The 72089-nt window shown below is 24.7% G+C and overlaps 1 protein-coding gene across 1 annotated transcript; it reads left to right on the top strand.

The window, feature by feature from the left end:
* The first annotated feature begins 20597 nt into the window (after nucleotides 1-20597).
* Nucleotides 20598-49766, top strand: LOC145835187 (synaptosomal-associated protein 25-like). The gene is made up of 7 exons (XM_082942750.1): nucleotides 20598-20700; nucleotides 21049-21090; nucleotides 21512-21560; nucleotides 23453-23570; nucleotides 31201-31338; nucleotides 42423-42567; nucleotides 49402-49766. Exons 1-7 carry the CDS (start codon nucleotides 20638-20640, stop codon nucleotides 49465-49467), a joined length of 621 nt encoding a protein of 206 aa, XP_082798876.1. The 5' UTR covers nucleotides 20598-20637; the 3' UTR covers nucleotides 49468-49766.
* Nucleotides 49767-72089: the final 22323 nt, after the last annotated feature.

Below are 72089 nucleotides of genomic sequence, written 5' to 3'. Positions count from 1 at the left end.
GTTTACAAAACTTATAACCCTTTTAGTTTACTATCGTTTCATATGGAACTTTTTATATTATTTAAACACAAGTAACATGAGCGACTTTTTTTAGAAATTAACAAGATATTTGTCTAACATCAAAATAAATAATAATATTTTCGTGTAAATGCATATACGAGCACACTACATAAAACAATCAAAGTAATGATAAACTAATACTTTTTGTAATGAAATGAATTTGAATATTTTCAAATATTAAAGTAAACTGAAAAAATTGTTAATTTTTAGAACTCGAAAACTACAAGTTACTTATTCATAAAATGATGTGAGCTTCTTCAAAATAATTGAATATCACAAACAATTAATTATTAGATTTAAGTTGCTGGATACAAAAAGTAAGTCAAATCTATTAAACGATAACTCCAACAGTGGAGAACTTTTCATTTAATAAATTTTAAATAAAATTATACTTCTTTTACAACTAATTATTCATTTTTAATTATAAACAGATATTTTAAAATTCATCGCTACTTTAGTGAAACTAATAAGTTTCATGTATAAAACTTAACTTAATTTAGTGTAGTTTAGGTCAGCAACTGCTATAAATGCATTTATGCAAGCATTATTTCTAAGAAACAATAATATTTTATGTGTTTGTTTTTTAGAAGTAAATGTTATAATAGAAAGCATACTAAATAGTATATTTTTATTTTATTATACTACATTATCACCTGTACAAGACATAAAAGTTATCCTTAGTGTGCAACTCAATAGCTGAAAGGATTTTCGTGCACCAGGTCCTAGGACCAAATTTTTCGAGCGTCCTTTTTTTGTCAAAAACTATAACATTAAAGTTAAATCAAATTTAATTAGCTGGAGTACTTAATAAACATATAATTTTAAAATCAGGTAAACTCAAAAAAGTGTGAATAGTCAAAATTCTTTTAAATTCTTAATCATTTTAATTAAACTTCTTAAAACACTACAAATGTAACACTTAAACAACTTACGATAGCTTTTTTTATCCAATTTAATTCAAATGCTTCGCTCGCAAATAAACAATAATAATTTTAGATAATAAACACAATTAAGCGATGAATTCAGACGTACAACATCTCACTACGCCAGGGGTCGGCAAACTCTGTCCCGCGGGCCATGTGCGCCTGATGATTAGTTAAAAAGGCCTGCGAGCATGTTTTTAGTTTTTTAGTTTCAAATGAATGCAGCCCGTAAAAAGTACTGACTGCGGCCCGCGAGCATGTAAATGTGGCTTGCGAATGAAAAAATGGTGAAACTTAAATCAAATATTCTGAATAATAATTACATTAATTTTTTAAAGATAGTTAATACTATTTTTACAAATATATTCAGATTCATATATATATATATATTAATTTATATAGATAATGATATTTATTTAATACTATTTTTTAACTTACGATGAAGTCAGATACACAATATTTCTCCACACCGGGAGTCGGCAAACTGCGACCCGCGGGCCATATTTGACCGATGAAGAGGAAAAGTGGCTCGCGAGAATGTTTTTAATTTTAAAACGATGCGGCTCATAAAAGGAGCTAACTGCGACAAGCGAGCATGTAATCGTGGACCACGAACATAATACTCTGAAACTTGAAATAAATATTCTGAAGTTCGAAGTGAAAATTAAAATTTTTATTTTAAGTTTTAGGTTAAAAAATAAGTAAAGTTGCCTCTATAAATACAAAAAAATAAGCAGAAGTAAAACAGAAAATACCATATATCTGAGCGTTTTAAAGACACTTAATTAATAGATTTGAATACATTTTCTCCATACAGGCTGGCTATAAGTTTTTTCTATAAATTTGTTTGTTTAATAACAAAATCGTTTTGAGTTCATAGACAAATAACAGGAGTTGAACTTAGCATTATTTAATTTTGTAAGTCTATATACGAAACCTATCTGTTTCATTCAAATAGAAGTAATAGTTTTACTAACCGCAAGTAATAATGCTATTAACACAGAACTACTTCTAAATGAGGAGCTTCGAATTTATTAAAATTTAAAATATACCGCTATGAGAGTTTTTTGATTTTTATATTTTGCTTATACTTCATACTCTATTATGGCAGTAACTAAAATGAAAAATTATTTTAACTATTATTTGAAGTCTAAATTTATCAAATTTTAGCTTTTTTTATTGAGAAAAAGGATTTCTTGCTTTTATATAGTTTTAAAACCAATTTCATCATTCTTTTTTTATTGGTTTTTAAAGTTATAGAATTTTAGAATGAAAATGATTTTATTTAGTATGTCAACAATTAGTTTGGTTAAATAAGACCCAAATTTCAGCATTACAAACTGTTGTAAAATTTTCAAAGAACTATATTGCAAATCATCATTTTAATTTTTTTCAATGTACCAAAAGGTCTTATTAATAAAGATCATAAGAAAATATATGTGGTTAATACTAGAAATATGATAGTAAGTTAATAAAAGTAAGTTAAATAACTTATTCAAGTATTTTTAACATTGTTTAATTTAGTTTTAGTCGTTAATGTTTTATATAAATTTATAAAAGTCGAGATTCTTAATTTTAATACGTTGACAATTTAAGCAGCTCTATTTATCTTAATTTTTTATTGTAAATTAGCACCTTAACTTAATTATAAAAAAAAAAATTAAATTCAATTTATATTTAAGTTTTACAAACAAAAATATACTATCATTAAACCTTTTTTGCCATGTTATAAGTTCACGTGACTTTTAAATTAACTATAACAAGCGTTAAATAAAGCATTGTAGTCATTTTTAAGTTCTTAGAAACCGGAAGTGTTGTGACTATGCACTGCTTAATTTGAATTGTTAATTTTTATTTATTGTTTTCAAAGGTTTAAGCGTATTTAGATATTTAAACTATAACTATTTTTTGTATTTAGTTTTTTAGGGTTACTGATGAACTTTAACTAATAGGTTTCCAAAAATTTATAAATATTTCATAAAATTTTCGGTTAAAACATTAAGAAATAAAAGTTTTTAAAACTTCTGTTGAGAATGAGTATTATAAATTTAAACAAAAATTTTATAACATTACTGAATAACAATATTTTGATAAAAGCTTATAAGTATAAAAAATAAACACAGTTTCATTTTCAGTTTATACTAGCAAAACTGATTATCCTTTGTTCAAATAATACTAGCAGACCACATAAAACAAACTAAATAATGATAAACTAATACTTTTTAATAAAATCAATACCTAACTTTTAAGATTAAAGTAAACATAAAAAAAAAAACGATTTAAATAATACAAATTTCTTATTCATAAAAAGATGTGGGCTTTTTCAAAACAGTTGAATATTACAAACAATTAATTTATAAGTTGAAGTTGTTAAATATAAAAAGTAAGTCAATTATGTTAAACGAAACCGCCAACAGTGGCGAATTTAACTTTTTATAAACTTTAAATAAAGTCATTTTTATTTTCAAACTAAATAGTTAATAATTTTTAATTATAAACGCACTTGTAAACGCCAATTTTTTGCATGAAACAAGTTAGTTTCATTTATTTTTTGTTAATTTTACAATAGCTTAAGTGTAATTAGGCTAAGCAAGTGGTATAAATAATAATACGATTGCTAAGAGACAATGTGTTTCTACGTTTTGTTTTATAGAATTAAATGTTACTATATAAAGAATACCTAGTATAATATTTTTATTTTATTTTACTACATTGTTTCCTGCACAAGACGTTAAAAGGTATCCGTGGTGTGTGACTCAATAACCGAAAGGCTTATTCGTGCATCAGGTCCTAGGACAAAACACTTTGAGCGTCTTTTTTATGTAGTTGAATAATTATAACATTAAAGTTTAAATCTAATTTGGTAAACATCAGTAACTACATAAATATTTTTTTTAATCAGGTTAAATCAAAAAAAAATAGTAAAAATAATTAAAAAATATTGTTTTAATTAAACTACTTAAAACACCACAAACAAAACACTTAAACAGTTTACGTATTTTTTTTTCATTTATTTAGTATAAATACTTTGCATTAAATAAACAACAATAACTATTTTTTCACTTACGATGAAGTCAACAACATTTTTTCAAGCTAGGGTTCGGAAAATGCGACTTGCGGTTCATGTGCGGCCGATGAAGAGTAAAAGTGGCCCGCGAGCATGTTTCTAACTTTAAAAAGGATGCGGCCCATAAAAAGTGCTACCTGCGGCCCGCGAACACGTAAATGTGGCCTGCCAATAAAACACTCTAATACCTAGGCTAAATATTCTAATGTTCGAAGTAAAGAGTAAAAAAACGTTCTTAAGTAAAATTTACCAGGATCTTAAACTTATACTACATATTCAAATGTTTAAATGTGAAACAAAGTATCAAACTACAACTACGGCTAAAAAATGTTATTATTTCTGAAATTTGACACCCACCAAATGCTTGCTAATCCCTGCTCTTCGCATAACAGATCTTTATTCTTACAATAAAATAAATGAACTTTTGTAATGAAATACCAGTTTTATTCCTGTTCCAACAGTTTAATATCAAATAACCCCTGCTCTACGCATATATAATTTATATATAAGAAAGCAAGTTGATCTGATGCAAGTTTACATTTTAAGATACAGCTATATAAATCGGGAACGGGTCCAAATTGCATGAAGGGACTTAATTGCATGAGTGCACGAAATTGTACGGAGTCAAGTTTGCACCAAGCCAAATTTACACGAATTACATTTTTGCACGGGAGTAAAATAATACAAAAAAATAAAACAGAAAAAAAAATTGAACGGTAGATTACTAACTGAGGGTAAGGGTTAGAGGTAACGGTGATAGTAAAAAAAATAATAATAATAGATATTAAAAAAAATTATAATTGAAAAAAAACAAATATACATAACTTACCAACCGAGGGTAAGGGTTATGATGCGTAATAGTAAAAAAAATAAATAGAAAAAAATTAACTCATGCAAAAATGTCTCCGTGCAATTTTATTTTGTGCACTTTTATCCCCTTGTGCAAAAGTGTCTTCGTGCAAAAGTATATTCGTGCAATTTTGTGCACTCGTGCAATTTTTTCCCCTCGTGCAATTTTGTACGCTCGTGCAAATTTGACAGTTACCCATATAAACCACCCAAAAAGAGTATGTGGAAGTGATTCGATTCAAGACCTTCCAGGTGTAGCGTCAGATTATAATCGTATTTATATTGTTTATTGTAAAGTTCTTTTTGGAAAAATGTTATTTTCTTATATATGTTTTATAACTTAAAGTTCAAGTAGTTAATTCTTATGCCAGCTTTTACATTTCTTAAAATATGTTACCTTAGAATTATTTCATGTGTGAATGTTTTGGCCTCATTTCAAGCACTTTCTACAGTATGGTTCTTTATATTATTAGAGTTCGCATATGCTCTTTTATAACACAATATATACACTCATTTGTTGTGCATAGTTTTTATAAGTAGTATAAAAATGATTTTACTAACATTTAGAATAACTTAAGTCTGAGTTTAATTATGGTTATTTGTGAAGGTGTGTTATATACCATTATCCTTTAAGTAACCTTATAAGTTTATTACTTAAAAAACTACTCATTCCCTATATATTATACTGTTTTACATTAGTTTGCTTTTTTATACCGATAATAAGATACTTAATATATAAATACGTACGATTTCTTATTACTATTTATCTTAATATCTTAGAAGGCACCCTGTAAAAAACTTCTTATAAAATTTTAAAGAAGTTACTGAACTGGAGAAGATATTGGGCTTTAGCGCTAACTTAATTCATAAACTATACGAAAAAGATTTATTTAATGACTGTTTTCTGTAAAACTCATATGTTCTGTGAAAAAAATGCTGTTTTTAGATCAAATATTTATCTAATTAAATTAAAGTTTACATCGATAACGAAGGCATTTACATTTAACTTACTTTAGTAAACTAGAATTCTTAAGTAGTTTAAAAGTTTTGTGAGCACTAAAGTATATTTAAAAGTAAAGAAAATAAAAAAGTTAACTAACAAAAACCTTAATTTATTTAGTTTAAGAACAAAAGTTTGTAAAAAGATTTTTAAGATTTTAGTTTCTGTTTCACTTTAATGACCTTTTTGAATTTTAGAAAAAAACTTTTATAATTAGTTTGACGTATGACAATAATCTTTTAACTACCAATAGTATGAATGCTTAGTGAAAACATTTTAGTTAGAAAATACTAATTTCATTAAACTTTGTTTGTTTTTTCAAGATCAAAGTCCTTTTTGTCAAAATAAATTGCGTGCCATTAAACATTGAATTTACGATAAAGTGCTCAAAAATTTTATAAAGCAGAATTAAGTTAATTGCTATTTTGTTTGCATTGTTAAATAGTTAATTTATAACATGTTTACTGCTTAAACTTTTTTCAGTTTTGTTTAGAAGTATCATAAGTGAAATACAACTTAAGATTTTTGTTTTAATTTATTGATATTTTTTAGAAAATTTAAGTTTTTTTAAATTCTTGAAGTAGTTAATTGTAGGTTTTTTCTTTTATTCTATGTTGTTTTGTTTTAAAGCTATAACAATTTGTTTGTTTTACCGAATTGTTATTTACTAAGAAACTAGTTGTGAGATTAAAATTTAAACATATGCTATTTATATATAAAATGTTCTTTTAAACAAAAACTCTTCTAAAGTGCTCTTAATTCTAAAGACAGTAACAGCCACATATAAGATATATAAAACTTACCCTATCATACAGGTGTTTTGGTTTAACGGTTTTTATGTATCAAACGTTTCTTAAAATGAAACGTTCATATGCACACTTTTTAAATGTGTTGCATGATTTTTTTATTAAATGCTAACGCCTTTGTATATACGCCAGACAAAAACTGGTTGATGAAAAAAAGCAAGTTATTTTCCTTTTTTGGCATAAATAACATTATTAAAGTTCTAAATTTGTTTTCATAACTATTTTACAGTCAATTATTGAAAAGTTGGAAATTTGTTTGAAAATAATTTAGGTTTTGTCAATATCATGTCTATTTTATGTCTAGAATCTAGGTTTTTGCTAAAGCAACGATCAAAAAAATACTGCATGCAGCCGCACTAAAGATGATTTACCTGCGAGGTACTTTTCAGCTGAATACCTACTTATTTAGAAAAGTTAAAACAAATGTATTTTGTTGTAAAAACTTACAATTATTCTCTTAGTTTAGTTAATTTTTTTAAGAATGCTCTGTTTTTACATAACTAACAAACTTGTTACTTAAAAATATCATATTTTTTGATTACCACAACTACTCAAATAATAGCGATCCACAAAGATTTTTTCTATATATTGCGGTCCGCTAGCAACCACTTTTAATATGGTTGGCTCGCCACTTTTAAAGTGCAAACGACCCCTGTTGCGTCACATGTGTTTATTTGCTACTTTCAAAATGTACTTTTGTGGGAGAGACAAATATTTGTTGTACGATAAATAAATATTGCTGACAGTCGTATTGTTGCAAAAAGCGTCAGTTATCAAAGCAAATAAAGTTCATTAAAAATGTTTCTATTGTTTTACAATTATAAATATCGTTACAAATAAACTAACTTCGGCCCGTCAGTATAAAAAATTCTTGTGTACCAGTAAGATAGTCTTTGTTTTGTTTTGTCCGTTTTTAAACTTAGTTTAAGTTTGATTTTTCTTTTATTTGATGTTTCTTTTCTATTTTTAAAGTACATATTGATATATATTTATTGCACGGTTGTTGCCTTAACTTATTTTGTTTACCGTTAAAATTTATTTTTGGTTTATTCTTTTTCTAAACTACATAAGTAACACGTTTTGTTATACTTTTGATTTTTTTTAGTTTTGCAAAGTATTTCCATCTTTAAGTTATATTTTTGGTTGTAATTTTAAGTTTCATTCGTTGCTTGTATCTTTTAATTGCCATACATATTTTTAAAGTTCTGTTTATACCTTCTTAGTTACTGTTAAAGCTTGTCTTGGCTTCAGTATCTTCTTTTAATGTCGCACAATTTTTTGTTTTGCAGAAAACAACACGAATTGTCTGAGGTTTGGGTTGGTTAATATTTTGTTATCGTCTGTAGGAGTCTGTAAAATTTTCTCCATGCAACTTTACGATATTTTAAATGTATTCATGTGAAATATTTGTGATATGGATTGGGTACTTGAAAAAATAGTAATACACTTAAACCAACGGTTTCTTTTTAACAGTAGCCATTAAGATAGGTAAGCAATAAAAAAAAATGCTTTGACATAAACCACTAGTACTACGCAAGTTATAAAACGTATAAAAATATTTTGTTAACAATTTTAATGTTCAGTGTTTTTTTTTTGCTTTATAAAGGTAAGCTACACAGTTAGTAACAAATTTCAAAGATTTTTATACCAACAAAAACGATCCAACTAAAACATTTATTGTTTACTAACAAAAAAATGAAACATTTATTTGTGCACAATTTTTTTAAATTCTTAGCTCTTCATATTTTATTTTTAGGTTTTAAGTACTACTTGCCTGAAAACTCATTTGTTTTTAACATTTTTATTTAATATTTAGAAGCTAATGCATTTTATTAGTTCGTTGGTTTATGATTTGCAAGTCTTATTCTACTCTCAAAAAACATTTTTTTGCTTGTTTGTTTAAAAAGTTCACTTAAGCATAAAGTTTAGAATTAAAAAAATAAACTTCAAAGACTCTAACACAATTACAAATATAACAAACAGAAATTTTATCAAACAACTGTAGAATGAACTTTTTAATTAAGTTTTCAACTTTTTCTTTTTTTTTTGTTGTTGTTAACGGCAACTCGTTTAATTATGGCTTCGAGCGGTGTCAGGTCACCTGCAGTGACAGCAGCGGGGACTTTGTCAACCTCGTTAGCAACCGGCCCGTTGCCATGGGGAAGCAGGGACCAGCAGGGGCTTCTGGAATCCAAGGACCGAAAGGGGAGCCCGGCAAAGTGGATGATGAACTGATGAGAAAGCTGCTTGGTGTTTCCCAAAAGAATGAAAAGCTCGAGGCTGAAGTTGAAAAATACAATAAGTTGTTTTCCACTCCTCATATAAGAAGTTTGACTTAATAATTAAAATTTTTAAACTAAATCAGCCAGTTTATAGTGACTCATTTCGTATGAAAAAAAAATAAAACTACAAATATTATTACAATTTATTAGATTAAACAAACTTTCAATCTTTAATCTTTGTAATTTTATTAATCTTATAATCTAAAAATTTTGTTTGAAAAAAAGCACAGCAACCTTAATATACACTTGCAGTTAAAGTTTGTGGCTCTGGGGTGCAAGACAGAAGCGTTGTCAAGGACAGCCAAATAACAGCGGTGTCTTACTGGGAGCACAACAATCATGCTATTTATAAAGGTCACCATGGAAGGCTGTTCAACACTGGATCTTTAGGGGGATCTTGGATTGCGGGCACAGCAGCATTCAACCAAAACAGTCAGTTAACAAGATAACTAATATAATTTATGATATTTGATTTTTTGAACATACAATAGACAAGCACGAACGATGGATAGAAGTGAATTACGAGCAAGAAAAGACGATCTACGCTGTGGTCACGCAGGGGAGAAATATTGATAATCATTACGTCAAGTCTTACAACGTGTTGTACAAAACAGGTGATGACAACGAGTTTAAACACATACTCGACGAAAATGAGGAAGAAAAAGTACGTTTTGTTCATTTATAGTGCTTAACATGCTATAAGGTTTGTAGTGATAAATATCGGCGGGCGAAGATCAGCATTCCTGGTAAAAACATCTTACATACTATTTGTTTTTTTAACAAATCATTTTGTTAGAAACAAACTAAACTATTTTTTTATAAACGTAAATTAAAAGTGCAGTTAATTTAAAGTTTAAGTGGTTTAAATTGCAATATGATAGATTGTTTACTTAAGTTACATAATTAACGTTTTATATGACCTACTTTTAGTTGTGCTTGTAATTGACTTAGGCTTAGACTAGGGATTTCTAAAGGGGGCGATATCGCTTATACATTGGCAAATTATTAGTACTTATTCCTTTTGTCATTTAAAATTACTTTTTTTGATGAAATAACATATTTTCGTAATAAAAAATTTACTGGTTTAAAGAATTATGTAGGTACAATGCATATTTAATGAAATGTTTTGATATTTTGAATTATAGAAACAAATATTTTTAATTTAATCAAAATATTCAATTAAGTTTAAAAGTAGTTTTAAAACTAAACTTTTTATTTTTATAGTAGTTTCGTATAGAAATAGTAACTTTATCTAAAATATCTCTAAAATCTTCCTCTGTCCTTAATTTATTAACATCAGAATGATGTTTAAAAGTCTATTCTGCGCAGATTTTTCCAGGAAACTTCGACATGCAAACTCCTGTAATCAACAATTTTCCTGAACCAATCACCGCTCAGTATTTTAGAATAAATGCAGTCAGCTGGAACGGGCATATTACTTTACGGTTCGATTTTCTACAGTGTTAAACATGAAATTATTTTTTCATCTTCTTTAATTTTTTTAAATAAAATCTGGCAAACTAATTAATATCTTACTTATATAAAGTTTGTAAACATTATCTTACCTTAATAGTTTTGTTTCTACTAAAGCTTACTGTTTAAGTAAATCTACTTTAGATAACTGTAAAACTTTATTGTAAAGTAAAATTTTAATTATTGATTTGATTTTTGTAGCATGCTACTTCAATAAACGTAAATCGTGTATTACTCGTATTTTTATTTTGAAATTCTCAATTGTGTTTAAGTTTAAGATTAAGATGTAAAGTAGTTAATTTGATAAAGCAGTAGTAGTCTAAAAGTTTGTTTAAAAAGTAAAACATTTTTACGAGAAGCTTTAAGTAAAATTAAAAGTTTTTACTTATAAATCTATAATTATTTTTAAATTTCTTTCTAGATATACATGTCCTTTTTTTTTTCTAAAACATAGGCAAGTATATAACAGTTATAAAATTCGTATCATTTTTTTAATTAAAAGTACATAGATAGTTTTATTAAAAAATACACTACATTTTATATGAATATTCGTGATTCACAGTACATATATATTTTAAATACGAACCACAAGTATGTACTGTAATTTTAAATGTTAAATAATAGATAAAATAAAAATAAACAATTAAAAGTGTTATTTTTTTAAATTGGGTTTTCATATTAAAAACACAGAAAGTTTTTGGTGCCATAAAGTGCTTTATAACTTGAAAAACTAGAACGCTTTAAATTTACTTTCAGGAAAATGCAAATAAATTTTCAGTTTGATATAGAAGCTTAATTCAAAAATTCTAGCGAACAATATACACAACTAATAAAGTGTCACCCCGTGCTAAAGTGACGCCGTGCTAAAGTGTCATCCCGTGCTAAAGTGACACTCCGTGCTAAAGTGACGCCAAGCTAAAGTGCCATCCCGTGCTAAAGTGACACTCCGTGCTAAAGTGACGCCGTGCTAAAGTGACACTCCGTGCTAAAGTGACGCCGTGCGAAAGTGTCACCCCGTGCTTAAGTGTCACACCGTGCTAATAAGTCACCCCGTGCTAAAGTGACGTTGAGCTTTTCTGACACCTACCCATAAAAAGAGATGAAATAATACTTTAACAAAATAATTTTTAGATAGATTGTTTTTTCGATACATTCATATTTGTACAAACTCTGCATGTATATAAACTTCACAAAACAACAAAATTAGTAAAGATTTTTTTTTGATAAAATAAGATCCAATAAAATATTTTGTTATAAGCTTATAAAAGTGCTATGTATTTGCATAAAAGGTATTTTGGCTCTATACTTCACTTTGATAATTTATTGACTTATTTTAATCATTCTTTTAAGACTTTAAATAATTGTTTCACTCGAGCTGTGATGAAATAAAGTCTTCAAAAGCATTAAAGCTAGTATAATATGATTATAAAGTCAACTTAAATTATAGAATAGCTTTTATTATACAACTTAAAATTTCTTTACATACACTTTGTTAATTTTAAGGACGTACCTATTAGGTTAACGTTTTATTTTAAAGTAAGTTGTTTCAGTTTTTTCATCGTGGTAATTAAAGTAATTTTTCTTTATAAACTAATATTCTATCAGAAGAATCTTATGACATAAAATTTACAAAATTGTTTTTGCACAACAAAAGTTTAAAATTACATTCGAAAAAACTCGTCTGCAGTAAATTTAAAAAATGAACAATAAATTTGTCTAAATAAAGGACTTTACTTACAATTGTTTAGTATGCTATACAGTAGTGAATTGTTTTAACTTATTACTGTGCTATCTTGTAAATAAACAAAGCATAAAAAAGTAATTATGCCATAGTTTTATGTGAAAACTCAAAAGAGCTTAATTTATTTATACTTTAATAATTTGTTTAGTTTGAAAAAACGTTTCTATACTGTCATAAATTCTAAATGTTAGGGTATATGTATGTTTTGTCTAAAATAAACCCAAAACAAGTTATTCTTAAAATAAATGTTTTTTAACTAACAATTGTATTTTTTTTAGTATTTTGTTGACTTACATTAAGTTTCATTAAATAAGAGACGTTGATACTAATATCAAAATAAGTATTTTTTCGTATTCGTTATATCATAATACACTTATAATCATAACAAAGTGGAGTATTTCAAAGAAAGTAAAGTTTCAACAATATAAAATAATATATAAAATATTTTATAGATGGGAAGTTTGTTGTACATAACAAATTTTTAGTATAACCATTTCCTCAAAAAACTTTTATTTAACGTAATTTACTTGCTGAAAATAGTTTTAATAATTTGTTAATTTTTTTATTCTAACATTTTTATATAATAAGTCAACTAGTACTGTGATCATTATTTTGTTTGTTTTACAACCGTTTTTAAAACTAAGTAACTTTTTAATTAAAAACGTTTAATTTTAAAAGACAAATTTTCTCGAAAAATATTTGATATACAGTTTATTAAACGACATAAAAGCGCTTAAATTGTTTGGTCCTAGGAAGTAGTGCACGAAAAACCTTTCGGTTATTGAGTTGCACACCACTTGAATAACTTGAATGAAACGTCTTGTTCAGGACTCGTTAGTAAACAGTTTAAAAATTAATTTAAATTTCTAAGCCTTATGAATATGGGTTTTTTTATATTGGTGTTTGTCACTTTTGAGATGATAAAATAGTATTACATAGATCATTATTTAAACTTCAAAGTAAGTGGAGAATTATTCTAAACCTTAATAAAACTTCAAAGTTTGTATTTTCAATTTTTTTTGATAGTCATTTCCCTTTGTATCACCTTATTTAAAGATAATGAACGTTTATAATTTATTTATGATTATTTATGTATAGATTAAAAACATCGAAAAGTTGTTGTAACTAAGAAGCAAGTGAAAAATTTAGTTAAAATTTTTGATCAAGAATACAAGAAAGAAAAAGATAATTAAGCTGGCTCTTGATAAAATTGCTATGGATAGAAGTAAAAACTATATTTTAAAATAATTTAGACCTACTGTTAAATTCAAGTTATTATTCAGAGACAAAAAAGTAAGAAAATTTAAGAAAGTATAGCTAAAATTTTCTAAAGTTATAGCGCTGCATCAATCAAAACGACTAAGCTTAGAATATTTATAATCCAAAGGCATTCTTAAAACAAATCTATGGACTAATTTTTTGATGTCAACAAAATGTCTGCACTAGTTTATCATTCTACGATTCAAAAGTTAATGTAGTATTTTAATCGCTTCTTAACTAGTGAAAAAGTTTAAAAACCTATGCAAAAACAAACTTTGATTTTACTATAACAATAAAGTGTCACAAACTAAAATGCACTAAACGACAATTTATGTTTTTTTAGCAATAATTTTCGTTGAAACTAGTGTTTTTCTATAATTTTTCTTCTTCTATATACACATCATTTTTATAACAATAGTAAAAAGCTTTAAAACTTTTTATACTACTTCATTTTATTACTTGAAAAATGTATCAATAAAAAAGTTTTTTAATATGTAATGTTTATAAAACAACAAAAAAAAAAAGCTCAAAATTATCGGTCTTAGAATCAGCTGCAATAAAAAACTTTTCGGTTATCAAGTCGCACATCATTTGGTTGGATATCTTTTAATGTTTTGTACAGGACTATTTAAATTAGATTATTTATAACGATCAGCCTTTTAAGAACCAAATTTTGAAATTTTTTTTAGGAACATATATGAAAAATTTTAAAAACTTTTAAAATGATCATTATGATAGTTGAAAAACTTTAAAAAAGTATTCTAGTTTTCACGTAAATGAGAACAATATATTTTTTTTCTTAAAACAGTGTAAAACAAAAAACTAGACTATTTTTCATTAGTTTGTCATTATAGGGGAATTTATTTTATATTAGTTAAGAAATGTAAACAATGTAACTAAGTTTCTACTATCACATATTTCATTAAGGATTATAAGTGATTTATAAAAAATTAATGAATATTTGGCTGCTTAAAAATAATTTATACTAAATAATTTAAAAGAGAAGTTTTAACTATAAAAGCAGTTGAACTTCTTAAAGTTTCTAATGTTGGTATGAAATTAAATCTTTGATGTCACAAACTTTGTTTTCTATAACAAAGCAAAGTTGATAAGTTTGACCTGATTATTAATAGTAAAGCATTATATATTTTTTAAACTGCTAATTATTTACAATGAATACTCAATTCATATTTAAATATGTTTTTCTATACAATTAATAAGTCTTAAAACAGTATTAAAAATCAGATGGGTGGGAAAATAAATTAGTGGGAGCTTATTATTTTTTGTCACTTAACATGAAATTAGTTAAAAATGTGTTGGAGAAGTAACTAGACAAAGTGTACTAATTTAGTTTAGAAGAAGTTTATTAGTGGATAACTTGAAAATACAAATTTGTACAGAATACAATTATTCTAACAAAAAATAACTTTTTCTGAATTAAATTTCTACTATTATATTTAAAACATGAGCCTCAAAATTAGTCAGTGCAATGTAAAATCTTTAAATATGTTTAGCAAACCATAGAAAAGTTGGCACATAATGTTTTTTATAACTATTTTGTAATTCTTTCTAAATAAGTTTTTTTTTGTTATACATTAAACATAGATTTTGATATTTAGTTTTAAGTAAATTTATAACTATAAAGGTTAAATGAAACACTTTATGTATGTTTTAAGTTTAATTCAAAAAAAATTAAGTACAATTTTGTTTATTATCTAGTATGTCTTAACTAAATCCTAAAAAGTAAGTAATTTGTTATAAGTTTGCAGTAGTAAAAGCATTATGTTACAATTGACTTTTGTGGCCTAAAGAGCTATTGCCTGCTAGTTTTAACATTGTCACTCTGTCAGGCTGATCAAGCTGGTTTGAAGTTCTTCAATGAATTCAAAACCAGTTTTCTCTATAAGCTTTAATTAAATTAAGTGGTTATTAGTTATAAATTTGTGTTAATTTTTATTATAATGTGTTAAGTTGTTTGCATGATTTTCTTAAACCATAATGAACCTTTTTTATCAGTTCACTTTGCAGGTATCCATACTGAGCATTTTTATTTGAACTTTTATTATTTTTATCTCAGTGTTCAAAGAATAATACTTGTTAACAGGGTTGCTACTAGTGATGTACCGGACCCACAATTTCGGGTCCGGCCGGACCCGGATCCGGACTTTTTTTTCAAATTAGAATCCGGCCGGATCCGGATATTAGACTAAAATGGCAATATCCGGCCGGACCCGGATAGTGAGTCCAGTACATCACTAGTATAAACTAGCCTGAGTCAGAATGAGGTTTTTAAAAACTGAAAAAAAGAACTTTAATCTAATAATAAGTAGAACAGCTAGCCACAAGGTTTACAAATTTAGGTGTTATTTACAATTAAAAATCTGAAATCAAGTTCTTGAACAAAATACACTAGAAAATTACAAAATATTGAAAACTGGATCAGCTCAAACCCATTCAAAATCTAAAAGAAAACTAGCCTGAGTTTTTATAAAAAACTAAACTAGCCTGAGTCCAAGATTTTCTAAAATTCCCAAAAATTTTTAAACTAGCAGGGTTGCCACTGTTTACGTCATTAAAACTATCTAGAGTGAGTATAAACAAGCCTGAGTCAGAATGAGGTTTTTAAAAACTGAAAAAATTACTTTAATCTAATAATCAGTAGAACAGCTAGCAAAGGTTGACAATTTGGTAGTAAAGTTGTGGTACACTTAACTTATTAGTACTACCCATCATATTTAAATCCTACCTTATTTAATTAATATGGAACAAATACTAAATTCTAACTGAGACTACTTTCTATAACCAGACACGACAGTTTTGAGTATGAATCTTTTATATAAAACACAACAAGAAATACTAGCATAGACAAAACTATTAATTACTTTGGTAACACTTTAAAAACTGGAAGCTCTTTAAATCTATATCAAAAGACTTAAAACAATAAACTAAAAATTAAATAAAACTTTTACTAAACAGGAAACTGTAAATTTTTAAAAAAACTATTAAACTATAAACCTGGTTTAAATATTTAAACAATAAACACCAGTTGAAATATTCACTTTTAAAACAAAACACTACTTACAACAAGCATTCACAAAAACGTTCAATATATTTTGTTGCTTCAAGCTGCACACCAAACTAACTAACTGCTTACATATAAACTGCCTGTCATGTTCTGATGTTTTTTGCATCAGTATTTAGTTTGAAACATTTCGTCTTATGATTCTCATTGGCTCGTACAGTCAACCGTATTAACTCTAAATATTCTCTGAGCTCAACTTTAAACAATAAATAATGCAAGTATTCATTCCAAAGTTTTTAATTTTACAACATATTTAAAAAGTTGCATTTCTGAAATGTTTGTTTCATAGTTTAAATGTAAACAAATGTAAATTAGTCACGTGTACAAAATGAGCCAATCACGGTAGGTGTTTAGATATAACTGACGAAAATGACTCTTATTAATTTACACAGGGTTTGATTTAGAAAAAATACTTTTCAGTATGCTCTTTTTTACTAACTAGATCCGGGTCCGGCCGGATCTCTGTTAGGATCCGGCCGGACCCGGATCCGGACTTTTTTTTCAAATTAGAATCCGGCCGGAACCGGATCCGGACTTTTTTTTTAAATTAGAATCCGGCCGGAACCGGATCCGGACTTTTTTTTCAAATTAGAATCCGGCCGGATCCGGATATCAGACAAAAATGGCAATATCCGGCCGGACCCGGACCCGGATAGTGAGTCCGGTACATCACTAGTTGCTACACACTCAGGCTACTTAATTAAGCCACTCAAGATAGCTCAGACTAATTTGAAATTTTAGAATAACTAAGGTTATTCGATTACTAAGATTTTTTTCCTAAATTCAATCACTACAGTGAGACCAATTCATCTAGAAACCTGGTAAACTTTTAATTTAAAAGTTTATGCAAATCCTGAAAAATTTAGATTTTGACGCTTTTTGAATATAACCTTAAAAACTTAGTATTTCAAACAGTTTTATTTGTCAAAAAAGAAAATTGAAACTAAATAAGGAATAAAATTTATACTCAAAAAAAATTGAAATACTTTAACAGTTAAATGTATTATTAATCACTCACAATGTAGCATTGCAGTATCTATTTAGTAATTTTCTACTGTTAAAGCAGTTTTTATACATAAACTAATTTTAATTTTCCACTTTTAAAGGACAAGAAAACTTGTAGTTTAAAAACCTAGAAAAAAATTAGAATATTTTGAAGAAATTTGTAAAAACCCAGCGGCTACTTTGTTACTACAGTAGCCTGCCGCTTAAATATGCATTTTTCCAGAACGAAAATAAAAAATTATTCAAAAACTTTCAAAATATCTGCAAAAGAAAAGCTAATTTAAATGTGACATAACATAAAACATATAACATTTTATAAATATTGTCAAAATAGCGCTCTCTTTAATAAACAATCTTCACACATCTGTTGAAGAGTTATCTACTTGTTTATATAAAACTAAACAAGCATAGAATTTTAATTGAAAATTGTAACTAGTTTTTGTTGTTTTCAGTAGACAGTTAACAGCATAATAAACTTGGAAATATAATAAACTTGTAGCTGGTTGCCCAAGACTAACCACCTTTTAGGATGCTTTTTAACTCATGATAGAACTCAGGAGCTATACCAAGTGCTGCTTTACTAGAGAGCTGTCACTTTGTTTCCACAGCTTCAGTGAATAGCTTGGTATACCCACAAAATTGTACCCACTTCCAATGCTAAGTATGCATTTTTTGGTCAGGTTCAATTTGCGTGGCAGTCTACTGTACTTGTTTTAAGTTCACAAGGCTGATTCAGGTTAGCTTGATGAAATTGAGGCTAATTTTGGTTTCTTAGGCTGATTTTTTTGATTCATTGGTTGGCAACATTCTATTCTATCCTTAGGCTATATATTTGGTTTAAGAATATTTTTATCAAGTTTTTATAATTTTATCAAAAGATTGTGTTTAAAAATGTTAATACAAGCATGTTTTCTATCATATCTTGTAGTTGGTTTTGCCTAATACTAGTTTTTAAAGCTGCTATGTAATATTCAGAAAATTTTATGTAGTTTAGTCTCTAAATGGTTATAGTTTAGATTTTTTTTCCAAAAAAAAATTAATGAAAGTCATGTAATGTAGCTTTTTTGACAAACCTGTAAGTAATTTTCTTTAACTGATCTTTAATTTTTTGTAAAATATTTAATAATTTTTTTTATTAAAATATACTCTGTTTTTCTACTACTTGTTGTCAAACTTTTAATTAGTTGCTTTGATATTTAATGTATTATTTAAGGACACAGGGGAACGCTCTATATTTTTTATAAAACTAAACATTGGCTCTTAATCTTAAATAAAACCTTACATTATTAACTCTATGTAAGTTTTTAATGAATTTAAAAAGTAAGTTATTTATGAAATTTAGTAATTTATGTAAAATGTTTTTGGTAAAAATTTTTTAATTTTATACTTGAAAATTTACTAAACATTGATCTTATTTTTGATTTGTTGGTTTAAAACCTCAATTAGTTATCAATTATTCTTTGCTGAGTTTAGTAAAATTTATTGGAACAAGACTTAACTGAAAAGTTAAAATACATCTTTTTTGTTTTTTTTTTATTATAAACTTCATTTATAAAACGCTTCAGACAGGTTTTTAAAAGTTTATATGCTTTAGACTCATAATTTTATTAAGAGGTTTAAAAAGTTTAGTTTTTGGTTCTTTTAAGAAATATATTTGATTATAGACTTAAATTCTTTATGTCTCAAGAATTACTTCAAGTTTTAACAAGCGATAAAAGTAACTCGTTCCTTAGTTATTCATGTATAATATAAGACTATATGTTACCCCTCCCTATGAGCTTTACTTTAGAAGTTTAAAATGGGTTGAACTTTACACAATGTATTTCTATTATATGTTGCAGGGGTATAGCTTGAAAAAATCTGCAGCTTTTAAATATACTTAAAATAACACTTAAACTTAACTTATTTGGATAATTGAAACTACTTCAGGATTTAAATAAAAATTTTTAAAAACATGAAGAGCTGAAAATTTGTCAAGCTGTGTTCCTGGTAATAACAGGGTTGCCACTTTACCTGGAAAAACCTTGAAAAACCTGGAATTTGACAATTTAAACAAAAATAACCTGGAATTTGAGAAATTTTGAAAAAACATAGAAAAACCTGGAAAAACCTGGAATTTTTAATAATTTTAACATTATCAGTAGTAAAATTTTGATTTGACACAAAAGATCTATCGTATAAATAAGATTTTTTTGTCATCATCAAAAAATTTGTTTATTTAAAAACACAATTAAAGTAATTTCACAGTATCTTTTCAATGTTTTTATACTATTTAATACAGTTTCTTATATAGAAATTAACCTAAAACTAAAATTAAACCCAAAAATTTGTACTTTTAAGAACCTGGAAGAAATTTGGAAAACCTGGAAAAAAAAATGAAAAACGAGCGGCAACTCTGTAATAATAATAAGCTTTTATTTACAGTAGTTTAGCTACTTAGAATTTTTATAAAATTATTTTTTGTTTATTATTTTCTGTATTTATTTTGTTTCTTATAAATAGTTTATATTGTAAGGAATTTAAATAACAATACAGCACTTATTTTGGTTAAATACTACTGAAATTGTTTATAATACTAGTAGATAAAGCATAAGAAGTTAATATACTTGAAGATTTTTTTCTATTATGTTATTAATTATTGTTACATTTTCAAACACTATTTTAAAAGACTCTTATCATTAGTACCTAATTTGAATACATTTCTTACAAACTTTTTTTCTTAATAAGAGTATTGTTTCTAATTTACTGATTTGTAAATTACTGTATAAAAGATGAGTTGTTCTTTTTTTATTTGATTTTTTATTAAAAGTTGTTTTTGTTTAGTTAAAAAAATAAAATTTAAATCAACACTTTTTAGCTAAAACAAGCATATAAAAATTCAGCAGTTTTGTTAGCATTTATAGATAGGTATTCTGTTTAGATTTTATTTTAAGACATAATAGATGAAATACAGATTAATATCTGACAAAAAACATTAAACAACCAACTAAAGTTCAAATTATTATTTAATTGAAAAAACTAAAGGCCAATATAACATCAAATTAATTCTAGATTTATAGAAACATTAAATACCAACCAACAAAACAAATATGGAGAACGACCACGATGAGCTAGCTGCCATGCAAATGAAGGCCAACCAAGTCACTGATGAGGTTTTAATTTATATATGTGTATTTTTAGTTATTAAAAAAATGATATAATTATGAGGTTTTAGTTTATTTCATTTTGGATACTTTTGAAGTTTTTATGCAAGTGAAAACAAATCAAAAAATTATTGATGTATTTTGCAAGTATTTGTGTTTTTAAAGTTCTTTTACTCAAAATGTAAACAAAACTGTTGACTAAAACTATCAAATAAAAAAAATTGTAATAAAATGGAATTTTTCTGAAGCTTTTAATGCAACAAATAACCAGTATTTGTTCATTGTACATAAAACTTTGTAAATCCATGAAATTTACTAAATACAGCTATTTTTTTTCACTAAAACTTTTTTTAACAGTCTCTGGAATCAACCAGAAGAATGGTAGGAATGATGGAAGAGGTAAAATTTTATTTATTATAAAGTTTGATTGGTTATTTTACAAAAGTTATTTTTTTGTAATTTTTAAAATACTATTTATTAAAGTTTTTTGATTTTTTTGCTCCTTGATGATAGTTTGTTTATACATAAATAAAATGTTTCTTAATAAACATTATTTAATATTTTTTGTGTAATTTACTTGTTCATTTCATTGTTACTAATTAAATAAATTTAACTATTTTTATTGGTCATGTTATGTGAAAGAGAAATAAAAATGTAGTTAAAAAATCATGATTTTAAATATTTTTTTTTTTATTCTTTAGCATGTTTAACAAAAAAAAAACTAGAGTTTGTTTGAACATATTTTTGACTAAGATCTATTAAGAATAGTAATATACTTGATTTTATTTAAAATTTATAATTTAATCTATTATTACAACAGACTCAAGATGCTGGAATAAGAACTTTGGTCATGCTTGATGAGCAAGGAGGTAACAAATATTTTTTCTATTTAAAGTGTTTATTTTTAACATTTAAAAGTTCCAAAATTCAAAGTATTTTAAACTATATAAAGAATGTTTCCTGAAAATTTGAGGTCTCTAGCTTAAAAAATGGAAGAGAAGAAAAATTTTTAGTGAATTTTAAAATTTTCTAGAAAATAAACTTTTAAAATTTTGCTGTCCATGCATTTGTATCAGAAACGTTTTATAAGTTTCAAAATATTACTAAAGCTAAATGAAATAATAAAATATTTACCTTTGCAATACAATGTTAAAGACTTTATAAAGGGTCAATATGGGGTCCACTTTGTTTTTACAATTTTGTTTTGTTTTGCTATGTTTTTAGAATAGTTTTAGTTTCAATTCATTAGCACATCATTTAGAACATGCTGGGTTAATCTTTTCACATTTTACCTTAGTAGTTATTTTTCATTGTTTTTTATCTGATATGACAACTTTAAATATTTTCCAGTATGTTAGCATAATAAGTATGCAGAGGGGGATCTAACATTTTTTACAAAAATTGACATTAAACTTTATTTAAAAGCTATTTTTGTATACCATAAGGTACTTTTCACAGAGTAATAAAGTATAAATTAAATTTTGAGATACATTAGTTTTGTAAAAAGTTTCCAATACAAATAAGAAAGGAATAATTTTCTTTTTACCAATTTTCTCAGAGTTTTTAAAAATCAACTGAAAAACTTTCTTCTTCATTATTTGGTTAAATAAGCCTAAATTTTCAAAAAATGCTTTTTGCATTAGTAATAAAAATCCTATTGTAAGAATTGAAAAAAAAAGATTTTTAATGCAAAAAAAAATCAAATTTAAAAAATATTTTAATAAAAAAAAGTTAAATAGTTAATTAAAAAAATCCTAAAATGGAAATGTTTATTATTGTTTTTAAGAATTAACTGAAAAACTTTCAGAACAATAGCGTAAATATTGTAGGAAATAATAGATTTTTAATAAAATATATCATTTTAGCCTATTTATTTTAGTCCTGCTATAAAGATACTATTGAGCTTTCAAATTTTGTACCCTATTATCTTAAAAAATAATTCGAATTTGACAAAACGGTAAAAAGGAACTGCTAGCTAAATTAAAGATCTTAAAAAAGATCAACATGTAAAAACATGCCTTACCCCATGGCTATAATATACCATACCTGTTGTATTAATATTTGAGAATATTTTATAAGTATATAAAGTTAACACAAACACACATATATGCTAATTTTATTTTATATACCATTTTGAATATGGTTAACTAATACAAAACTTTACACTTATAATTCTGTTTTATTCTACATTTTAACTTCAGTTATTAAAAAATATTTTATGAAACAGTAAGAAAAAAAGAAAAACTAGTTTATCAAATGAAAGTATATATGCTATTTAATAGAATTATATTTTACTTGTATCGTATCTGCATACATGTCTTTTAATTATTATTGTTGCTGTTGAAAATTTTAGAACCAAACACAGAAGTCTAATTGTTTAATTTAAAAACATAAATACAGACTGTTTATATTATTGTAGATGTAAATTTAATAACAGAATAATATTAAATGCATCCATACACACATCTAACAAAACAGATGCAGAAGGTAGATCAGGTGTCTGCAAAGTTCTGCAACACATCAAATTCATTTTATTATTTAGAAACTACATGCAACTTTGCACTTAAAAAGTAATTTTTATACTTGTCTGAGCTTATTTAAACAATCACACAAAACAGCAATTCAACTGCATATAAGGAGGAAAAATATATAAAATTTCTACTAAAACAAATACCTTAGAATACAACTAATACACAGTTCTAACAAATATGTTAGGATACTATTAATACACAATTCTGAAATTAATTTGTTTTTCAAACAGAGCAACTGGACCGCATAGAGGAGGGAATGGACCAGATAAACAAGGACATGAAGCAGGCAGAGAAGAATTTGGAGGGACTGGAAAAGTGCTGTGGACTGTGTGTGTGTCCTTGGAACAAGTTCGTTTTATTTATTTATTTTTATATTTATATTTAAATGTAACTCATGTATGACTGGAGAAGTGCTGTAGATTGTGTGTGTGCCCTTGGAACAAGTTGGTTTTGCATAAAATTATATTGCAACAAGTTTTATATAGTTTTGAAATAAAGTTTGATAACTTTAACATGGCTGTTTTCCCTGTTTGTGTCCCTTGAATATTTTTTTGGTATTTTGTACATTACTACAGTAGTCACCTGCTTTAATATGCACTCCCTGTAGAGTACACACTTTTTTGCTATTTTAAAGTTTTGTACTCGAAGGGAAGTTTACTGTATGTAAGGATATTCTGTAAACAATTTTATTAGGAAAACGGTGTAATATATTATATTATATAAAGTTTTGTAATTATAGAAGTTCTTTGGTCCTTATAGGTGTCCTGGGATTTGTTAGGTTAATTTCATTTAGTTTTAATTGTTCAAGCTGTATGTGTTATTGTATATATTTCTGATTTAAATTCTTGTGAGTATAGTTTGTACTTGAGAGTTAAAACTTAATAGTTAAGGCCATAGGGGGGGGGGGTCCACTTTGTTTTTTACAACTTGATCTTATTTTGTAGAATTTAATCTGAGCTATCAGACACTTTGAACCGCTTAAAAAAACTCAAAGTAACTTTTGAGATATAAGCGATCAAAGAAAGGGCGTTCAATAGGTTCCTTATGGAAGGTGAAAACTAAAAATGCGAAAAAAAGACTATTTCACTAAAAATCTATCTCCTCCTTCATTTTTTGAGTAATCTTTCTCAAATTTTTACAGAATGTGTATCATTAAACTTTAAAGAGATCTATTGTAGGAATTTTTTTAATTTTGAGTAAAAAAAAAATATTGTCAAAATACTACCCTTTTTTTTTAGTTTTTTGTAGATAAAATTTTATTTTCCAAAATTTCAAAAATTCCAACATTCAGATTCGTCAAAATATTAAAAGGAACATTTCCTGAAAATTTGAAGTCTCTAGGTCAAAAAATGAAGGAGGAGATAGGTTTTTAGTGAATTTTTAAATTTCCGAGAAAATTGACCCCGAAAAATTTGCGGTCCATACGTTTGTATCGGAAACTTTTTACAAAAAATAAAATATCTCAAAAGTTAAATTATATTTTTGAATTCTATAAAAACAGGCTTGTAGTTTGTATTTAAAGCTTTCATATAAAATCCAAAGTTATTTTTTGTAAAAAAAAAAGTCGGACCCCCCCTATGGCCTTAATTAGGTTGAAAATTTATTAAAAGCTTTTTTATTTTACTTTATGTATAATTTATAATTCTCTGGTAAGTCTTTAAACAATTTACTTGATTGATTTTGTTTTCCCATCACATAATTTAAAAAAATACAACTAATTTAATACTAATGAAACTATAAAAAATTTATTAATGCTATTAAAAACAAATCTATTTTAATTTTGGTTGTTAAAACTTGTTATATAGTTTAATACGATTTAGGATTATAAACTTTATCAAAATTACTTATTTAGGTTAATACTATAAGCTTTTTACTTGTCAACAAATGTAATAACAATTTTAGTAAAATAAAAGTATGATACGCGAAGTTATACCTAATAAGCTAAAGTTTCCAAATTAGATATTTACTAATATCATTTTTTAACAACATGAAAAAAGGTTTTCTAAAACTACCACACTAGTTTACTTCAAAATTATGCATTACAACTTGAAACATTTTCACCCACAATATGTATCTGTCTATGAATATTTATTTTCTTGAACAAAAAGTTGTATGTTCACGGTTAATTACAAATTAGTCTCGGAACTTTTGTTACATTAGGAAAGTAGTATTGAAACAAAAGAAATTTAGAAAAAATGTTGTTAGTGATGCTTTGAAAAGTTGAAGTTAAAATTATGTAAGAGTCGAACCGTGCAAATATTGTTTGTTATTACACAAAAGAAAAATATTAGAATAAGCAAGTAAAAATTTCGAAGCTTTATGCTTTATATATTCAAATTCCCTTTAAAGCTTCCAATAACAGTTAGTTTCTATTTAACGTCAAACTTTTCCTTTTACTAAAAAAGTATGTTTTGGCGGATTAATTTAAAAAATGTTAATTTGTATGCAGTAAACTATTAGTCAACAATGTTTGCAACATTAAGAAAAAAAAACTAAAGCATACAAACAATAGTTAAGTCATTTGATATATAAATTTTTGGTACAACATTTTAATGTTTTACAACAGAAAGAAATATTAAAAGAACATTTTTTCTTGTCTCTATTCTTTTTTTACATAATTATAAATGATTAAAAATAAATATGTAAAAGAAAAGCTTTCCAAGTGTCTTATATTTTTGTTTAATGTAAAATATGGTGCAAAACTGAGCTTAAAAACAAAAAAATCTTATTTTTGTGCAAGAGATAAAGTACAAAAACACAGAGAAATGTCATACTTTTTGATGTTTCTATTTCTGTACAAAATTTGTTTTTTTTGTGCAAATGAGAAAGAAGTATGACATTGTGTATTCCATTCTTTAAATAAATTCAAAAACAAAGTAGAATAGGTAAATGCTTGTTTTGGTTTTGGAGTTTTTTTATTGGGTATATGTACTAAAATTTTTATTATTACACAGTGTATAAAAACTTTAACGATTAAACTTAATTGTTTTTATTTTAGGTATTATATTAAAAAAAAAAACCTTGATAAAACATTTAAATTTAAGCCTAATTGTAAGAAGTGAGTAAAGTATTTACCATCAATATAAAGCTTTTTAGCAACTCAGAGAAACTCCCAAACTAAGTAAAACTAACTTGTACAAAATGTGGTAATCTTAAGACGGTAAAACTTCAATCAATAATTTATTTTTCCATGGTAATCATATTTTGTGCTTCTTTTATTTATTTAAATTTAGTTAAAAACTAAAACTGATTTTCGCTAACTTTCTGCAAATTATTTTTTATATTATTTTGAAAATATTTAGTATCTAGGGAAATAAGTTTTTCAATCTGCAGAAAGCTTATATAACTAGTTCTATTTTTTTATTATCATAATATTCAGATAAGATTTAACATATAGGTTTAAAACTGTTTCAATAATTTCTAAGTTATAATTTTTGTTAATTAAAGAATATAAAAGTAGTAATTTTGCCTGCCACGATTTGAACTGCTTACTTAAACTTGTAAACACTTCGAATTTTTTTGAGAAAAAAATAAATCTCAGATAATTTATAAATAGTGTCTTGCTATTTTATGAAAACCAACAGTTTTTAACACTCAAAATTTTTAATCAATAATTCAGTTACGCAAGAAAGCTGGTGACAATTTTTAATTAGTTTTGGTTTTAAAACAATTAAGAAAGTAGTCAATTTTCGCAAAGTTACAAGTAAAGTTTCCTGGTAGTTGGAAAACTTCAAAAAAGAAAATCTTTTGATTAGAAATGAATTAAAGAAACTTTATACTTGAAATTTTTATTCAAAAACAAGTAGGATCACCTCAATTTTAGTTGAGTAAATTATTGCCTTATAAGAATTAAACAAAGTTTAAATTTAAAACAATTGTGACTGTAGTAATATATAATTGAAAGAATTAAATTTTTCTGCGTAAAAGTTTTTTTTTAATATTTTACATAAATAATTTTTTTATTATAATATACGTTTTTGTACATTTTAACCTTATCAAGTTACTACTACCAAGTTACTATAAGTAAAGAGCAATTTGTAAAAAATTTCTAAACTTCAAAGGAAAAGAAAACGATTTTGTCGTAATCAATAATGAATAATTCAGCGTAAACCTTTCTACGTAGAGGCAACACCAATAATTTTGCCATATGTTACTATAAAAAAGTTTTTGTTTCAAACGTTACCCGTGAAATTTCTATTGTGTTTTACATTTCATGTAATGTATACTTTCTGTGTGGTTTTAGTGGAATTATTTGTAAAGTTTTCAAGGCGTGTAATTGTGCTACAGTTTTGGAATTTAACTGCAGACCAGAATTTACTGCGAAGTTTTTCAACAAGCCACAATGAATGTATCTATGTTTATTTTGTAGTTTTGTAAAATAAGAGTTACAACCAAGGATAAAATTTACTTGACTATAAATGATTTGTTGATTTTTTTTTATTTCTAGTTACCTTTGATTTTTTTAAAGATGATTTTGTTGAACCTTTACTAAAAAAAAAGTTTCCAACTTGCTTTAAGCAGTTGATTAAATAATGTTTATATATAAAAAACGATAGTGTTCTTTTATTAAACTACATTTTAAAGTTCTTAAAATTATAAGCAAATAAAAAATGTTATTTAAAACAACTTATTTTACTTCTTCAAAAGTTAGAAAGAGCAATTAATTAACAATACATTTGTTCTATAACGTACTTAATACTTGTCATAAATAAGTTTTCATAGTAATTAAATAAGAACTTATTAAGAACTAGTATAAGTTTCAATTAAGGATATAGTTTTATATGTCTTAATTAAGGCTATACTTCTTATAACTTGTATAGTTTTAAATTTAAATTAGTTTTTACAAGTGTAACTTCAGATTTTATCAAATTAATTTTAGAAAGAATCTTATATTTGGTTTAGATGCTTAAGATCTAAAAGTTTGTTGTTTGTAACCATAATTTAAAATGATAAGCTGATGTTGTTAAATTATATAAATTCAAAATAGTAGAGTGATATAAGTTAATATTTAACTAGCTTGTACATTTAAATTTATTAGTTTTGATAATTAGTGTCTACACTCACTTAGTTTAATTGGTATAAACAGTTTATGCTTTCATCTAGCACTATCATTTAAATAGTTTTTACCATAAAATTTCATAACGATTTTAATTAAATGTCGAGTTAAAAGTAAGTACTTTTAAGTATTGACTTTGTTATTTGTAAACGACTTGATTACTAAAAAGTTGTTTATATTTTAGTTAACTCATGAGTCTAAGTATGTAAAGCATAAATTAAATTTTTGGATCAACTAGTTAATAACATAATCTAAATTTAGTACCTGTTAGAATTTTAATGAATTAAACAAGATAGAAAATGTAAATTATATATTACTAATGCTTCCATATAACCTCTGTACCTGCTGAAATAAAAAATACCAATATGCAAATTATTTATTACGAAAGTCGCCCATACGTAAAGATCATGTAAACACGAGATTATTAAGGAAATGTCAAAACTTTTGTAGGGAAAAATTTAAATTAGAATCAGTATAAAATATTGGTATTATTTTTTTTGTAGCAATAATTAATATATATATATATATATATATAACATTGCAAAAATAACTATAGATTAAGTGATTTAGTTAAGAAAATAAAATAATTTAGTCTGCAATCTTTTTTCAATGTAAATAAACTACCAAGATAGTCCAATTAAAGTAATGAATATTTTTTTGTTACATAAGCTTTAAGTAAATTCTTAACTAAAAAACTCATACAGATCTAGAAGAAATTTAATTGTTAAAAGTGTTGGCAAAACTAAAAAGTCGGCCTTTAAAGTTTTTCCATCTAAATTGATTATTTAATAAAATGCAAAAAATATCGATTTGATTTGGAAGCCCAGACTTGTTTTTAATATTTTAATTAAAGTTATTGAATTTATTGATTTTTCTAACAGACAAGGATTACGTTTTTTTATTAGAGCTTTGCAAAAAGTTTTGTTTCTTTTTATTTTGCCTAATTGAATAAAATTCTGTTTTATGGTTGTATATAAAAGAATGTATAAAAAGTTTAACTATTGTTTTGTATATAAAAAAGCCGTTGGGAGTCAGGTTTAGTTTATGAAATGAAATTACTTTTTCCTTAATTAACTTTTATATATAGCTGCCATATGACTTTAGTGTTACAAAAGTATTTTAATTAAGTTTGTTGACAGTTTATTGACTATTATCGACATGTGTGGGTATATATTTACGTTAAAACCTCATAAAATGTATAAATAAAGCATTGTTTATGATGATATCTTTTCAGGAGAAAACACTATTGTATACATTATACATTACTTTCAGATGTTTTTAATTTTTTAACAAAAACAAGTTGGAAGTTGTACCAAACTTTTTTAGATTTAAATTTTAATACGTTTATAGCTATAATTTTTTTGGTATTAATTAACTTTAATCTTGTTAGTTATTAAACTGTTTATGATTGTACTCCAAGTGTTTTATGTATTTAAAATATTGTTTTCAGTAGTAACATGTACAAATCAATTTAAATAACTATAAGTGTATAGTTTTGTATAAAAAATAGCTGTTTTTATTTGAATATTTTTTATTTTAAGTAGTCTTTTTGTATAAAGTTACTGGATTGTTAGTAATGGATTTTAATTATCATTGTTAACATACTAAAGTGTAAAGTTCTGAACCAAAAACATATTCTACTTAATCTATAACGTTAACATTTTTATTTTTAATAACATAAAAATTTATAAACTTAAAAATTATTTTGCATATGCATACTCGTTAAGCAAACAATTTTTTCATGCAGCATTATTTATACAACTTTGATAAGCACCAATTGATTTGTAAATCATTAACTGATTATATTTACACCTAAAATTTACTAAAAAAAATATCAAGCATTTAGTTTAGGTACTATTATATTAAATATTTATAAAGAATTGTAGTTTAAATTTAAACTTAAATAATTAAACTCCTTAAAAAAATCATCCAATACTTTTTATATTGTATAAAGTTAGATGTTTCTTTAAACTTGAATATTTAAGCTAAGTAACTTATTTTACTAAAAATAGCTCTTGTACCAAAAGCTAAACAAAACAATAAAAACAACTTTTTAGTAGAAATGTCGCCAAATAACTTTTTGAAATAACAAAAAAAAAAAACCGAGACACAGAAATAAAAATAATAATGTTGTTTATTTAACTCTGTTCAATTTGATGGTATTGACACATTTAAAGCACCCTCAAAAAAGAGAAAATTCCACACATTGTGTTGTTATTGTATGTGTGGTTTCGACTTATGTAATACCAATTTATCTCTATTAGTTTGGGGTTTTGAATAAAATGCTTTCTTTATGAAAACTACAATTGTCGATGAAAAAAAATCAACATTATTTTACAAACTTATCCAAAAAAAACTTTAAGCACTGAGTTTAAGTATAAATATTTCACTTCAAGCCTTGTTTCACTGTGTTTAGAATTATTGTTTTTCAATAATGTAGTATTTGAACTTGGTTTTATAACATTCAATACTTTTAAAAAACAAGGCAGAACAAACTGTATTGCAAATAAAGACAAATATTTTTTTGTGCAGGTTTTAATTTTAATACTTTACAATCAAAATATCTTCAGAAAATATCTTTGTAAATATTTGATTATTGCCATAAACTGATATTTTACGTGGCTCATCATATTCACTTTATATTTTCACTTCATGATCAAGAAAAAGTATCAGAACTTTTCTAACTTCTATATAGTTTTATGGATTTCAATCTAATAAACATAATAAGCCAAAAGTTTTCTAAATTTTTTTTAAGTAATTTATTTTCAACTTGTGACCATAAGTATAGATTTAAAATTAAAATAAACTTATGAATTTATTATTTTACCAACAATGTCAAAAGTTAAAATAATTAGATATAACCGTAATTTTGTACCTTAGAACACAAAAAAACTGATTTATAATCTTTAATCTACCTGACAGAATCAAGAATTTTGAGAAAGATGCTGACTACAAGAAGACGTGGCAATCCAACGAGGACGGCAAGGTTGTGTCGAGTCAGCCCGCCAGGATACAAGATAGCAGGGAGGCTGCCGTCGTTGGTGGGGGATTCGTTAAAAGGTTAGTGTGACGTCATAAGTACAAGATAGTAAGGAGAAGGTAGTTGTTGGTGGGGATTCGTTAAAAGTTTAATTTTGGGGTGTCATAATTATAATACAGTTGTTTTTTGGGTTTGTTAAAAAATAAGTATGGTGTCATTATTATATTTTTGTAGAAGTGGGATTTTTAAGTTGATTATAACGTCATTACTTAAAAGTTGTAGAAGGGAGATTTGCTAAAAAGAGGTAAAATATCATGCAATTAGAAAATTCCTATCCCAACAGTTAATTGTAGATTTTTTTGATTTCGTCACACATTTTTGAATTAGATTTTTATGACACATTAGCAGTTTAAGTATAAATTTTAAAAGGTAGGAAAACAATATGCGATTAATTAAGAACAACAATTATAAAAAGTTGTATGGTCTATTAGTTCGTCGCATTGCCAGTAACAAAAGTAAAAGTTATTATGGATATTTTGTGAAATAATAAGATTAAGATGTTTGTAAAGTTGTTAGACGTTGTTATAAAAACTGTGAATTTATACAACTGATTATACATACCTTTATCAATAATTGGGCTTTTTTTACATAATATTTTTAACACTACTAATAATATCTGTATTTAAAAACTACTCAGTAAAACATTAAATCATCATGAGTTATGTCTTTAAAAAAATTTATACACAAAAGAAAAGAAAATGTGTTTTTAATGGAATCTCATAGATCAATTGAAGTTATAAAAGTTGTGATATCCAATTCTTTTTAATTCAAAAAACTATGTTGTTTTATATTTAAAAACTACTAACTAGCTTTTAAGACAAAAAATCATATTAGATATGATTTTCAGATGTATATATAAAATTAGCATTTCATTAGCATTGCTTTCAACACAGTATTTTTAGCTTTAAAATAGCTATTTTGACTGTAAAAAACCAGTTCACTAATTGTTTAATGAAAAAATCTGTATTGGTATCTGTATTAAAATTAAATTAGTTTAGGCTTAAAATGAAAACACAATATGTTTCATCGAGAAGAAACATTAAGATTTTTAATCTAAATTGATTTAAGCTGTTCCTTAAAAAAACAAGCATATTTGTTTGCGTTAATCCCTGTAAAGGTAATTTGTCTTAAATTCTTAACAAAGTTGTTCACCAATTGTAAGGAAGACAAATAACTTTGTCTAAATGAATTAGTTAAGTTGATTTAAAATATCAGTTTCAATTGAAAAGCAATATGTTGTTTTCAACTAGTGAGATAACAGCATGAAAAAAACATTCAGAAAAATAATTCAACATGTTTTTAGATATCAATTAGGATTTTAACGTAATAAGTGATAAATTTTCTTTTTAACATTTGCTTCAATTAGATCAATATTGTTTGTTTAATTAAAGCACCTTCAACTTACTGTGTCAAACCGGCTAATTAAAAATTTACTTTACTGATTTGTTGTTGTTTTTAGAAATGCAATCTGTTATTTGTTTTTAACTTCTAATTAGCAGAGAAAAATAACAACTAGTAGTAAAACAGTGAAAATTACGTCAAAATAAACTTTAAAACGTGAAAATTGTTTAAATGTTTATTTTGTTTCTGCTTTAATTACTAATAGTTCAGGTTAGTTTTAGTTAATTAATAGAGGTAAAAGTCAAAGAAAAAATTGAATAAACACATTAGATAGTTATTTGGAAAACGCTATTGTAAAATACATTAACTGTTAATTTGATTTTTCTCTAAATTCACGTATAGTTCAAGTTCAATAGCTCGAAAATTTTGGTGCCAAATAATGTTACGTCAATTCTGTTTGCTAGTTAAACTTTTATAAAGAGTTTACAAAAACCTAGCAAAAACTACTAAACTTTACAAACTGTTAACTAAGGTAATTTAGACCGCTTCAGTAAGCTAATTCAATTAACTTTTGATTTTAGTAAAGCAAAAAAACCTGTTATTTATTACGTTTCCAACTAGTTAAAAACAACATATCAAAATTTTACGCGTAAAACGGATCTGTTTTGCTACAAATTAGATTTTTCCTGTTTAATTAACCACATTTTTGTGGTGAATGTTAATACGTGAAAAAATTCAACGCCAGATTTAATTAACTGATGCGTTACTTTAGACTAACTTGACTTTCAAAAAGTGCATCTGGATTTTTATTCACTATCTGTCCATTGTATTTAGTAGTTGTTTATTGTTTGTTTTAGGAATTTTTTCAGAGTTGTTAGTGCTAGTTCTTGTAATTGTTTAATTGTCTTCTAGTTTTCTTTAAATTTAAGTAAAATTGATCTATTAATTGAAAATTAAACTTACAAAAATCAACAAATGTATTGTTTTTAGTTTTGAATTCAAAGTTTTGCACTGAGTTTTATCTTTTAACACCTTTAGATTTTAACATTGTATTGTCAACTGTTTTTTTATCAATTTCAACAAGTCTTTGTTAAAACGGATAAAAGTATTCTAAACGATTTTTGAATTTTCTTTTACTTCACATGCTGCCTTATTATTTAGTTGTGTATTGAAACACTAAACTTCATTCAAACATTTGAGGTCAATTATCTCTAGAAAATCCCTTATTTTGCAATTTGCACAGATCTAATGGTTTCCAGAAAAAAAAACTTTGATAATTATTTTATAAGGTTTCAGTAGTTGTTCCGTGTAAGATTTTAGTTTTTAGTTTAAGTATTAATTAAATTACTTGCTTGGTGTTCGCTTTTAAAACATAAAACAATGAGTTTAGTTTGTAGACTACTTGTTTTTGTAATCATGTTCTCTTTTTTATGCTTAGCTCTTTTGCTTGAGTGTGTTTTTTGTTTACCATTATAATGGTGTTATACATTTTTGGTATAAAAAGTGTTATGACTAGAGTTAGCAGGGATATAAAACAAATAACTTGTTTTTGTTTAATTGGTTAGTTGAATATTTTTTGGTATAAGTACAATTGGTGTTATACTTGGATAAAATAGTAGGTTTTAGTGTGTAAAATAAGAGTTTTAGTGTGTAATTTTAGTAGTGTTTTAGATTTCAGTGATGATTTATAATTCAACGTTTTTTTTTTTCATGTTTCTTTAGAAAAATAACTATTTTATGATATATAATTCTATTCAATTCAATTTTATGGTAGTAGTTGCTGTGCATTTGCTGTTAGTTTAATAATTGTCTGATGAAGTTTGCTTAAAAGTCTAAAATAAGAAACTATTTTTAATTAAAAATGTCAAAAAACAATTTTGAAATATGAAAAGTATCGAATTTATTCTAACAACTATTTATTGTGTTTTACTTTTGAAATTATTTACGTTACGCAATTCAGTGCGCTTAGAAGTTTTTTACAATCTGTTTATGTGTTGTCTCTATAGCTACCCTGTTTGTGTTGTAATTTATTTTATTGTCTGTTAATTGTATATTACAAGTGTTTTATTTGTCCAATTTACAGTTATAATTACAATTTTTTAGAATATAATCATTTTGAAGTTATACATTTATGCATAATTTTTTTTGTGTTTAAAAACTTGTAAAAATGAATCAATTGATAGCTAAGATTTATATCAATAAAAAAATAACCTGGAATATAACTATAAGTAAAAAAAATGTTTTTGTAAATTTAAAAAAAGAAATAAAGTGAAAATAGTTTGTAAAACTAGAAAATATTGATTAAATCTTAGAAAAAGTAAAATTTTGTTTCAATAAAAGTTTAATGAATTATTAAAAAAGTTTGCGGGCAGAAACTTCTGTTCAAATTTGTATAATAAAATAAAATCAAACTTTGGGGAAATTTTCTTGACAAATTTATTTGAAAATCCACTTAAACTTTGACCTCAGTTGAAGGCGGAAAACATTAAAGTTTAATGAAATTGATAAAGTTAAAACTTTATTAAAACTGTATATATATTTTTTCGACTTTAATTAACTCATATTGAATTAACTATTGTCATTAAAATATGTTTTGTTACTGTTTAATTGGTAACAAGACTTGTAATTATGTTTATGATTTTAATTTCTAAAAAATATTTTATTTTATTAAAAAATAAATTTATTTTATTAAAAAATAACCATTCTCCTTAAAAAAGTATTGTTTCTCGAGTAATTTAAAAGTTACTTTTCATTTTTATTTAGTCAAAAGTCCAAAATAAAAAGAAGTTTAAATACAACTGAGAAAGTATTTTTGTAATAAATCACAACTAATCAGCATTGATCCAAGCAAAATGTTTTTTAAATAGCTAATTTTTTGGATGTTCCTAAAAAAGATTGTTTTAAATAAATGCAACAGATAAAAAAGAATCGTTCGAATAGTCAAAAACGATATAGAATTTTTCAAAAATTATTTAATCACGTTATAAGCTTGATTTTATTTTATTAATTTAGCCAACTTTTTAATTGGTTTATATAATTTTCTAACTTCTCGCAAACTTGGCAGGAACTAATATTGATTTTTCTGTGAAGTTTTTCTCTTTGTTCATTGATTATTTAATTCTGGATGTTCTGATTTTCTCATCACCTACGTAATGTTGTTAACTAAAATTATAAAACTAGTGTTTAAATAATGTCAAAAGTCGTTTTCAACATTAATAATTTATTGCATCATAAAGGAAAAAAAAGTGTTTAAATTTAAAAACTAAAAGGCTATGTTGTAATTAACTTTGTTAAAAAAATATAAAACTTAAAATTTGTGTTTATATCCTTAACAAAAATAAAGCTATTTTCTTCAAGGTTTTAAGCTGCGTTTTTTACACAATGAGTTAGTTTTTTATTACTTTTGGTTCGATTTGTTTTTGACTTAAAAAAAAGTTATCTGTTTTAAAACTACCAAAAAACTATCTTGGTATCAATTTTTTAGCATTACTTTTTTTGTGGAAGTTAAAAAGAAAAGTAAGACTGTTTTATTTAACTGAATGTATGAGTGTTGTTTTGAAAGATGGAATTAAATTAAAATGTTTTATTATTTTCTACATTAAACTTGATGACTAATTGCAAAAAAATAATTGTTTGCTGTTACCCAAAGTAAGATTGTCTAAGATTTTTTAAAAATTTTAATGTATATTGTATAATTAATTCTATATTGTACTGAAATTTAAGTTTTTTAGAGGAAATTCTTCAAAGTTATTATATTTTAAAGTTGTAGGTTGTTTAAGATCACATTAAATTCTTAAATAAAACCCTAAGTCGGATAACTATTAATAAAATTTTGAACTTAAAAGGTGTTGGTATTATATTAAATATTTTTAGACTACAAAATTTATTTTGTTGTTTAACAACACGTCAATTTGTTTGCCAAGACAGTAAATAATTTAAGTGCCGTAAAACCTTACGCTACCTACCTATTAAACCTATATTACATATAACAGAAAATTGTACTAAACTACCAAAATAATCGCAAATATTCGTACTAAGTTGAAGATTTATACAAACTAAGTAATTTAATAATTTTGTTTTACGCAATATAAATATGAAAAAAATTTGTCTTGAAAAAAAATGTAATCACTTTGTTTGTTTTATTTAAAATACTAGAGAAAAATTGAAACATGTATAATTTGATATTAAAAAATCACTAATTAGAAGTCTTGTAAGTTTAGCTGAGTAGTTATTTTAATGAGTTATTTTTATCAAATAATTTTTGACATAACGGTTTTAAGTGAAATGACCTTCAATACAAACTTGTTTACAACATTTTTATTTCGATTTTCGGTAGCTTAAGTTTTCTGGTTTGAAGATAAAAATGTTTTTTCCTGAATCATTCAATTTTAAGGCAAACAAACATTACTTTATGACGTATATCTCATGTTTTCACTTTTACCAGAAAATGTCTGAAGTTAAGATAAAACTGAACATTTCTTGTAAGTCTTTGAACAAATGACGTCAAATTTTAATAATTTCAAAAGAGTATGACGAGTAAAAGTTAATTACAAAGCAAAGTCTGCAATGTAAATGTTCAAATTTCACTAAAAAAAAAACTAAATCATAAAAACATCAAATCCAACAAAAAACATAATGAATAAAAAGTTTACTTAGTTGCTTTTTGAATTTACAAATTTGTCTTACTATAGTACTTTCATGCTACAAAAGATGACATAATATGATGGTTTTTTTATAGAATTAATTAGCCTTGTTTTCAACTTTTTTTTTTGATTTTATTATCATAGTGAATAATTTTTGTAAGTACTTGACATTTATAATTAATTTAAAAGTCTTTACTTAGCTGAAACAAATTTCCTTAAATTTCACCCACAAGAGTCTGACTCTATATTTATTTTATTTTCAAGCTAGGAATTTGTGGGATTTTTATTAAAATTTTTCATACCCTTGTAATATTATTTTAATCTGTTTTTATATAATGAATGAATTACTTTTAAGAGTTTACAAATAAATTACGTCATAGACTACATCTATGTCATTAAATATCGTTCATTTTGTGACGTAAGTTAACCATGACGTAAAAATCTACTCGTTTTATTAAACATAGCTACAGCTGTTGCGAATAGATTTAACAAGTTAAGTTTAAGGGTTGAGTTTGTTTAACAAGGCTGAGTTGAACTTTAACATAAAGCCTTCACTAATTCTACCAGTGTTTAAGTGACATATACTAGGTACGTAGTATTATCCGCTTAATCTTTTTGTTTTTGTTAACCTGATCTTCTGTGGTAAATTGCGTAAACTAAAATTGGTTGTTTATTTTATGACGTAGGTTTAAGTGTGACGTAGCAATATGTTTGATTTATTTCACAAGGTTAGTTTGTTTAGACTGACTTTACTTGTTTCAGCTCAGAATCAAACATAGTGACGTACACATACTACGTAGTGCAGGTTATTCAATAAAGCTAAACTAAAAACAAACACAAGTTCTTAACTAATTCTAACATAGTGACGCATACCAGCTACGTATCATTATCCGCTTAATCCTTTTGTCTTTGTCGCTTTTTCCTTTACCCGTACAACGCAGGTAGACTGATCTTCTTGTTTGCATCAACTAGTTTTTTGTGAATTCTGATACAATCCGTATCAGCGTGAAGATTAAAAACAGATAAGTGTGTTTTTTCAACTCGAACATGTTTAAGTAATCTTTTAAATCAATATTGGTATTTTATAATCTTTTTACTATCTTTGTTTTGTGTGTATCGAGCTTTCGAACACCCATGATAGACAAAAAAGTCGCCCTATAAAAGGTTGTTCTTTATTTGAAACTACAGTACAAAAAAAACATTGTTATCCTAAAAAACAAAATGATGGTTGTAAATTGTTACAACTTTGTGAAGCTTTTAAAACCAAAAATTGTAAAATACTTGTTCGTCAAAAAATAAATGTGATATATTAAATCGTTTGTTCTTAGTGAAAATTATATAAATGTAAACTAGCTATATTTCAATAGTTACTAAAAATATACCATACACCTAAGAAATGTTTTTCTAATTAGTTAGAGTTTCTGACAATGACAAAAACATGAAATAGCTCACAGTACCATAGTTGAAATAGTTCGAGTTGTTATGATTTTAATATTTTTTTACACTTAGATTGACATGTGTCTAGTCTTGACAGAATAAGTACAAAAGACAATATAAATTTTAGAACCACTAGAGTTAATGACGGTTCATTTATAGCGGCTCTACTTTAAAAAACAAACGTAAATTTCGTTCCAAAATCTTTGAACAGTAGTTCATTCAATTAATAATTTAGAATGTTTTGAAAGTTTTAATTTGCATAATTTCAATCTAATCTCCTAAGGAAGAAGCACTAATGACCTAGAACCTTAAAAGCAGTTTGCATCATTTATGAGTAATTTTTAGACTTGAAAAAATATATATTTGTGTATTAAAACTTTGTCTTTTTCATTGAACTTAAATAATTACTTGTACTTGATATTCAGAAAATCGTTGTTAATGGATGAACCGTCATTTCAAAAGTCTGATTAATTATAAAAAACTTACATTATTTTTTAATATCTTTACAATATATTTGTTTGCATTTTTTAGTTTTTTCATTTTGTTTTTATAACTTAAACCTTTAACAAAGCAAGATCTTGTTAAAAATATACAAATGTTACGTACATACTATAGAACTTTTTTTTTTTGTTAGCTTTTTTATACTTGGAACCTTATATAAGTAAGTGTGAAATGTAGAAACTACAAATTGTTTCTAAATATATTTTTTAACAATATTTTTTCAGAGTACATGCGTTTTAACAAAGTATTTTCGGATTGTGTATACGTTTTAACAAAGTATTTTCGGATTGTATACGTATATCACACATCGATTATATTGAGATGTGACAACGTCATTTAGATACTTGTATCTATAAATAATGATAAAATAAAGTTCAAATAATTTTATTAATATAAGTGCATAAATATGTGTTAAAGTGATATGTGGCATATTGTTGGATTGATAAAAATTTAATTTGTTTATGATTACTTTTAATAGTTATAAAAAATGTTAATTGTAAAATTGTTGAAAATTTTATCTAACTCTTTTGATTAACTGTATTTTTTTTATGCTAATCAAAAGGTTTTTTTTTTCCAGTCAAACACATTTTATTAACTGTATATTTTTTGTTAACGCGTAATTTATTATTACAAAAAATAAATTGTTAAAAATAAACCTATACATACACCGTTCATTGTGTGTTCATTGAAATAAAATTAAACTAGAATTAGTAAAAATGACTAAATAAAAATATTGTAGAAACTGCTAAACAAGCAAATAAAAATCAATAATTAAGTCAATAATTGCGTAATTACCCGGTTCGAAAAGTAATTTTAATTAGTGCGACGGATCAATAAAACTCAGTTAATTCTGCCTAATTCACAAAAATTCAACTTTATAATTATAATCTAAATTCTTTAAACAGATTAAAAAAAGCTGCAATAATTATCGATTGAGCGAGTTTTCCGAGTTCCATAATAATTTTACTTTTTTAATCTTATTTATAAAACTGTTATTAGCGGTACATATAATAATAAAGTTTTACTTTTAGGTAGTAAAAGTTTAACTTAAAGCATTCATAATTTTTTTTCTGAATTGGCAAAGTTGCAAAAAGTGTTAAAACCTTTACTGGTTATTAAAATAATTTAAATTATTATACTGTGCATAATAGTAGTTATTTGTATAATAAGTTTGGCTTTTTATTTACTTATAGCATTTTAAATTGCATTAACACGCTTTATTTTAATTGGGCGCTTCTAAGATTTGTTTGTTTTTTGAGTTTTTTCTTCAGGTTTTTTTACAGCCAATTTTCAACGCCTTTACAGCAAATATTACAACAAGTGTTGGAAGTTTGTTTACTCAAAATAAGTTCAAGTTCATTTAAGATTGTTTGGTAAAATTTACTTGTACTTTATAGTGTTTTTATCTTAAAATTTCTGTTTTTTATGGAAAGTTTTTATTGATTGTAAGTTTGAATGGAAAAAATATTCTCTTTAATTTCTAGTGGGAATAGTTAACTTTGTATTTTATTTTTTAATTTTCTTCCATTTTTGAAGATTAATGATTATTTTTATACTTTTATATATTTTATTTTTTCCTTTTTAACTGATATAAAGAATATTCATTTTAAGGTTAGACTTTTTACAGTTTTCAATTTATTTGACTTATCTTGATTTTCATTAAGGTTTGTCACTCAAGAAAATTGAAAGGCTAAATACTGAGATTGACACAATTTATTCTTAATTTAAGCTCAATTTCTTTTAAAGTTTTATATTATCTTCTAATAGGCTTTTTTATTATTCAATAATTTTTTTTTTCAACTTTGAGTCAAATGCCATTAACTTCGAGTTATAAAATCTTAAGTGTATACATTTTAATTGTATTTATTTTTATCAAAAATGGTATAAAAAGTTATAAATACTTAGTTTTTTTTTACTTAAAATTGAAAGATCAAATACTATTTTCAGTATTTGATATTTAAATTCAATAAACTAAAAAGGTAATGCAAGTGTAATTTTTCAAAGAAGTTAAAATGATAATAATAAAATTTGACATATTTAAAAGCATTTGTTTTAACTTGTATATGATAAGTTTTAATTAATTAAGATCTTATTATTCAATGTTAACAGAATAAAATCTAGATTTTAGTAGTATAATGCTCTAATTTACAATAAGTAATTAATGTTCAAAATATATCTACAAAGTTTTCCTCAAGCACTTTTTTCCAACAAATTATTAAAACTATACGATTATTTTGGTTGAAGCAAACAGATTTAATCCTTACCTAGGTAACATAAGATACTTTTCGTTAGCTAATTCTAACATTAGTTTGTAAAGCCTTTTACATTTTCCATTTTTTAGAGCTTAAAATTTCTGAAAATTGAAATTTTGAACATAAATATTAAAATTCTTCGGGAGAATCGGATTAAGTTGAAGATGATATATATTAAAAGTTAAGAACGTTATATGTATGCTGAAGTAGAAATTTTTGTATTTCCCTTTTTTTTCAAACGTACATAAGTTTTATATGACCAGTATAAAGTATTTTTTATTGAAGTAATAAAATATAGTTTTTAGGATCGTTTAGCTAAACTTTGAAAATATAACTTTGATATATTTGTTAATTTAACAGTTTTCTACATTGGTATTTACTGTGGTGTAAAGATTAAATTTTATTTACAAAAACAAAGGGTTGTTTTAAATTTTAGTAATTTCCATTATACTAAAGTTATATTTTGTTTACAAATAGATTACAATGCTGTAAAATCTTAATAACTATGACGTTGATAGTTGTTTACACAAGAAACAGTCAAATTTAATGTTTCTTTAAGCAAAATAAATGCTATTACAAGATTAAGAATTTTTAACATAATAGATAATAGGAATATTAATTGGAATATCTTATTTGTTACATTAACATTTATTTACATTTGTTGAGTAACCTGTTTTGGTTATTTTCTTAAATTCGAATTTATATCAATCAATTTTTATTTGTCAAGTTTTTGTTTATTTTACTTACAAACTAACAATAATAAATGACTAAAAACAAGAAAGTCTTTTGAATAACAAGAAGTTTGATATTATCATAATAGTATACACATAAATGAGTTAGTACATTGTTTACATCATTTAATAGAGTTTACAATATGTATAATAATACTTTATTTCTTATTTATATTTGAATGAAATAACATTTCTGCAGAGTGACAAACGACCAGAGAGAAGACGAGATGGAGGAAAATTTACAAAACGTCTCAAACGTCATCGGAAACTTGAAGAATATGGCCATTGATATGGGCAACGAAATTAGCAGTCAGAACATGCAGATTGATAGAATTAACACCAAGGTATGAGTTTATTGAATAAATTAAAATAAGTAAGATTACAAATTGATATGGGCAACGAAATCAGCAGTCAGAACATGCAGATTGACAGAATTAACACCAAGGTATGAGTTTGTTGAATAAATTAAAAATAAGTAAAATTACAAATTGATATGGGCAACGAAATCAGCAGTCAGAATATGCGAATTGGTAGAATTAACACCAAGGTATGAGTTTGTTGAATAAATTAAAAATAAGTAAAATTATAAATTGATATGGGCAACGAAATAAACAGTCATAATAAGCAAATTGATAGAATTACTACCAAGGTTGGAATATGTTAACAAAAAATAAAATAAGTAAACTAATAATTGAAATAGTACTAGGATATGCACTGCATTTAAATAAAAGGTTTGAAATGAATTAAGAAATAAGCAAAATAATAAGTTGACAGAAATAATACAAAGGATAAAATGTATTCTTTAGATAAGTAATTTATAGGGTTTATATAATTTTATTATTCCTTTTCTTAATTAACAAATAAAAAGTGTTTGGTCATAAGTTCAACTAGTGACTAAATTATAAGATACTATGTAAGATTAAAAATATATAGCTTACTATCTATTTAAGACGTCTGATATATCACATAAAACTATATAAAGTATGATCAACTTGTAAAAAACAAAGTGGATCTCTCTATGCTAATAGTTTATATTATATTTTCAATATAAAAAAATAATTTTTAAGTAGTTTTGCTTAACAACAAATGTTATAAATAAAACTTTATTTACTTTTAGTACCTAAGTTGAGAAATTATTAGAAATAAAATAAAGTATTAGTCTATGTGTTAAAATAACGACAACATTTTAAAACTACTCTAAAATAGAATTTTCTAAACAATTTTACATTAGTTTAAGCTGTAAGTATATCTTATTGCGCAAATTTTTGATAATTTATATAAAAAATTCATAGCATTCTAGGAAATTACAGCACTAGTAAACACATAATAAAATATTAATTTACAACGTATTTTAGTAAGCACTTAGCATTTATATAGGTGAATGCGTATTTCTTTATTAATAAAATTAAATTGATTTTTAAAGTTTGTGAAAATACTTATACAATAAAAAACATAAACTTTAAAGAAACTAACTAACTTGTATATTTAATTATCCTTATACTTTTTCCAGATAGTTTTGCTTAGGATGTCTTATTATTTTAACAAATAACTCCTTTTTTCTAAAAGTCGTTATAAGTTTATTACTTCCTATAGTAAAGAAGCTGTATAAAACTTGCATATATATTTAAGTCTTTATATTTTTGAATAATTCCTTGTTTATTTGATTTTATTTAGTTTAGTATTTTTATTATTCTAACAAGTTTCTCCTAATGTTATTTTTAACTTCGTAATAAGTTTATTACTTCCTATTGTAGTAAAGAAGCTTGGTAAAAGTTGTATTTAAGGTGAAAGTTTACAATTTATTTTTTCGCAAGTTATTTATAAACTTGTACGACTTTTTTGACTAAAGCTTTTAATTAAATACTCCCGAATTTTTATCACAAAAAAGTAATTACATGAAATTATTTTATAAAAACAATAAAAAAAAAACATTAGTAATATTATATTAATATACAAAAAGTAGTTTGTTAAGACTTTAAGTTAAAAAAATTGTGGTTGGTTATACAAAAATTAATGAAAGATTGTTTAGCTTTTTCGAGTTTAACTTATTTAATAAGTACAAGTTATACTTGATAATTAAAAACAAACTCAAGATGAGTTGTAATTTATTTTTTAGTTCTGTTTACAAACACCTTTAAGTGAAGTTTTAAACTTGCATCTTTAAAAGTTCTACCAACAAAAACTTAATAGTTTTTAAAAAATATGTCGTTTAATTTAGGACTTAATTTTGTAAGAATCTCAGTTTGTAATCAAATAAAGACTGACAAAAGTAAATGGTTGTTTTTTTTTTGCTTAAACAATTTGTCAGATAACAACAAACGATGTTAGGTGTATTACATATAGAATTTAATTTTATTTAAATCTACTACTTAAAAACTATAAGGCAAAACTTAAGTTTAGTTGTTATCGTACAAATTTTTAAAATTAATTTTTAGTTTAAGCCCTGCCAAACAAGTTCCATTTCTAAAAGAAGTTAACAATTTAAACTTATGTGATTATATATAAAGTACTCAATAAGACGTTGATCTACCAAAAACAAACAAGGTTCTCCAAAATATAAACAAGCAACTTTGAAAAAGTTAACTTATTTTCCATTAAAAACAGATTTGGTTCATTAAAATTTAATCTTGTTTACTCTGAACCCAAGTAAACTAATATTACTCTTTCTATTTTGTTAAATACTTATGTGTTTAGCTGTGAAAAATCTAGAAGTTGAAAATAGACTTTGTTTTAAAGTTGAAATAAGTACAATATGACTAGTAAGCTAATAAAAAAATCCTAAGGTAATATTATATTTTTTTATACTTTCGGTATTCAGATAATTTATACATTTCTAAAAAGAACAAGAAAAACAGTTTTCTAAATAAGCTAAAGCCTTGAATGTTTAGTTTTAATTTTTGTTGATTATTGTAAATTCGAATGCAAATGTAATCTATGGTTACATGATATTCAAATTCGGACAATTCAAATTCTTAAAAAAATACTTTAGAGACCATATCTCAAAGAGTAACGCATAAAAAAAAAAAAAAAACATGTATCTCTTAATAATATCTACAAGCTATTTTTTTTAATTAAAAAAAGTCTGAGATATTTAAAAATTACTAAAAATGACTCTATGTTAAATTTACTTTAGACATATCTCAGAAAATATTTAAAAAATTTCAAAAAATAAAAAATGGCTTTAAGATATTAATAAGACTTTCAAATATGCTTTGTAAGTTTTTCAGATATATATTGTTATTTGATTTATGAACCTATAAAAATTATATTATGAGTTTGAGTAGTCGTACACCCGTAACAATTTTGTTAATGCTATTACATTCTATTAAAAATCAGCTAGAAAATGAGCTTAATCTGTAAGTATTTTTGTATGTGATGCTAAAAAATTGTAAAAGTTTTTAGTAAACTTTCTATAAATTATTGCAACTTTGCCAGTTTAAAAGATCGATTCGGTTGCTTATTGTATGATTCTATTTTTAGCACAAAATGTAGAACAAAGGTAGTAATTCTTTGTTGATCAAAATGTGACCTTTCGTTTTATTAAAATATTTATATTTTAATAAAATATTTTATACATTATAGAATTTACCGAGCTGAACATGTATAACATTATTCAGGGTTACCACTTTACCTGGAATCCTGGAAAAGCCTGGAATTTTTAAGAATTTTAAGAAGTTCAGTAGTAAAATTTTGGTTTGACTCAAAAAATTTATCGTTTAGATAAAATAATTTTGTAATTACCAAAAAATTTTTAATTAAAAAACACTTTTTAAGTAGCTTTACAATATCTTATCAATCTTTTTATACTATTTAACACAGTTTTCTACTTTAAATTTAACTTTAAACCAAAAATAGACCTAAAGATGTGTACTTTTGAAACCTGGAAGAAATTTAATATAACTGGAAAAAAATTTAGAAATCGAATGGCAACCCTGCATTATTTTTTAGTTTTAACAACTTTTGAAATTAAATTTTTAAGTGTTTACAGCAGGTAATACTTAAATATTTGGCTATACAGAGTTTAGTTTCAATTTTTGAATGAAATTTAACATTTATTTAATTTAATCTTATGCATTTCTACCTTTAAGCTTTATTTAACATTTAAAATCTTTAAAAGTCTAAATTGATTTTTGCCTAAAAAATATTATCAGTTTTATTTTAATGTCCAAAATTTAAGGCTCACTTTTTAGTTTTATTACAAAATTAACTAGGAGTCATTTTATATTATTAAATAGATATTATACTCCTAGTTCAAAAGTATTGCTTGAAGTTAAGCAGTTTTGTTTATACAATTTTTTAGCAGGAAAAAAAAACTTCATAATGTAATTTTAAAATTTTAGTTTGACCATTGAAATTACCAGTTATCTAGCAAACACAGTGCAAAAAAACTTTTAACGAATTTCTTATTAGCTCTAAAAGACCTGGCCTGTGATAAATTATTCATATAAACCAAGATTAGCATCTTTTTCTCTGGTTACTTTATTTTAGTTATTTTTCCTTCTTTTTTTTTTGTTGCTTTTTACTACTAGCTTTGGCCTGTGTTTTTGGTTCATTTCCACACATATAAAAGGCATCTGTTATCTTATCTTTTGAAAAAGTTCTAAAAAATTTTGCTCTTAATTAAGTTTCAAACAATTTACTAAAACACCCTGATTTTAATTATAAACCATTTGTTTTTGAGTGATGTTAGTATGTTTATATTTTTATGTTGTATAAATTTTTCATAATACTTTGTACATACCAAACATACATTGTTTAAAAACATAAATATTGACTGTTATTGGTATTCCAGTTTCATTAGTGTTTATCTAATGGCCATAACTATTTTATTTTATATTGAATATATTTCATACGTAAATCAAGTCTTACTTTAAATATTAACTATTTTTTTCTTTGTATAAACTTGTAATTTTGATTAAATTGAGATTGTTTTACTTAATATACTCATGTGGTATTTTTTTTTCTATTGTTTATTTTGTAATGAATAACTAATTATAACTAAATCGGTTAATAAAAAGCTTCGCTTTTCAAAAGGAAATGTTATCAGTTTTCTTGTAGGTTTTAGTAATTTTGCATAAACTTTTGTACTACTCTATAGACATATTAACTAATACACTTTGTATTAGCTGTCAAAGTATAAATTAAATTTATTTTCATTTGCGAGGTCATGTAAAAACTTGGTCTTAATACTTATTAACTTACTTATACTTATAAACCCTTTACCTCTATCTCATTGACTAGAATATGTATAATTTGTTTTTTTACTTCTGTTAATATATAGAAAATTAATTATATTAAATCTTACTTAGCAAACATTGTTTTAATCCGTAGACATATAATATCACAGTTAACTACGTTTTTTAATGAAAATATTTATCTTATTCCCCATTATTTAAATCATGGAAATTATAAAAAAATGTTTTGTATTCTGTTTTATACAAAAAGATAATGAGAAACAACTACACTTTAATAAAAATAACCAACAAAATTTAGTTTGTGCTATTCTGTTGATGGATTTAAAATTTAAATTTTCTAATAACTCTGTAAAGTATTTTTACCTAGAATTTAAATAACTTCTTTAAACTTACTAAAGCAGCACTTTTAAAGATTACAAGAATTCAAGTTCCTTTTTCTTTGATGTAACTTTTTTATTGATTGTTCAACTATCGATTATTCCACAAAGAGTTGAAAATTTCCGTAACTTTTTATCTAATTACGCCACTGAATTGCCAAGTAGTTTTTCATTCCATTATGCTTATTGCATAGAAGCATCCTAAATTCAATATATAAACAGTTTTCTTTTAAGCTGTTATAAAAGCTTTTCAGCTAGTTCTTTTGTATTGTGAAAATATCTCTTGTATACTATTATATAATCTAATTATTTAAGTTTCGATTTTTTTATTAGTAAGTTGTTTAACTGAGTATTTATTGAATACTTTTTATATTTTATTCTATAATTCTGTAAGAGATCATTGGATTAATTTTAATATAATTTAAAACTGCAGTAGCTTTATTCAATTGTACTTAATGTTTAAAAATTTATTCAGATTATATTATATAACGTTCCCTCAATCTAATACGTTAAAATTATTGTAATCAATACTGAGTAATGTTTAATATATTTATCTTTTTAGTATATATTATCTTTTATAAAGTTCGGTGAAATTTAAATAATGTATCTAATTATTATTTTATAGTTATTAAAAATAATATAATTTATAAGAATTAGTTGTTTTAATAAACTTACAAGCTAAATAAGTAGTTTTAATTTGCTTGTGTATAGCAGATTGATACTAACAAATTGCATCTCTGATATAAACTTGGAAGCACTTTTTAATATATTCCCTCAGAAATATTCATGCAACATGCTTTGCAATAAAAAAGAGTTATTTTTTAATATTGTGACATTTATTCGGAACTAAAGTTCCCCCTTGCGTTATTTGTAATATGTTTTTTATTGATGGTTAATCTTTTAGTTTACTTTAATCTTTTAAGAAATATTTGAGAAAATTTTTGTAATGATTAACAGAAAAGATTAATTTTTTTTTGAGGAATTTATTTACCAAGTACTTAATTTTTTACCAACCTTTAAAAAACCCCAGATAAAATAGTTGTACCCAATAGTTTAAAACACTATAAAATACAATATACACAATAAACTTTATAGAATAAAATAACTAAAAAAGTTTTTTTGGCTACTGTGTATTGCAACTTTAGAAACTGAACTTTCTACGTATTTGATGTGAAATAATTCTTTTTGAACTTTAAAAACTGTTTTATTATAAAAAAATTCTGTTTACAAACTTTAGTTTTTAGTTTGAACATAAAAATATTTTGTAAGCATTTATTTAAACTTTTTATTAGTCAGCTTGTTTTGTGTATTATTTAGTATAAGTTATCGTAGTTTAAAAAAAGTCTTTTAAATTTTAAAATGAAAAATTTTAAGTTTTATTAGTGGAGAAGTACTAGTTCGCTCCTTACAGCTAAAAATAGTACTCTTTTAAAATTAGTTTTATAACAGTATTAAAAAATTAAACAATGGTTTTTTTACACCAATAGTTTCTTTTTAATAAAGTTTAATAAATTGAAAAGTACCTTTCTCATTTGAATAACAACTTATATTAAATAGAATACATTTTTTATCTCATAGTTGATTAAAAATAAAAACAATTTAACAGGCTGAATCCAACAATGCAAGAATCGGGCAAGCTAACGAAAGGGCTACTAAAATACTCAAGGCTTAAAAGTATACTGTAACTTAATTTTATTTCTTTTTTTCGTGCCTGAATATTATTTATATGGTTTTTATTTCAGCATGATTTGTATAAGTATTTTTAAAAGTACATTTTAGTAATTAAACAGTGCTCTAACAATAGCTCAGGAGTTAATTTTTTTTTTAATAAATGTTTTATAACTAAGTTTAAGTTCGTATTATTATTTAGATATCGGCATGAATTATCAAACGAAAAGTAATTAATTAAGTTTTCCTATGTTTGTATTTTTGAAGACTTATATTTTTAAAAAAATTTACAATTTATATAACAAAGCATGGTTTATTTTGGTTACATTCTTATAAGTTATTATAAACTTTAATTTTTAGAGTTTATCTAAAAAATATAGTCAAGATGTTGAATAAGTTACTTAAAAAAAACATTTGTATAAAATTTGTATTTAAGGAAAACTTTTAAACTCTAGTTTCACATTTATCTGTTGTAAAATTTATTAACCGTAGTTATTATGAAAAAATTGGAGATAACTTTTTTACAGAAATATTCCTTTAAATTTTGTAATGAATTTAAATTTTGTTTACTATAAAAATAGTCTATAAATGGTTTACAAAAAATAAATGTTCCAAGTAAATATTTATAACAATCTATTTTTTGTTGTAAATATTTTTCATTCTGTTTTCACTTTTACGATGCAAGCTTGTTACATACAACTTTTTGAAAGTTATCTTTTTATTTTTTCCAAACATGATTATATGTTAGACCTCTTAAAAATTGTTACACATTTTAGAGGCTTTCAAAGCAAAAATTTCAGAAATTTTGTTCGTAAAATTGATTTTTAATTTATTGTGAAAAGCAATCAGTTTTATTTTAAATATACAGCTTTTATATCAAGTTTAAAAAATTCTTTAGTACTTATACTATTTTCTTAGTTTTTAATTTTTTAAACTCTGTTTTATTAAGAAAAAATCCTCTAAGTAAAACTACTGAACTTTCATACTTTATTATGGTTTATTAATTTTACATTTTTTTCTTATGATACTAAGACTTGAGCAAAATTTTTAATACATCATCTTAATTAAGTTCGAAGATACAAAATTATGAAAGAGTAAAGAACTACATATCCTATAAACTTAAGTTATATTTTTAGATATTAACAGATACTTAAGTTGATAAATAATATTTTTTTTGAATTTACTAATAGCAGTCTGTATACATATTTATTTTTATAATACATTTCCATACTTAGTACTTTATAATACTTGTTATAACATGACTTTACATTTCCATTTCTTTTATCGCATTACTAATTGTTAATAAATTGAAAACTAATATTTTCATTAGCTATTTTCTATTTTGCATTATTTATAGGAACATTATAAGTGTGCAAAGTACATGACTTTGCCAAAGACCATTTCTGTAAAAAAAGTACTTGGAAAGTTTATATCTTTATTATAACTTTTGTTTAAATGATTTGTTTAAAATTTATAATCATTTTTTTAACTGTATTTTAAAGAAAAAAAAATTAAAAGTTTTTACGAACTAAGCGTTTAAACAAGTATATAACTACGACAATAACAATTCTTAATTTAGTAATATATAAGATATCACAAGTCCAACACATTTAAATAAGACAAAGAAAATAAACAAGTCATTTAACAAGTAAATGATCAACATAAATAGTTTAGCATTCCGAAACTTAAGGAGCTTATCTGATTTTACTAAAACTTAAAACAAATTGATTTTCAAAGTGAAATTATTGATAATTTAAAAAATTGAGGCAATAGTTTTGTCTAAGTCTATAAAAGCCAATTGATTTATTTTCAACTTGATATATTTTTTCTATCAAAAAAGAATGAGATATATAACTTTTTTTTTTAGCAGCATTAGATGGTCTTATATCAAAGTAGCCGAAAAACCTGGAATTTGAGAAATTAAAAAAAAATTAGAACTTTTGAACAAAAATCACTAAAAACCCTGGAATTTTGAACAATAACTAAAAAGCTGGAAAAACCTTAAATTTTAAACAACTTCTACATGTTAAATAGTAAAATTTTGATTTGACAAAAAAAAATATCTTATAGATAAACTTTTTTTTTTTCTACAATAATTTTTTTTGAATAACACTTTAAATGTCATTATACTTTTCGAAACAGTTTTTTGACTTTAACATAGTTTTAAACAAAAAAAAACCATAGAACGGGTAATTTTAAAAACCTGGAAAAAATTTTCCATAAGTATTTGGCAACCGTGTTAAAAATACAGCATAATTTTTTAATAAAATTTGCGTTACTGTTAAAATTAAAGTTTTAAATTTAGAGGTCAGCAAATTTCGGCCCACAAAGCAAAAACATTTGCTCTGCAACGTTCTTTTTAGCCACAAACTAGCGAATACAGAAAAACAAATTATTTTACCTTTTTTAGTAACAAAATATATTTTTATTTACTTTTTTTTATAAAACTTACTGGCTAAATGTTATTGATTTGTTTCTGCAAAGCACATTGATGTTAATTCAAACAAATTCCATCTACTACAAACATGGAAGTACTTTTAATATATTCCCTTGCAATGAGTCATGCAGCACGCTTTGCAATAAATAAAAAGAAGAGTTATTTTTCAATATTGTGACATTTATGCGGGACTAAAATTACGTTATTTGCAACACATATATGTTTTTTCGGTTCAAGATATAGTTAATTTAGTTTTATACTAGTTACGTTTTTAGAAAAAAACTTTAAGGATGTTTTTTTTTCGCAGAGAACTTGATTTTGCGTTTGTGTTTCTTGTTTAAATTTTTACTGGTCTTTAAAAACCTCACAACCAATAGTGGCATCCAGGCACATAACTTAGTACGTTTCTGCGAAAACACTTGCTTTTGTTTTAATTTTTCAGCTTAAAAGGCACTGCTTTTTAGCTTTTAGTATTCATTTATACTTAGTTTTGCACTTTTAAGAGATAATTTTGAAATAAGTTTACTCTTTAACACTTTTAGTGACGTAAAAATTAAACAAACTAAATACATCTAAATTGCATATACATATATCATTATAGTTTTATTTATCATTACGAAATTAAATCTAATAATATCTGTAGGTTTTTTTTTTTAGAAATCAAAATCATACAATTTAATGTTACAAAAATTTCAAAAAAACTCCCGAAAGTTGTACAATGAACAATGATACTGTATGAAATTTAAACTTTTAGTATATTTGAGGCTACAAAAACCAAATTAAATTTGATGAATGTTACAAATATTTTAAAAAAATTATAAGTTATACAATAATATTAATTGTGTTGAACTTACTTTGTACAACTCTTTTGTTTTTTAATAAAGTCTTAAAAGTATAAAAAAATTATCTAATAAAAGCTATTAATTTTGCAAATGACTTCTAAACTGTAAATATTATTAATAGTATTGAAAGTTTTAGGCCTATCAGACTTATTTTTTAGCTAAATAGATATTTTGAATATTGTAATTTGTTTTAAATCAAACAAATCAAAGTTCTAGGCTTAATTAGATTTTTATCTATTTTTTTTTTTCAGTTTATCATCAACATAACCATGTTTCACTCCTATATTGGGGTATTATTATCTTATTTTGAATGAAAGTTTTTATGGGTTTACACAAGTGGCAACACATAAGGAATCATAGGGGATGTGGAGCAACATAATTTTCCTTGTATACAGTAATTACTTCAATATTCATTTTATTTTTTAATTTTTAATATAACTGCATACTTGAATATAACATACACTAACATTAGAGGTAGTTTAAGTTGCTCTATGACGTTATCACAAGTTATTTCATATGTTTTATTTTTTTGCGGATTCGTAACTTTTCGAGCTAGCTAAGTTTTTAATTGCATCTGACATTTAATTTTGCTATAAAACTAACTCAAATTTTACACAATGAGTTTTATAGAATGAATCTATCTAAAAACTTTTTTTTTTATGACATATCTATATTGCAACTTTAGAAATTAAACTATCTACGTATTTGTTGTTAGATATTTCTATTTGCACTATGAAAACGCTTTTTATGATAAAATTATGTTTACGAACCTTAGTTTCTGGTCTGAGCATTAACTTTTTTGTAAAGGTATTTAAACATATTTAGTACATTGTTTATTTAACGACAAATAAAGCGCTCAAAATGTTTGGTTCTAGGACCGAGTGCACAAAAAACCTTTTGGTTGTCGAGTCGCACACCACTTGGATACCTTTTAACGTCTTGTCCAGAACTTAATAGTATCAGATTTTTTTCATGTTAGCATTAAATAAAAAAAAAACAGTCATTTTTTTAAGTATTTAAAATAATTTTTACAATTTTTTTATATACCATTTGCAACTTAATATCAATAGGTTCATTTTGTTTTTTATATTTTATTACACAAAGCTTTTCAAAATCATACAAGATTTCTTTGTCAAGTGATAAATTTTAAATGAAATTTGAAAATTTTTTTTTTGTTGAGTGAATAGCTTATAAATAACTTTAAATTATGACGTATGAATAAATTAAAATAAATACAAAAAATAGAGATTCAGTAAACTAAAGGCATGTTTATTAATAGATTGTTAATAATTTTGTTTTACCATTTAATGCTACTTGCGTATTTAAGTTAGGTCGCTCTTCTTCAATCAATATTGATTCCAGGCTGTAAAGTTCGCTTTTCTTACATCGTTTTAAAACTTTAAAATTTTGAACAATGTCAGAGTTTTGACAGGATTTGCAATTAAAAAGATGTTCAAATATTGCGCTGTTTTTATCTGTTCCGCAGTGGTCTGTAATTCGTCGGAATATTTGCCGTGATGTTTCTCCAATGTAAGAGATGCTCTGATCTGCAGAGCAGGTATATTTATAAATAACATTTGCGTCAAATACTTCCGAGCATTTACTTTTGTTGCTGAAGTAGTCAGAAACCTTTTTGGTGGTGTAGGCCGGTTTAATACTAATGTTGTGTTTTTGAAATATGGATGCTATTCGTTTTTGGAACCTTATTGAACAGCTTCCAACGTAAACTGTTGTGAAATAAGCGTAGTTTTCGGTTTCTGTTTTCTTTTCATTTTTTGTGTTGATATTTTCATTTTGTTTAAATGTTGAATTGTCGATTTTGTGAGCTTCAAGAAATTTGTTGATTTTGGACTCTATAAGGTTTATTGGATACTGATTCTTGATTAATAAGTTTTTAATTTTTGTAAGTTCATCTTTAAAAGCGGTAAAATTTGACCATATATTAAGCGCTCTGTTTAGATAAAAATTTATTAAACCGAATTTCCAAGATTTAGGACAAATACTAGTATATTGCATAATTAGACCTGTGTCTGTTGGTTTTCTGTACACATTTGTGTGTAGTTGGTTTGATATTTGTTTTACTTCAGTGTCAAGAAACGGTAGTTTTCCGTCAACGGATCTTTCTAAAGTGAATTCTAAGTTTGGGTGTAGAGTATTCATTTTATGATAGAAGTTTGTTAGTTCAGTTTGGTCTTGTGTGACTACGAATATATCATCTACATACCTTGTGTAGAATAGAGGTTTTGTTTTTGATTGCACATCCTGTCAAAACTCTGACATTGTTCAAAATTTTAAAGTTAAAACGATGTAAGAAAAGCGAACTTTACAGCCTGGAATCAATATTGATTGAAGAAGAGCGACCTAACTTAAATACGCAAGTAGCATTAAATGGTAAAACAAAATTATTAACAATCTATTAATAAACATGCCTTTAGTTTACTGAATCTCTATTTTTTGTATTTATTTTAATTTATTCATACGTCATAATTTAAAGTTATTTTTAAGCTATTCACTCAACAAAAAAAAATTTTTTCAAATTTCATTTAAAATTTATCACTTGACAAAGAAATCTTGTATGATTTTGAAAAGCTTTGTGTAATAAAATATAAAAAACAAAATGAACCTATTGATATTAAGTTGCAAATGGTATATAAATACGTTCAAAAACCTTCCTATAATTTTTACAATGTTTTGAAAAAATGGTTTAATTAGTTAATAACTAATAGTTAGTTTACAACAACTTAAATAACACTTTTTATTTACACTATTTCAAAAACAAACAACGTCTTTTTGTTTTAATTTTATCACGCTTAAAATTAGATAGCATTTAAGAAATAAGCTCAAACTTTAGTTTATAGTTTAAAAGTAAAAAATATTTTTCAACAATTCATAGAGTTTTATTTTTATAGCTTTCAATTTTTTTATGAAACTGTTAAATTAGAAAGTTGTTTTGGTTTTTTTGATCATTACTAAATGAGATATATTTTTGCTTCAGTTTAGTTTTTTAAAGATGATGATTATCAGTTAATAACTAGTTAAAAAATTTATATTTACTTTTATGTTTTTGTATATTTAAATTAACAAAACTACTTACCAGGTTGAACTCAATAATGCAAGTATCGGGCAAGCTAATGAAAGGGATACTAAAATACTCAAGGCTTAAAATTGTGTATATGTGGTCATTATCAATTCTTATTTTAGTGCCTTATTATCATTTTAGATGGGTTTTTATTTTGGCATGATTTGTTTAAGTATTTTTAAAAGTAATTAAAAGTAAATAAATAGTGCTCTTATATCATAAAATTTTCAGAAACTAGGTTTTTTTTTGCAAGAATCACTAAAAGAAAAGCTATTTGTTTTAAAAGTTTTAAAAACTAAACAAGTTTTAAAAATATTTTCACAAAACATAATTTAAAGGCAGATGTTTTAAAAAGTTATTAGAAATTTTAATTTTAATAGTTAATACATAAAACTATATTAATATTAAGGAAATTACCTACTAAAATGTATCTTAAACACATACTTAATTAAAATTTTATGAACAAATAACATTTGAGTTTTAAATTAAACTCTAGCTTTTTTAAATGTATTTAGGAAGTTTATATTTTTTGTTTGATAAAAAAATTAAAAAGATATTTTATAGAAAACTAATGTTTTTTTAAACGCTGATAATATCTTATTAATTTTTTATATTTAATAAAAACAAATGGTTAACCCTAAAATAATGTTCAAGATAAATATTCATAAAAGTTACTTATTTTTTGTAAATATTTTTATTCTTTTTTCATTTTTACGATGCCAACTTGTTTCATACAACTTTTTTAAAACTAAATTTTGATTTTTAATTTAGAATAAAGATTTATGAGTCAAATCTCTTAAAAATTGTATATTAATTAACGTTTAGATTTTTTTAATAAAAACCGAAAGTTAGTTAAATAAAAATTGTTATTGAAATAATTTGAAAGCAATCAGTTTTATTAAAAGTGTCAACTTTTATGTAAGTAGTTATTTTAAATTTTAGCATTTCAAACAATTTTTCCTTTTTATTTTGCAGTAGTGGTTTATGTTGGTAAAAAAGTATAAAAACTCCAACTAAAGCTATTAATTTTTTATCAATTTTTTTATTTGTTTCTTTTAAAAATGTTTCTCATAATACTAAAATTTTAACGAGCTTTTAAAAATATTTACTTAATTTTGATAGAACATTATTATTTGTATGAAAATTTAGAACCACATAATAAAAATTTAAGGCTTTTTCCTCAAAAAAGCACAAAGTGTTTTGAAATAATAAAAATTATTTTTGTTAAAATTTTTCTTAAAGCAGTATTGCATATATGATAAATTTTAAAGTTCAGTTCTTTATATTACTTTTTATAACATTGATTTTCTTTTTGTTATTGCATTTTAATAGTTGTAATTAAAATAAAAACGGTTATAACAGTTTAAATTTGTACAAATCATATTCCGACGATCAAATTCGAAAAATTCTAACACCACACTTCAAATTCCGACTATTCGAACTCGACAATTCAATTTAAGACAATTCAAGTTCCGACAAATCAAATTCCTACCATTCAAATTAGAACAATTTTTACTTTTATAATTCAGATAACGATAATTCAAACTTGGACAATTCAAATTCCAAAAACTTTAATTCCGACAATTCAAAACCGATAATTCAAATTTTTAAAATCCAAACTCTAATAATCGAAATTTTGAAACTAAAATTCAGACGATTTATATTTAGACAATTCAAATTTGGACAATTCAAATTCGAACAAATTAAATTTAACAACCAAAATTCTGACATCTTAAACCCGACAATTTTAATTTTGACTATTCAAATGCCAATAATAAAACACTGATAACTAAATCAAACAACATAAAAAAAGCTATATTTATTTTTATAGCAAGTAACCTCTTTTCAGTTTTCGTTATTAAAGCTTTGACAGCATCAGTTGTTTTTTTTTTATCATTATCTCAATAAATAAGCTTTAACCATAAAATAGAAATAAAATATAGTTGAATTAAAATGATGTTTTAGAAAAAGTTGAACAATAAGATTTTCTTTTTGTAATTTTAAATTGTATTTTTCTATACTTGTCGTTTTTCAGCTATGTGTTTTTATACTAGTTAATTTTTTTTCAAGTCTTTATGGTGCTGTGTAGACTTTTAATTTCCTATTGTTATAGAATAGGCCCGCAAAGGGTAAATTACCGGCCCCCTTACGTTTTTTAAAATTTCAGTGGAATCCGGCGCGCAAAAGTCAACATTAATAATTTTTTATAAAAATATTTGTATCAAAACGTTAAAAAAATAAAAAACTGTAAAAATTTTACTTTAGAAAACGAATTTAAAAATAGAATTTTAGTTCATGTATAGTGATAAAAACGTAATTTTGTTGTAGCATTTTGTTTTGTTTAAAATCAGTAGTAATATTTTTATTTGTATTAAATATAAAATCATTAATATAATAGTCCAGCACAAGGATGCAATAAATAGACAATTCCAAAAACTTAATAGAAAGGTGTAAATTTTAGCTTAAAATATTACACTTGAGTAATGTTTAGTAATCAAATTTTTGTATTAACAAAACTTGTATTAAATCGGTTAAGGGTTATAACAAACATATAATTCTAATTACTTATTAAACATTAATTTACAATGTCATATTTGAAAATTTTTTGTGAAATAATAGATTTTAAATAGTGATCTACTAGAATCTATATCAATAAAGTTAATATCCTACTGGATTCAAACTTTTGTTCCTAGAGACCTGACCGGATCTTATAAGAAAATAGTACCTGGTAGGATACGAATAATATTTTTATAATAGGATTTAGATATAAAAAATCATTATCCGGTAGATCCCTTATTTAAAATGTTCTAGCCCACCTAGGACGAAATTTTCCAGTTCTGAAACGTTGTCCACCCCACTCTGTTTATGATACTCCGAACGTTATTGTAATTGATTTAGTTTTTTTTTCATATTATATGCATTTAAGTTCGGATTATTTAAATCTGTTTTCATTATAAGTCTTAAAGCTATTCTTAAGATCATACAAACTTTAATATTTTAAATCTAAAAAGCAAACTTTGATCAAAATTAAAATTCTTCTTAAATTAATTATTGCGACATATTTTAAAATATTAATTGTCTTATTTAGAAAGTTCAGTTGTTGCGTATGAATTTTCCGATTTTGAGTTGTTTTAGTTCGAGTTGTCCGTATTTAGATTGTCGTAGTTTGATTTTTTTTAATTTGAATTGTCAAAGTTAAAATCAACCTAGTTTGAATTGTCGTTATTTGAGTATTCTTTATTTTAATTCTCTGAATTTGAGTTGTCGGAATTGGAATTGTCAGAGTTTGAATAGTCGTGCACCCCAAAATAATTTTCAACAGAAATATGATTATAACTTTGAATAATACTATTACTTACATAAGAAATTTATCTGATTTTACTAAAACTTTAAGTAAATGGCAAATTGATTTATAAAGTAAAATTATGGACCATCAAATGTTTTCAAGTAATCCTTTTGTTTTCTGTTTAAGACTACGAAATTATTTTAATTTATTTTAAATTTAAAATAGTTATTCCATTATCATCTTAATAAGATTAAGAAACTATTTTAAACAGCTTATTTAAGCTTATACTACAGTTGGTATAACAAAATAGTCAGCATAGTTTTTTGTAAACTTTGCCTCACTGCGAAGAGGTAAAATTTAGCTTTAGTGGTCAGCCAGTTTCGATTCACAAAGCAAAATGGTCTGCGACTGGCTTTTTAGCCAGAAACTATACAATGTCAAGTTTAAACTCTTATTGTTATTTGAAATTTACAAAAATGCTCTACTTTTAGTTTTGAATAAGCTGGTTTTTATTTTCACTAAACTATACATTTGCGCTTGTATGCATATGTTAGAGTAAAAATTTTAAAAGCAGATAAGCTTATACTTACATATAATTATATTTGATCCGTAAATGATTCTTTTGAGATAAACTGAGAACTGTTAATCATCTTGCAAAGCATGTCTTAGAATTATATATAAAATAATGTATGTACTTCCTAAACATAAATTAAAATAACTAGACAATACAACTTCTTTAGATACTACACAAAGTCTACATGTTAAAATTTTCGTTTAACACTTTAAAAAGCACATTTGTTGTTACTACAAATAAGTTGTTTTGTATTCATGACTATTTGGTTGAAAATAACTGGGTTAAAAAATAAACAGTTTTACTTAAAAACTCCTTAAATACTATGTTAAATACTGATTTTGGTTAATAAAATATTATATCTGATGCAAATTCAATAAAACATCTTTTTTTTTATATTTATCATTAAAATAAAACATAGTAAAAGTAAATAATAAAAGCATAAAGTAACTGCAATCTGAAATTATTGCATATTATTTCAATACTTTGGGTAACGAAAGTAGTATAAGATTCTAAATAATTATTTAAAGTAAACAAGTTTTCTTTTATCAAGGTCTTTTTTTTGTTAAAAAATTATAAGTATAATTTTACTGTAATAGGAGTTTAAGTTGAAAAAAAAACTCACTTGGTTTAATTTATTTTTTTTACTTAAGGTATTTGTAAAATTGCATTAAAAAAAGCATAATATTCTTGTGTTTTAAATAAACTTGAAAGATAGCTTAAAATATTAGACCAAATCATCAAAATACTCTCCATCATAAATTATAGAACTGTTCAACATTCAGTAAAAACTTAAAAACCACAATTAGCTTAAATATCGTTTTAATTAGTTTTTTATTTGGCTTTTTTTTTTTTTAAAAACTATAAATTTTTATTTGAGAAAGTTTAAATATAAAGCTAAACTTTCAATAGAGTTGTTACACTTTTTACCAATAACTTTCTGTAATCAGTTAGGTACTTAGTATTTAAACAACTAATATAGTTTTATTTTAAATATTTTTTGAATAAAAATGTCATAGTTTTGTGCTAAAAATAAAGTAAAAACTTTTATAGTATAACTACTATAAATTAATTAGAAATAGCTTAAAAGAATCTACTCCTAGTTTCATCAATAAATTTCATCCAATTGTTAAGTTTTAAACTAACTATTTTTAGTTTATTTTTTTAGTTTAGTTTCATAAATAACAAGATACTATTTATAAACTAAAGCAATGCAGATTTTAAGAGATAAATATTCTACTTGTAGCACCTACCTTACTTTGTTAGTTGTTCTATAGCTTATACTTATGCACTCAATTTAAATTAAATAAAGTCATGACAATCCTAATTAAAGGAATCAGGTCTTTTACAACTAATGAATTTATGAAAATTTAAGCTAGGAAATATCCAATTTTGTAAAAATATCAAAAACACATTGTTTTGAACAGTATGGTTCGGTCTTAAAAACGAAAAATCAAATTGCATGAATTATCAAATATGTTCTTTAAATTTAAGTAAAAAAAATGACGTTGCAGAAGTTAGTGTAGTATTCGCCAAATATTTGCAAAGTATACGAAGTTTTTTTTAAAAGATAATTTGTCTTATAAAAGCTGAGTATATATCGAAATAAAAGTACCTTCTTGTTCTAGAAGGTATAAAGATTTTGAAAGCAGTTTTATTTTTGAGTATATAATACCATATAACCTTAAATTACGTTTTAAAAGTAGTAATTTTTTTTTCTGTATATCATATCCAAAAAAACTTGTTTTTGAGAATATTCCTAGAAAGTGTCAAAGTTGGTTTTAAAAAATGGCATGGGCGTCTATCTTAAAGCTTGTAATTTTGCGATTCTGTCTTCGATTTTTAAAACTTTGTAAAAAAGTAGCGTAAAAATAAAATTTATATTGTTGTCAAAAATATATTGTTTCAGAAAATATTCCTATAAATAGTCCTTAAAATGGTATGGGGGACTTCCCATAGGTAATTTTGGAATTCAGTCTTTAAATATTAGTTTTTGAAGTATTTAGTTTAAAACTGTTGAAGATAATAATTATAAATTCGTAATTGAAACATAATATATCTTAAAGTAAGTTATACTGTATTAAATTTAAATATATTTAAACTAAAGAAACAAGAAAAAAAACCCAAGTTATTTTATATCTAACACTTTTAACAAACATATTACATTTTATTTATTTAACCAAAACAATGGATAGTGAAGTTAAAATTTAAATACCCATAATTGAAACATAAATGTGAAAAGTGCATAAATAAAAAGTATTTAAATATTCAGCTAACTATAGAATTGTGTTTTAAAAAAAGTTTATAAATCTTTATAGGAGAATTATCCAAAAAAAACTTTTTTAAGGCAATAAACTACTTTTTTGTGACATCATTTTTCAACAAAATTCGTCAAAAATTGAAAATCAAAGACTTTGGGAAAGACGTCAAAACCATTTTTAAAGAAAACCTGTTTTTATTCTATATAGGAGAATTCTCTGAAACAAGTTTTCTAAGACGAAAAATGACTTCTTTTTGTGACGTCATTTTTGAACAAAATAAATAAAAAACTAAAAATCAAAGACTTAATTGCAAAACTATGATCGTGGGAAAAGTTTCTTAATGTTTTAAAGACCATTTTTACTTCTTAATAGGAAAATTCTCCAAAGCAATTCTTTTAAGGCAAGAATTACTTTTTTTGAGACGTCATTTTTAAACAAATACGTCAAAAATTAAAAACTAAAGACTGATATGCAAAACTATAGACCTTGGGAAAGCCGCCGATATTGTTTTAAAGACCATTTTTGACTCTTTTTAGGAGAATTCTCCGAAACAAGATTACATCGAATTGTTGGCGAATACTACACTAAATGCTGCAACATTGTAATATATATTAAATTATCAATTTAGTACTTTTAATAATTAACAAAGTTTAAATGTTTTTCACTGTAAGAATAAATAACGAACTTCATCACACAACTACCAACAACAGCGTACGAGACAACCTACGAACAGTTTTGTTCTTAGTAGGAATAATCAAGCAGACATAGCCGCGAGAAATTGCATTTAAAATTTTACGAAGTTGGCTAAGAATTGAAGCTACCATTTGAGGGTAAAGTTGAAAACATTATTTTTAAAACTAAATTTTAAAGCTGAATTTTGAAAATGATCAAACAAGGGTAGACTAATTCAAAAGGTTGTTAATTCGCTAACTTAAGACAAAATGCCGAACAATAATACTTTAACTTCCTAACTCTAAACAAACTACTTTAATTTTGGTTGGCTTTTCTTGGCAATATTTAAATAATAGATTGCTTTTTTCTTCTTTAAAAACTATTATGTTCTGGTATTAGCTGATTAAATAGAAACTATAAGTTTAAAACTTTATCAAGCGTACTCTATAAGTACCTTCTTAAAGTGGTAATTTCTTTAGTTTATAACTTTTAAACAGTTGAGAGCAAGTATTATATTTTACGTGTTGTGTCTTGAAGTAAGACATTTTTTTCAGTCTTGAACTCCAGAATTAACTATTTGAGCCTGTGCTATCCTAAACAACAGGAAATAATAAAATAAGATGATAAAAAAATATCTAAGTTTGTTTTTTTTTCTCATAGATTGCCATACTTAAATGCTTGGGTTTTTATTTTAGTCGTTTTTAGTCATTTACTGTTGTCAGGTTTGTAAAAAACTCAAAACCTTACATATACTAAGTCGGTTACGCGTAATTGCCTACGAATTAACCTTTGTCACGAAAATATTAAGAAACTTTCCAAATTCAAAAAATTATTATTAAATTTTTGATAGATGTTGCCCATTCTTTTTTAACTCAAATAATTATTTCAATATTTGCTTTACTTTATAACATTTTAAAAAGGTTTTATTTAGCTCATCAATATAAATTTTGTAGTTTTTTTTAACTTTTAATAAAGATATATTTTTGAGAGTTATCTAAGTGTGTTATTTTTTTATAAGTTTTCTTTATGCTGTACAATAAATACGTACACATATTATGGTGACAGGGGAAGTGTAATATTTCTTATGCAGGATTAATATTAATTAAATTTTTCTTAAGTCCGTGGGCACCGGTTTTAAACTTTTATAAGTTTTTTAAACTAAGTAAACTGAAGGAAGTGTAATATTTCTTAAAAAACCGTTTTTTATTTCTTTTTTCATTTCTTTTCGTTTCTTTTAAAAGTGTATGTGTATTCTTGTACAATAAAAACTGTAATCAGTTGTAACAACGTACTTGAGTTAAAAGGTGCGTTCTAACTTTTTTGGTCCCAAGGGAATACTTTGTTAAATAATGTATATAATAAATAATTATAATAAAGTTTTGCTTGTAAAAACTTATTAACAAATCAAGTTTTTAATTGTGTAGTTTATTTGAAACAAAGTTTTATACTGCCTAAGTAGGTGTTTCTATCAATTTTAACTGAAGAGTTTATATAGAGAAATATAGAGTTTAGTTAAATAATATACCTAAAACTTTGTTAAAAGTAATAACTAGAAACTTGTTTACTATAGAAAATCAGTATAAATTAAATAAAGACTGAAGTGTTTCAAGTATATTTTTATTACAATTTAGCCAGTTTGACTCAAGAGTATACTGTACTTTGTTTTCTTAGATATTATTTTTCATATATTTTAGATATGGTTTTATTTTATTTTAGCAAAACAAAAATATGTTTTAAAAATATTAAACTATTAGTTATTGCTATTTTTAGTTTTGTTTGTTACTAAACACAGTTAACTAAATTACATAAATTACCTGTTTTAAAACTTTACAATCTGTTAAAACCAGCTTAGATTTTTCAATTAAAACTTATTTTATGCAGGTAGTAAAAATTTAACATTTTCTGTTTAAATAAATATATATTATTTCTAAAAACAAAAATTACAACCTGTTGTATAAATATATTTAGGCTAAACGGTTTAATTTTAGTTTGTTTAGATTTGATACGATTGCAGTTTTCGTTAAATATATAAAATAAAAAGAGATAAATTAGTACTAAAACCAAAATAAAACTATAAAACTTGTTTTTACTGATGTAGGAAAACAATTATTATCATCTGGAGTAGTTGTTTTTAATATACGTTTATTAGAGAGTTTTTAATTTATATATTTATTTATATTATTTTATTTCAACATTTTTTTGTGTTAACAAAATGAAAATTTGTTGTTATTCTATGAATAATACTGATTAATTAATTAAGAGTGTAATTTTATAAGTACACTTAACTATCAATTTACTAATTAGTTAAATGTTTTGACAACAATAGAAGTGTGTATAACATAAACAATACTTATTTTATTACTTTTAAGATATTAATTTTTTCATGTTAAAAAAGGCTTAACTAAAAATATAAGTCTTTTTACTGCTACAGACCAAGTTTGAAAACTTATTGTAAGCTTTCTTAATTTTTTTTCCTAATGCTCAAAAATAAGGTTCTAAAATTTGTAAGCTTTAAACTCTTAATTGTTGCTTTATTTATATACATTATAAACACGAAAAGTACTATAAATTCATAAAAAATACTTATGAATTAGATGAGTTTGTTAGTTTATTTTTGATTAAAATAAAGCTATTAACCAGCTAATACTTTATAAAGTATTTTAGTTACTAGTTTTATCTTGAACGTATTTACAATAGTACAAATAATTTTTTAGAACTGATTTGGTTACTCATTTAATTTTGAAAAAGGCTGAATCCTGACAATTAGTTGAGATGAACCCAGACAATTCTACTGCTAATGTTAGTTAATATATGATAATATATATATTAAAATTTCTTGATAAAGACTAATTCTTTGACAAAACTCTAAGTATATCATTGGAACACTTTTTAAAGTTTCTAACTATTAAACATGTAGTCTACATAAAATATATTAAACTTATATAGCGTCCTAGTTTTTAGTAAAAGTAATTATTTTTTGGATGATATAAATAAAAAATATTCAAGGTACAGAATGAAAATAAATTTTAGTATTTCGTTAGTCTAAAACAAACTAATAAACCTAGTTTAAAATATAATTTAAGTTTTAACAAAATATTTTCTTTACAGACTTCTAGCAATGCTTACAAATTAATCTTAGATTTTTGTGAAAAAATCAAAAGCGAGGTTGCATCCAAAGAAAGGCAAGATCAAGCGTTAGTGTGATTAGTTTTATTTGTAAATATTTTTAATCGAAGAATTCAGTTCGGCTAATTTACAAGCAAAAATTTTAGCGCTTAAACTAATTTATTTTGTTTCGTGTTTAACAAATTATAAAAGTATAAAACTTTTTTTAATAAAACTTTTATTATCTTTAACTTATTTTATGAAATACTTATTAAATTTAAGTTTTTAACTATATTTTTATTAATTTACCTTTAAATGACTATTGGTTACAAATATTGATGTACCGGACCCACAAATTAGGATCCGGCCGGAACCAGATCCAGATTTTTTTTTCAAATTAAAATCCGTCTAAATCCGGAACCAGGTTCTTAATACTCTAAGTTATTTGTAATGTAAATATTATAAAAACTACGATAATGCAATTTTATACAACTAAATACTAATTAGTGATGTACCGGACCCACAATTTCGGGTCCGGCCGGACCTGGATCCGGATAGTTTTTTTAAATTAGAATCCGGCCAGAACCGGAACCGGATCCGGATTTTTTTTCATATCAAGATCTGGCCGGATCCGGATATCAGACAAAAATGGCAATATCCGGCCGGATCCGTACCCGGATACTGAGCCCGGTACATCACTACTACTAACTAAGTATAATTGTGTGAAGTTTATCTTTTACGTGTTATATCTAACTATATCCTTTTTAATTTTGAGAAATTACAATTAAAAAAAATAAACTAAAAAATATTAATGTTCTGCTAAAACAATTAAGTAATAAGAAAGTTTATGATATGTTCTTAAGGTCTAGTTAAGACTAACATTTAAAAATAGTAGCTGGTATGTTTGCTAATTTTCTGAACAATATTTCATTTATTTTATGAAAAAAATTATGTTATATTTTATATTGGTACAGCACTAAAAATTAAAGTAAATTCTAGAGAAATCTAGGGAAATTCATTATTTTTTCATTTTATTTAGGGAAATTTAGGTTTTTTTTTTGGAAAATTGCAAAAATTTAGGGATATCTAGAGAAATCTAGGGATATGGGAACCATGTAAAGTGAGTATAAACTAGCCTGAGTCAGAATGAAATTTTTCAAAACTAAAAAAAATTACTTTAATCTAATAAGCAGTAGAACAGCTAGCCATAAGGTTAACAATTTGATAGTAAAGTTTTTAGTTTTACAACATAGGTAAGTAGTTGCATTTCTGAAATGTTTATTTCATAGTTTAAATGTAAACAAATGTAAATTAGTCACGTGTACAAAATGAGCCGATCACGGTAGGTGTTTAATTTTAACTGACGAAAATGGCTGTTTTTAATTTAAACAGGGGTTGTTTTCAAAAAAATACTTTTCTGTATGCTCTTTTTTACTAACTAGATCCAAATCGGCCGGATATCTGTTGGAATCCGGCCGGAATCGGATCAGGGTCTTTTTTTCATATCAAGATCCGGCCGGATCCGGAAAGCAGACAAAAATGGCAATATCCGGCCGGATCCGGACCCGGATAGTGAGTCCGGTACATCACTAGTTACAAGTTATACTCTAGTGGAAGGCTATAGAAAAAATTTCGAAGTTTTTAAAAATTATACCTTTCATATAAATTCATATTTTCTTTCCAGTTTTAGAAATGAGCATCAAAAAGTTGTTGTGGAGAGAAATGAAGCTCAAAAAGGGTTTCATACGGTAATATCCAAATTGCTTTTGATTAAATGTTACAAACTATATTAAAGTAAAAAAATAACTTTGTAATGATAGCAATATAGTTTATTTTGTTTTAACCTTTTTTTTTTCTTTTTACCGTTTTAAGATAATGATATTAACTTTCAGTTTTCCAAAATAGCATGTGGTCTTAACGATGAGCTTGTAAAAAGAGTAAGTTTTTTTTTATTTACAAAACTTTGCTTAACTTAAAAATAAACTATTAATGATCATTTTTTTATATATTTTAATTTTTAAATTAAATTTAGTTTAATTAATTTATTTCTTCTGAGATTCTGTTTAAAATAAATTATTACAAAACCAAATCAGTACATGTAAGTACTTAAAGCACTTACTAGTTTTATTTAGAACTTAATAGTAAATAAATAGTAAGTTTGTTGATTAAGTTTTTAAGTTTTAAATATTATTGATTTAACCTTAAAGTTTTCTAAAGTAATACAAGGTTTTATAAAAAACAATTCATAATTTATTTACTTATAAAATTTATAAAACAGGGTCATATAGTGGATTATTTGGTTGTGTTGGTTAATTCACTTCTACCATTCCTTCCCAACGTCGTTAGTTATATGTGTTTATTTGAACACCAAATGGTTATAACGTTTTAAATATAGTTTAATTTTCTTTAGTACTTGGTATTAGTCTTTGTAATTAACTTGTATGATTTTGTGTAAAAACAAAATATAATTAACATAACGTGATTTTAAGATTTTTTTTCTCCTGGTTATTAATCGATTGCTAGCTTTTGAAAATTTAACAGCTCAAACTATTTATTGTTTGTTTAGAGTTAACACTGTTTAGAACACAGTAATCAAATTTTTATAACAAAAATTCAACAAAGAGAACATACAAACTTTGTCATTATTATATTTGATTTAACAAAAAGTTAATCTATTAGAAAATAGTATGAAAAATAAGAAATTAGTATACATATTTTTAGATATTTGTTCATCAAAACTTAAATTAATCAACAAAAAAATCGTAAGTTTTTAAATTAAGCTACTGTTATGTTATACTTTAATATGTTGCTCTAAACATAAATTTTCTATTGACCATTAGCAGTTCAAAATGTGTCAAACCAAGCTTATACAAGTATAGGCTTTTAATAATCAAGCTTACAAAACTGCAGTCTTATATAAGTATTACAGTTTAAAAAAACAAATGGCTAACGTTGGGAAGTTACTTAAAAAAACTTAGTTTAATTTTCACGTCAAAATTTTTTAAATTGATATAAAAGCAAGAAACTATTCCAAAAATATATTTCAATTAGTTTTTATTCGAGGAGTAAATACGACTATTGTAAAAAACATAGATCATTTTTCTTTCCTTTTTTAGTATAACAACACATAATAATTTACAGCATCAGCAGCGAGCAAAAGATGCGTTGGCACTAGTTAAAAACTTCGATGTTAGTTATTTAACTGTTGATATTGATTTATTTTGATTAATTTATATAACCTTAATCAATGTTTATTAAATGAAACTTTAACTCGAAAGTAGATATCGTGTTGTAAAGATAAGTTTTTTATAAACCTTTTTAGGCTCAACAACCCGGTTTCAATCAGGTCCAATCTCTAGCAGTCCAACAGTATTTTCAAACAATCATGGCACAAAACTCTCAGCTATTAGCCAACCTTCATCCCCAAATGTCTCATTCTCAATCAAGTAAAAATGACCAACCCTCGACATCAAAAATCAACGCGTATGAACGAAACCTTAACCTTAATCAAAACTTCATCCTAAGTTACCCATATTTAGGCCAACAAGTTAACAACAAACCAGGTTAATTGTATTATACATTGAAACTACAAGTTTGATAATTGACAAAAAAAAATTAAAGGTCTCTACTTTATGAAACGAAAAGATATAGACTTGTCGTTTTTATAAAAAAAAAATAATGATAAGAAAGTTATATTTTAAGGTTATAAAAATTCTTTAAATGTTCTCTGTTAAGTCTTCTAACTATTAATCTTTTTTATCTATAAATTAGCCGAGCTTTGTAGGTATATTTTAAGTATTATCTACTTCATAGACACCTCTTTTACTTTATCAAACAATTTACAGGTCCAATTAGCTCATTGTCTGTAGTTCCAAGAAATCATTTTAATGTTCAGGTTAGTCAACAAGATTGTATTGAAACGGTTGTGTTTTAGTTCTAACACTCAAAATAAAAATCTCAAACACTTTTTTAGGCTCTACAACCAAGTTTACATCGTCAAATTCAGTCGGCTGCAACTCAAAATCACTTACTCATGGCACAGAATCCTCAAATGTTGGGCAATTATCAATTGGCAGTTAACCCTCAGCTGGTAACCAACAATCAGTTACCAGGCAACTCTCAGTTGCTAGGGAACCCTCAGTTGGTAGCCAAAAATCAGTTACCAGGCTACAATCAGATACAAGCCCATCCTCAGCCCCAAAGCAACTCAATCATGCATTCTCAATCAAGTAACAATGATCAACCCTCGACATCAAACCCTAATTTGAATGAACAAAATGCGAACGTTAATCAACACTTGACTCCAAATCACCCAGATGTGGACCAACAAATTAACAATCAACCAGGTTATTTGTATTCTATGTTTTGAAATATATGTTTGGTTGATATAAAAAAAATAAGTCAAGGTCTCTACTATATAAAAAGATATCAAATTTACTTATTGCTTATAAACAAAAAATAAAATTCAAAAATATATTTTAAAGATATTAACATATTTCGAGCTAAACTTTTTCATTAATTTGCTTATTAAGTTTTCCTGTACTTTTTTATAATTTGTATCTGGAAATTAGCATAGCCTTGTAAAATATGTTTTACTGTTTACTGTTTATAAGCTACACTGTTAAATTAATTAACAGGTCCTAGCAGTTCATTGTTTATAGTGCCAAGAAGTCATATTGATATACAGGTGAGTCAGTTGTTGATATAAATAAAAGTAGTTTAAAAGTTGATATAGTATTAAACTTAATTTCGAACTTCACTTAATTAGACTGCTTTAAACTGTGTTGTTAGTTTAAGATAGAAAAACTATGCTCCATTTATCTAAACTAATTCCTTTAAAATACTTTTAGATTATTACCATCAACTTTAATGGGTTATTGGCTGTAAATTGAAGTTGAAATAAAATAAAACTTTAACTACAAGACATATAGGTATTTTTTACAGAAAAACACACTAGTCAATGAACAGAATGTTAACAAAACTAGACCAGTTCTAGCAAAAAGTAGAAACAACGATGATCTTGGTGGAAATTCTAGTCATTTTAAAGATACTGCACACTCTAGCACTGATAAGTATCCGGCACATCACGATGATCACAATGCAACTGAAACTGCAGGAAGTAGTACAATGCAAAAGGAAAATGATGCTAGGAAAAGAAAAAACGACGAAAATCAAGTTTGAACTTGTACTTAGTTATTTTGAGTAAAACTAATTAAACTAAGTCTTTCATTAAAATATTTTTTTAACTGTTCGTACATAAATGCCATAAAAATAGTATATTACTTACGACCATTGTACTTATCTTTTTCAGTTTTTTTTTTAATTTTTACCTCAATTAATCTATTAAAACCATTTACAAACTTATATAGTAGATATTCAAGATAAATTGAAAAAAAAAATATTATTATGTTTTAATAAAAATCAAACTGTTAATTACATTAATAATAGATCAATCAGGTTTTAAGTAGAAAGGACTAAAAGATATTAGTTAATAAAAACTATTTGATAACTTTTCTGCTTGTTAATATTAAACAATAAGCAAGTATTTTTGTCTGTGACTTTTTTAGAAAACAAAATTTAGTAGCTAAAGTTTAAGAAACAACTTAAAGTTCGAAGTTTAAAATATGTCTACAAAAGTTTTGAACAAGAACTGAATCAAGCTCATTAATTTAGGTTTTATAGTACAGATCCATCTAAATTAAACTAACAAGTTATTTTTTACTATTATTGTATGCGTCTGCAGTGTTTTTATTTTTATTATTTCTTTTACTTAAATGTAAAAGTTTAAAGCAATTATTAAACACAAATTTTACTTATATTTTACGAAAATATTCTAAATTAAAGTGAACATATATATTTATATAAAATTTATTTACAGGTTTCCGAAGAGAGAAGTGATGGTGAACTTGTTATTGATGAGACACCTGATGTTAGTTAATACTTCATGTACATTTATTGATACCATTATAATAGATAATAAAAAAGAATATATATTGTTATGGAACACTTATTAAATTAAATAATTGTTAGCTTTTATTTGAAATTAGTCTGCATATACAAAGCAGTTGTTGTTACCCTTATGTTAGTTAAATAAATATTCTTCTAACTATTATCAATATGCGTAGCATATAATATATTAATGTTATATATAACAATATAAGATAGCATATAACACTTAAATCTTTTCTAATTTTAAATAATAATTTTTTATGTATTAAAATACTTGTAAGTAAAGTTAATAATTTTTTAGTTACTTTTAGTCCTGGAAATAATGTTAAACTGTTTTAGTGTATAACTCGATAACCGAAAGGTTTTTTTGTGCACCAGGTCCTTGGACTAAAAAATTTGAGTGTTTTTTTCGTTCAATAAACAA

This window comes from Thalia democratica, chromosome 4, assembly GCF_965202585.1.
Source record: "Thalia democratica chromosome 4, ktThaDemo2.hap1.1, whole genome shotgun sequence".
NCBI classification, from domain to species: Eukaryota; Metazoa; Chordata; class Thaliacea; order Salpida; family Salpidae; genus Thalia; species Thalia democratica.
Note: the sequence above shows the minus strand (reverse complement) of the source record. Positions and strands in the feature narration are given on the sequence as shown.

Coding starts and splice junctions, on each gene's coding strand:
- LOC145835187 (XM_082942750.1), top strand. CDS start 20,638: ATGGAGAACGACCACGATGAGCTAGCTGCCATGCAAATGAAGGCCAAC. Junction 20,701..21,048: donor CCAACCAAGTCACTGATGAG/GTTTTAATTTAT, acceptor TTTTTTTAACAG/TCTCTGGAATCAACCAGAAG. Junction 31,339..42,422: donor GGTGGGGGATTCGTTAAAAG/GTTAGTGTGACG, acceptor ACATTTCTGCAG/AGTGACAAACGACCAGAGAG.